The following is a 72,089-nucleotide window of genomic DNA, read 5'->3' as shown; positions in this document are numbered from 1 at the left end:
TGGATGGCAATGATGAACTATAGATAAGCATGTGAAGCAAGATATAAGGTACTAGAGTTAATGTCCACACAAATAATGCAAGCTTATACATGCACACATCTATGCATTTACATGCATATGCATTTACATGATGAACTATAGATAAGCATGTGAAGCAAGATATAAGGTACTAGAGTTAATGTCCACACAAATAATGCAAGCTTATACATGCACACATCTATGCATTTACATGCATATGCATCATAAACTACCACAATATCTTCCGCAAATGAAGGTAGTAGTCCATAGCATTTCTCTCCAGATAAAATAATCCAATCATTCGTTGCCATTATAGCACTTTTATCCAATTACTATGTTTCCACATCTTTAACATGGTATGATATAGTTATTACAAAGGTGCAACTTTCCATCTTAACATGGTATGATATACCTATTATAAATGTGCACTTTTATCCAATTACTATGTTGCCACATCTTTTACATGATATGATATAGTTATTCAAAGGTGCAACTTTCCATCTTGCACCTTTAGTTCATAGAATGATGATTCATAACCTCATTTTTGTCAACGTGTACCATGAGAAGTAACACACCCACCTTCTTATGACATGCCCAATTCCTTCATTTGTAACCTATTTTTGTCAACGTACACTATGAGAAGTAACTCACCCACCTTTTTATTTTGATTATGAAAAATAAATCTTATGTATGCATCTAGCCTCTAGACAAGGTCTTATTTTGATGCTTGAGGCTAATCTAACTTGCGTAAGGACCATGCCTTGGAAATAGAATAACCTCATAAATGATGTAGTCCACAATTTGATATGTCAATTATGAAAGAATGTGCACAAGCGGAAGTAAATAAACATGAGAGAGAGAAAGATTGCAAGCAAGAACAAGAGCTTTATTAGCTTGAGGTTACAGAGTACAAGAGCCAACAAATAGGGCAATGTAAGATGATTGAATGAATAAAAGAGAGCAACTCTTAAAGCAAGTCGGCTGTAGAAAACATGCCGACAGGACCTCCACGACAACATTAAGGAAGATGCAATATTTTAACACCCCCTCTGCATCTTGAAGTGTGTAAAAAAGTCAGAAGAAAACTGCTGACGAAGGTGCGACCATGGACACCTCAGCATGGCCAGTACTGAGTACACCTCAAAAAATGCACATGTCAGCTTGTTGTCTTCAGAAAACATAATGCCACTATAAAGAGCAAAAGAAAATCTGCTTGGCTCCAAACTCAAAGTAGAACTGTGAACACATCACATCTAATAACCTCGAACAAATGAAGATGGAACACATCCTGTCCATAGTCTCTGTTGATGGAACACATCCTGTCCATAGTCTCTGTTGATGACCAATAGTTCTGGAACTCATCCGAACCATGAAGGAAACTTGGTTGATCCTGGAACTCATCCGAACCGTCAAGTGAACTTGCCTGTCTTTATACTTGGAACTCTGACACACGGGTCCCATGCTCCAGATTTGATATAAGAGAGCTTTTGAAAGCCCCCTCTCCCATCCACAGGCCGTTTCTAGAAGACAACACGCAGGGGGATGCCCTTAGGATCAAAGCAGGACACCATTCATGTTCTCTCCAGTCTCTGTAAGGCCTTGGGAGAGCTGGGGTTATCACTAGATGAGTCTGTGTCATTGTCATGTGACTTGTCTTTGCCCTTCTTTGAAGACTTGCCCTTGTCCTTGGCTTTGCCTTTGTCCTTTGACTGACAATCCTTTGACAGGTGGCCTTTCTTCCCACACTTGTAATACCGACTCCGAACTTTCTTTTGCACCGACTCCGAACTTTCTTTTGCACCGTCGAGAGTGCCTGATCAGGTCCAATAGACGATGAAACTTTCAATTTTTCCTATGAAACTAGGATGGATTCCTCTTCCAAGAGGAGAGTACACAAATCATCAAACTGAAGGGAATGTGTTGTGATCTAAACCCGTAAAACTCGGGAAACCATGTCATAATCTGCAAGAAGCGTGATGAGGAGGAGAGTAGCTAACTGAGAAGAGGTCAGGGCAGTACCCATTGCCACTAATTGGTCATGAATTACCTTAACCTTCATCAGAGGTCACAAACGACTGCATGGAAGTCCCTACTATAAACTCCAGGGAAAAGAGCTGACCCAATAGGTTGACAGACCGCATTGTAGAGTCCTGTGCATACAGATCTGTCAGTCAAACAGAAGCAGCACCATCCAATGTTTGCACGGCGGGGGAGACCTCTGGTGAGATGGCTCGTACAAGTGAAGAGTGAGCTTTTGAGTCTTGATTCTCCCAAGTTGAAAGTTCTGCGAGAAATACATCCTCCTGGTCTTGAGTCCACTTCCTAGAGCTGGTAGGGCATTCGGGCTTTCGTTCGTGGCCCTGAACAATCTCCCAGAGTCCCTTATGTGTAAACCGGACCTTTATCTATAGCTTCCAGTGATCATAGTTTGAACCATTGAGCTTCTCCTCCTTGTTCGTGCAGGGGGGACCCATATCTGCCTCAAATAAGCTATATCTCAAACAACCTCTGTAGCTAAGCAATCCACGTGCTCTCTCAAGCACCTTTCCACAGGATCCAACCAGGGACTAGTAGCCCCCTCTTAAGATGCAGGCCGGATAGCAGCAAAAGAAACCCAAAAACACACCATCGGGAACCTCCTACCGGAAAGGGGAGGGGATCTTGGAGGGAGAAGAGCTGATGTGCCATTTGTCACGCAAAAAATATCCTTCAAGAACCTGCCACAAAATTGATGCCCTTACTGAATTTGCAACAAGAATCCTCCACTTGCCTCTGTAGAAGAAAATGTAGCCTGGGGGCTGGCCGACAGCAGTAGGAGGGTGTGTAGATCAAAAAACGCAGCTAATGAAGAAAATGCAGCCACTATTGAAATATCTACAGCCAGGAGAACCTAGGGAAGCAAAAAACCAGGCATAGTTGAAGAAGGAGAGCTTTATTAGCTTGAGGTTACAAAGTACAAGAGCCAGCAAATAGGGCAATATAAGATGATTGAATGAATAAAAGAGAGCAACTCTTATATACTTGTGCATGAAGCAAGTCGGCTATAGAAAATAGGCCGACAGGACCTTCACAAAGTACAAGAGCCAGCAAATAGGGCAATATAAGATGAATGAATGAATAAAAGAGAGCAACTCTTATATACTTGTGCATGAAGCAAAAAACTAGGCATAGTTGAAGAAGGAGAGCTTTATTAGCTTGAGGTTACAAAGTACAAGAGCCAGCAAATAGGGCAATATAAGATGATTGAATGAATAAAAGAGAGCAACTCTTATATACTTGTGCATGAAGCAAGTCGGCAATATAAGATGATTGAATGAATAAAAGAGAGCAACTCTTATATACTTGTGCATGAAGCAAGTCGGCTATAGAAAATAGGCCGACAGGACCTTCACGACAGCATTAAGGAAGATGCAATATTTTAACAAATTACAAGCAATCAAATCACAATTTCCCAATCATCAAGATAAAACAACCCATTGCTATCATAATGTAATATGATTTAAAGGGCACCCACCATCTCGTCATTGAGACTTAGTCAATACTTTGGAAATTAGAAATATACTAATATAACACAGTAACCTTATGTGAATGTATTATAAGTTTAAGCCTTTTGTGTTTTATCTCTCTCTCTCTCTCTCTCTCTCTCTCTCTCTCTCTCTCTCTCTCTCTCTCTCTCTCTCTCTCACACACACACACACACACACACACACACACACACACGAACCCCCCTCACGTAACACACACATATGTGTGCACATACACATATACTGCTTTGAAAAGTTTTTAGCTTACGATTATAGTACTATATTACACAAGGATTAAATGCAACTTCCTATTAGAATGTGGCCTATGCTAAGTAAAATCACTAGTTTGCAAAAGCTAGGAGTGTTTGTGAAGAATATTCAATGTTTGATTTTTGTAATGCTTACATTGGACATTTTGAGGGGTGCATGGTTTAAATCCCTCTTTTCTTTACTTGTGTTGTTGCATGATTTTCAAGTCAAAAGAAATTATTTCTTTTACTAGGAGTCTCTAGCCCAATGTAAAAACACATTTCTTAAGTTATTGTTGTTGTTAGGAAATTGATAAGTAATGCCTTATATGTGATGGCCTTTGTGAAGTGGATGATTGATTGAAGGCATATATCTTAATGCCTTTGTGAAGTGAATAATTGATTTAAGGCATATATCGTAAGCTTATATCTTAAGACTTTTGTCAAGTGAATGATTGATTTAAGGCATATATCTTAAGGTCATATCTAAAGTAATAAGAAAGGTATCACTCAGTAGAAGTTCTTATTTGTGGCAGCTTGATCTGGATAAGCTTATGAAGAATGAATGTCTTATTAGCTCTTATCTATTTTCCTATAAGTTGTTAGAGTATTGTGGTGTGAGTGAGAGAGTGTGGCTACCTTAAAGGGTTATGCAACATAAGAAGATAGTCTAGCACACTAGACAGTGTTAAACAAAAGGCTTGCAAGTCTAGGTGTTGAGCAAAACTAGTCCTTGTACTTCATAGAGAGAACCCTAACTCCCTCTTCAATTTTCCTCTTCCTATGTTCATTCTCTTGGTAGAGTTGTGAGTGAGCTAAGATTGGTTGAGTCATCTACAAGGCTTAACAACACCCAGGCCCATTTGGCTATGTCAGAAATCCACCCATTTCTCATAGTTTACCAACGTTCATACCATATTGGGTGTCCTAAATTCGTCCACACTCTCATAGAAAACCCAACCACATTTACACCTATCTTATCGGCTAGCCTCACTACACATCAACACTCAATTCCCTAACTCAAACCATGTGTCAGAATCAAAGAAAGTAGAAAAATAAGTGTCAAAGAAAGAAGTATGTTGGAGTTTTCACTAGAAGAAGCTCACCTTTTGCCCAATGCCCATGCACGACACCTATAGTATACACATGGGCTATGCATCTTGTAGACATAGACACATCAATAGGCAATGATATCTCAAGCACTTGCATTAAGCCTTATCATCAATAGCCATCCAATTGCATTTCAAGATGGGGGGACCCTGGCAAAGCATAAGCCTCAGCCCATGGTATGACCCATCACCTAGACCTTTAAACCAGTAGGAACCTTCCATAGCCTCTTCGTCGGACCCATCACCTAGTGCTTGCTTACACTAAATCTCTTGAGCCACAGAGGTCGTTTATCTCCATCACCCCTATGGGAAAAGTATGTTGCCAAGCATTAACAATATAGTAATGACTCCCAAAGAAAATGGATGTTGAGAAAATGTCAAAGAAAGCAGCAAAATGAGAGTCGAAGAAAGCAATTGTGTTGGAGAAATCTTCAAGTTAGAGGAGTATACGCATAGGGTCACACCTTATGCCCATTGCCCATGCACCTCACCTATATATTTTACTACATGCATCACATTTTTTTAAAATATCGTGTCTCATGGCATACACAAACACATGCACCTACGACTAACCTCATCCATGCCAACCTGCAAACATGCACTTATCTTTTGTAAGTTATAACTTATAAGACGGGACTTGAATATATAAACCGGACTTACCTTCTGCTTAATGTCAAATAGGGAAAATCTAAGGGCTTCATATACATGCTTGCTTAAGAATAGTAATAGAGGCCATAACATTTTTAAGTTTGGCCAGTCTAGTGTGAAAACTAGTAACTTGTATATTAGTCATTTTTGACAATAAGTTATACACAATCATTCATGTGCAATATAATAATTATGATCTCCCCTTCTTCTCTACTCTTGCTTTCTTGTGTTGCATTGAATTGATGGATGCTTGCTAGATAGGATTAGTTGTAGGTTTTCTTCTTGCAATAGCTTCCTCTTCTTTCCCTACTTTTGTGAGAGAGAACCATCTCCATTTACCTCCATCTTGGCAAAGAGATCTCTCCCTTCACCCCATCAGCAATAAGGAGAATTCTAGAGTGACAACATAATAAGGATACGATGGTGGATGAGCTGGTGCACCCGTATAAGGAAGTTCCAGTTGGTAACTCTAAGGCAAGACCTAATGACACATGCTGACACATGCTTTGGCAAGGCTAAGGTAAGCTCTTAACTTGAACAAAACATCACAAAGTTGTCTATCATACGATCATATAGTTCAAGACACCAGCTTTATGGTCACCACTGGTTGGCCATTGTATGAAGTTGCCCACATCACCAGCCCATCAAATTCAAGCTACTAATTTAGGGCTTTCTGAAATATGGAGAAAATCATCAAATTGAAGGCTCCTACATTAAAAAAAAGGAGCTTTTGCAATGCCATGGAGGGTCTACGCATTTCATTATGGCATCATTGCCTTCCATAATAAAGTCTACATCAGCATATTGGCATAGAAACATCGTCGCAAAAGACTGCTCTTTAGTGACGTACAATCAAGGATTTTTTTTTTCTTATTATGTTTGAGTCATGGGTTATCTGCCGCCTTGGAAGTCCCCCAAAATCTCAATATTTTGTAGCCATGGGTTCTCTGCCGGGGAAGTCTCCCAAAATCTCAATATTTTGTAGTCATGGGCTCTCTACCCGAGAAAGTCCCCTAAAATCTGAATATTTTGTGTTTCTTTTTGCAATGCTCCATTTGTTTTGGTTTCTTTTGCTAGTATTGGTGTATAGATATTATTGAAGGATTTTCGAGCATCACCTTCATCACTCCAAAGGGGGTATGGGTTTTTTGGAGTTAGTTAAACACCCTCTATGGGTGTGAAGTCTAAATTAAAGCCTAGGTCAAAAGATAAGGTTTGATGGCTATAAAAACATGTACTTGGGTGGTTCTATTTTAACATGGAGTATCATTTGAGCTGTGCAATCTCTCTCTCTCTCTCTCTCTCTCTCTCTCTCTCTCTCTCTCTCTCTCTCTCTCCCACACACGCACACACACACACTTAGCAAGGCTTCCTCCATCACATGGTCATGGCTTGATCCTTCATCCCTCTATTTTCATATGTTACAACTTTTAATCCTCATTCTTGATCTCTCTCTCTCACACACACACAAATTTTTCTTTATTATAATCCCCCGGGCCAGATATGTGCCTACTTATCTCAATTAACATTTTATTAAGACCTACCTACCCTACTAAGTATATACTTACTGATGTTATGTTGCTCCCTTCTACCATCTCAACAAGCACTTGGAGCCTTTTTATCTCCACCTACGACCTCTCTATCTACTTAGTGAGGATGCCCAAGCATTTACTTAATGATGTTATGTTTCTCCCTTCTACCATCTAAACGAGCACTTGGAGCCTTTGTATCTCCACCTAGGACCATTCTATCTACTTAGTGAGAATGCCCAACCTACACTCTTATATGCACCAACATCAACATCCAATTTTACTTGTTGTGCTATTTTAAGAATTTTCTACTCATTTCTCACAAGATACATAAATTTTCACTTATGAGCTGTGGCCTACATTGGCAAGACAAGACTAACTATTATTTCGTTGCAAGTATTTCCTTGTCGCTTGTTCTTCTTTCTTCAGTTTTGCAACCTCCTACTCTTCCTTACTTACAACTCTATATCTCGTAAATGGCTTGGAAGCTTCGCTCTATTATATATAAGTTTTTTATACTCCCTCCAAAACTTGATTAAGCTTGTGCTTGTTGAGCTTTCAAATTTTGGGCCTTAGCTAATATACTTGGATTGCTTTTGTAGGTCTCTAAGACTATGGCATAGCCCCCTTAGAACCTTATGGGTGCTTAAGCTATGTCTAGAAGTTTTTTTTAATTATAAAAGACCTTGATGAATTTCTACTCTCGTACAAGAGCTCTAATATTATTGTTTGAAGTCAGGAGTTGAGATTGAAAAAATCTATTTAAATAAACTTAACCATGTATAAACTTTAATTCAAAAGTAATAAGAGAAAAAATTACCACACATATTGGTTGCAACTGCCACTAGTTGGTGGCTTTGGTAATCACATCTTTAATGCCAAAGGGGCCATTGAACTGATAGTCCAACTAACATAGAGCCTAGCTTTTATCCAAATAATGTAGTGTTTTAGTATAATTTCTAATGCTTCTTTCACACATGAAATAATAATGCCCTTGATATATCTTGCAGTGTGACACCTCACTGTCAGGACTATGGTCCTACGGAAGTCGAACCCTAGCATAAGTTAATAGCTTTCGGAGTCTCGAGAGTATTATTAGTGCTAGCGGGGTTCAGGGGTTAATGGGCGTTAGGGTTTGGTCCATGTGTGTACACATCTAAGTTAGCACGGCTCTTAAGTAAGATGGGCGGCCGGGCTAGGAGGTGTGGACACAGGCCAGGGTTTTGGTATAAAACCCAACGAGAAACCCTAACTCGTCATTATATGGTTGGGAGGTGAACCGACTTCCACCCTCTCTTCTTCTCCACGCCGAGGCTATGGCGGCTTGAGGAAGACGCAGCCGTAGCGGAGGCGTTACACTGGTATCAGAGCTAGCGGCGACCGGCGTGACCTGCACGAGAAAAAGAGCTCAACGCTGCAGCAAAAGAAACGAGCGCCGCCGCCCGTACGGCCTTAGCAGACGCCTAAGGCGGCGACCAAGGCAGACTGGCAGTCCTCGAAGGCGATCGGTGAGCGATCGTTGGCGCGCCGTTGGCGAGCGCGCGAGAATTCTCCCTTACTTGAGTGGCACAAGGGGGAGGCTTCACCATCCAAGGAGTGGGGTTTTGAACCCACAACCTCAAGCTCCAAGGCAAGTGTGCTAGCCACTTCACCTTTTCACTTGTGTTGTTCTTCTCTTCAAAAGAGCTCTACTTATTCTTTCAAGGGAGGACACAAACTACAAGGAAAGTGACACAAACTACAAGGAAAGTGACCTTTTCACCTTCAACTTTCCTTCTTTCAATTTGTGAGAGGAGTTTTCTATGCTCCAAGTTTGGAAGTTTTTGGTGGACGGATCTTCAACGACATGCTACATGCAACACACTTTTTTGCATGCATGTGTTGATTGACGACTCAAGTGGTGATTTCTTCTCGATTTCCGTGCATGCAAGAGGAATTCTTCTACGACGCTTCAATTGGAGTTCGCTTTTGAAGGTAATCCGTTCTCTATTTGTAAGCACGTGCATACCATGGCCTCAGCGGAACCGTCTCATGTTCACTTCGATTTTGAGAATGATATGCATGATGTTAGTGAGGCACACCCTTTGGGTGGTGGTGTGGGTGATTCGCGACAGGCCGTTGCGCCTGATCGGGATGACAACATGACCGATGCCGAAGGGGGTGCGAGTCCAATAGATGATTATGGTTTGGTAGACACGGTAGAGTTTGGGCGTCTCACTTCAAGGGTAGTTGCACTTGAGCGCACTATAACAAATGTCAATACCAATCTCACAAACATGAGCACGCTTTTTACTGAATTTATGGCACGTTTTGCAAGTGGATCGGCGGCAAGTGGAGGGCCTATTCCGATAGTTATGCCTCCTCTTGTTCCAAATCCTATAGTAGAATCTATTGCACCATCTGCAACGCAGGAAGGGGCTATGTTGAAAAACGTGAAGCCGCCTGTGTTTAAGGGAGAGGAGCGCGATCGTAACAAGGATGCGGTCCATACATTTTTACACAAGTGGACGGACTTGCATCGCTTACGCCGCACTCCCGCTGCTGTTATGGTCACTGAGACGAGTCTCACACTTGAAGGTAAAGCCTACAAGTGGTGGATGAGTCTACCTATTGAAACTCGCCCTAAGACTTGGGAGGAGTTTGCGACAGCATTTAAAAAGGAGTTCTTACCACAAAACGAGAAAGATCGGAGTTGGACAGCCTGGGACAAGTGCAAGATGGAAGGTCTTACACTTAATCAGTATGTGTCCAAATACCGTGAAGTCATTCTCAAGCTAGATGGTTTGGACGACTTTCAAAAGGTTCGTGGGTTTGTTAGAGGCCTTGATAAAGAATATCAGGCAAAGGTTAAAACCCAATATCCTAAAACTTTGGAAGCGGCTATCCAAAGTGCCCTTATCTTTGATGACACCATGGATAAGAAGGGCATGGATAGACCGGCCAAATTCAATGGCTCGCAATTTAATGCTAATAAGCGTAAACTTGCCAGCAATTCTACTGAAAACACAAAGAAGTCTAAAGGGTCAAGTGGTCCGTTGTCTCCACAAGACTTTGAACGGGCCAAGAAGGAGAAACTATGTTATCATTGCTTAGGTAGTGATCATGAGAAGAAAAATTGTCCACAGTTGCCTCGCAAGAATAAGGATAAGGAGAAGGTCAAGGAGAAGGCTGTACACATGGTGCAAACACTTCCCTTGGATGCTGATCCTAAGTATTCTGCGGTAGAGGTTTCGCACACTGCCGAGATGCATGAGTGTAATCTCACTGCATCTATGTGGCAAGAGACAGTTGGACCACATGATTTGGTCCGTATGCATGGCTCCATTTATGGTCATCGAGTACGTATTCTCATTGATGATGGTGCCACGCACAATTTTTTGAACTATGCATTAGTTAAGAAATTAAAGTTGCCGGAGACAAAGAGTTCTCATCGTTATGTGGTGTCCACCATTCAGGGGGATGATCACGATGTGTGGGATACTCTAGTACGGCAAGTGCCTGTGTTTGTGCAAGAACACACTATGGTTCTTGACTTCCAAGTGATGAATATGTCTCGTGCGGATGTCATCTTAGGACGGGAGTGGTTATATGGGTTAGGGTCATCACTCAAAAGGAGTTATGAACATAATACGTTTACGTTTGAGGCCAATGGTAAGCATGTTTTACTTATTGGGGAACGTGATGTACCCCCAACACCACTCATATGTAATGCCGAACTCTCTTTTTTGGAGCATAGTAATCAAATAGAAGAAGTCTATTTTTGTTATTCTGTGTCTCAAACTAGTGGGTTTGATGTGCATGATGTTTCTTCTTCAAATGAATCTTCCTCAGCGATGCCTTCTTTCTCTTTACCTTCTTCTAAAATCTCTTTAAATAATCTTAAGCAACCAGTTAATGCTTTGTCTTTGCAACAACTGTTACAAGAATTTAAAGATATTTTTCCTAATGAATTACCAGAGGGTTTGCCACCCGAACGAGCTTTGCCTCATCGCATTGATGTCGTTCCGGGCACCAAACCAATTAGTAAGCCGTCGTACAGGCTTAGTGCGACTGAAGCAGCTGAGGTGGAACGTCAGCTTGCTGACTACCTTAGTAAGGGCTTCATTCGCCATAGTGCTTCACCATGGGCATCGCCCATTCTTTTGGTGAAGAAAAAGGATGGATCCATGCGCATGTGTGTGGATTATCGCTCCTTGAATGCAGTAACCATTAAGAACAAATACCCGCTACCTAAGATAGATGAGTTGTTTGATCAACTCAACGGTGCGAAGTATTTTTCTAAAATTGATTTACGTTCAGGATATCATCAAGTGCGTATTAACGCTGATGATATAACCAAGACTGCGTTCCGAACTCGCTTTGGACACTATGAGTTTTTGGTTATGCCGTTTGGGCTTACTAATGCCCCGGCAACGTTTATGACGCTTATGGATAGCGTACTAAGGCCGTACTTAGGCAAATTTGTCATTGTCTTTCTTGATGACATTTTGGTCTATAGTTCGACTTTAGAAGAGCATTTGGAACACTTACGAAAAGTTTTTCAGTTACTACGCGAGAATGCACTTTACGCGAAAGAAAGTAAGTGTGAATTTCTCAAGGATAGCATACAATACCTAGGTCATGTAATTTCTGCAGACGGAATTGCTATGGATGCTAGTAAGGTTGATGCTATTATGAGATGGCCAACACCTCGAAGTAAGGAAGAACTTCAAATCTTCTTGGGAATGGCAGGATTTTATCGCAAATATGTGAACGGTTATGCAAAGATTGCCACTCCCATGACTGATCAATTGAAAGGTGCGGCAATTACCTTTCAATGGCGTGAGGAGCAACAACGTAGCTTTGATAAGCTTAAAGTTGCTTTGGCTACAGCTCCCATCTTGGCAATTGTGGATCCTCAAAAACCATTTGTGATTGAAACGGATGCCAGTGCTAAGGCAGTGGGTGCGGTTCTCATTCAAGATGGTCATCCTGTTGCCTATGAGAGCAAGAAGCTCAATCGTGCTCAACAAAACTACTCAGCTTACGAGCGTGAGCTCTTTGCCATCATATATGCCTTACGAAAATGGCGACATTACTTATATGGTGCGCAATTCGAGCTTGTTTTTGATCATGAAAGCATAAAGTGGTTTATGAACCAAACAGATTTGCAGGGTCGAAAGGCCAGATGGGCTGAGATCCTTCAGGAGTATGATTGCAAACTACGCTATCGCAAAGGACGTTACAATATTGTAGCTGATGCATTGAGTCGTATGCCGGAGATTAATTCGCTGCTATTCACAGAGTTGAAAAGCGAATTGTTAGAATCTTTACGAGGCAAATGCAAGCAGGATTCAACATACTCAAAGGTGTGGAATCATGTTCAAATGAGGGGTCCCTCTCACTCAAACGGTAGTGTTTCCAGTTCTTCCACACATGGTTCTTCTTTATCACAAGATGAACTACAGCGATGGAAAAACTTTTCCATCGATGATGGATACTTACTCCACAAGGGGAGAGTTTGTGTTCCATTGGACTTAGACACTAGGCGCCAAATTCTTTTTGAGTGTCATGATAGTCCAAGTGCAGGTCCTGCGGGCATTCGCAAAATGTATGCTCTCGTAAGAAAGCATTTCTATTGGCCTGGACTTCACAAGGATGTTACTGACTATGTTCTGCAGTGTCAGAAGTGTCAAGTGAACAAAGCAGAACGTCTTAAAGCTGGCGGGTTACTGCATCCATTAGAGATTCCTGACGGAAAGTGGGAAAGTATATCTATGGATTTTATAACGGGCTTGCCCACAACGAATCGTGGACATGATGCCATTTGGGTAATCGTGGATCGATTAACCAAGCTTTGTCGGTTTGTGCCTACTAAGAAAACAGTTACAACTCCAGAATTGGGACGCCTTTTCGTGGAGAATGTTTACCGACTTTATGGCTTACCATCCAATATTGTCAGTGATCGCGATCGCAAGTTTAACAGCCATTTTTGGCGAGCAGTATTCAGTAAGTTGGGTACTATGTTGAACCTTAGTACAGCTGATCATCCGCAGACAGATGGTCAGACTGAACGGGTTAATCAAGTGCTGGAAGATATGCTTCGGGCATATGTCAGCAAAAAACAATCTGATTGGGAGTCTTATTTGCCTATTCTTGAGTTTGCTTACAATAGTGCAAAGCATGTCTCGACAGGCTTTAGCCCTTTCATGTTGATGTATGGTTTTCAGCCACGTTCACCAGTGTCGGTGGGACTGGCGAATGAGAAAATCAGTCAAGTTAAGGATTTTATCCAAGACCATATGGATATGTTGCGCCTTGCACGATTAAATGTTCGTCAAGCGCAAGATCGTTACAAGAAGTTTGCGGACCAGAAACGTAGGCCACTTCACTTTCAAGAAGGTGATTGGGTGTTTCTGAAGGTACCAGAAAACTCCATCAGTTTAAAAACGGGTCCCGTACCAAAATTGTCGCCCCGATTTTGTGGACCGTTTAAGATACTCAAGAAGGTGGGCCCAGTAGCCTATAAACTTGAGTTACCAGCACATTCCAAGGTTCATCCCATCTTTCACGTAAGCCGTTTGAGGAAACGCCTTATGGGTCATGAAAGGCCGGTGGATGATTCTTTCTTGGTAGAATATGTGGAACCCCCAATACTGCCTCATGAACCAGAAAGAGTATTGGATTATCACATGTTACGTACTCGCCACCAAGTTCGGAAACAAGCTCTTATCAAGTGGAAGGACCGTCCAGAGGAAGGCTCCACTTGGGAAAACATTAGTGTGATGAGGAAACGTTTCCCCACTTTTGTTTTCGAGGACGAAAACTCTTTTCGAAGGGGGGAGTAATGTCAGGACTATGGTCCTACGGAAGTCGAACCCTAGCATAAGTTAATAGCTTTCGGAGTCTCGAGAGTATTATTAGTGCTAGCGGGGTTCAGGGGTTAATGGGCGTTAGGGTTTGGTCCATGTGTGTACACATCTAAGTTAGCACGGCTCTTAAGTAAGATGGGCGGCCGGGCTAGGAGGTGTGGACACAGGCCAGGGTTTTGGTATAAAACCCAACGAGAAACCCTAACTCGTCATTATATGGTTGGGAGGTGAACCGACTTCCACCCTCTCTTCTTCTCCACGCCGAGGCTATGGCGGCTTGAGGAAGACGCAGCCGTAGCGGAGGCGTTACACTCACTTAGAGTCCTTTTGTGAAGTCTTCATTCCTTACCCATGTAACACTTCACTTAGTACCCTCATACTATTTCCTCACTTAAACCCAAGATGTCAATCATGTTAATTATTAAAAACAATCAATTGATAATGATTAATGATTACATTAATCAATCTCAATATGATTACACTTGGTACAAAGTAAAAAAATACAATAGCAATACCATTAGCGCTATCAACATCCACATGGGAAGCACCCGCAATACCGATCATCATTAATCAATCTCAATATGATTACACTTCGTACAAAGTAAAAAAATACAATAGCAATACCATTAGCGCTATCAACATCCACATGGGAAGCACCCGCAATACCGATCATCATTAATCAATCTCAATATGATTACATTAATCAATCTCAATATAATTACACTTGGTACAAAGTAAAAATATACAATAGCAATACCATTAGCGCTATCAACATCCACATGGGAAGCACCCGCAATACCGATCATCATTGCATAAAATATAAAATTCAAGTACCAATAACACTATCATCATCAATTGATATTAATATGGAATCACTCACACTGCAACATGGCACATAGGTCCAATTAGGCATTCTTTACTAAGCCAAATAAAAAGAGTAACCCCTTATAACAATATTATTTTGAACACTATAGTAGAAGTCATGTTTAGTAGATATTTACATTAGGGAACAAACCCTAGTTTTCCACGTTCAAAAATGAGATATAATATAGTGGCTATTTTTATAACTATTTTGTCATTGAAAATTTAATCATTGTGCTTAATCCATAGACCATAACATTTCACACTACAAATAATTAACAAAAATTCAGCATTCTTTATTAGACCCTTTCTAAATATGTAATTTTTCGACCGACATTGAACTAAGAGACCTCCACCATGAAATGGTGCATGTTCACTTTCACTACCTTTTTGTAGTTTAATGACTCTTGGATCAATAGGCATGCATAATATTTTCCAATAGACTTCACCAATTATGAAGTTCATTCAACCCACATTGAACTAAAAGAACTCCTTGAAGTGTCGTGCAGAATTCACGTTTACCACCTTTTTGTAGTACAATGATTCCAAAAGGCATGCATAATAGTTTCCACATATAGTTTACAATGTGGTTAAACTATCCCATAAGAGACCCAAAATCAAGCTCTATTTTAGGAGCCATTTGAAAAGCCTTAATCCTTAGATGAATCCCCCAAATAGATTGGAATCTATATCACCATTCTTTTCTCCAATCCATGCATTCTACCTCTACACAAACGCACATTTCTATATGCATTCTTTAATCTAAAGGTGTTTTTAGTTACTTCAACTTAACCAAGAGTAAAACAATTGAGGATTCAACTTACACATATTCTCAATTAAAGTTCTTTATATTTATTAAAGAAAAACTTCAAATGGAGTATTCTTTCCAGATTAATTTTCATAGTTTGGAGCCTTTCTTAACTTTACACATAAATAGAGCTGGGGGGAGCCCTGTGCACACTCTACAAGCTTTCAAACTTATTTCTTGAAATTTCTTAAGCAAAACTACCTAGGTCTCATTTGTTTCATGACTTTCCTTGACATTAACATGTTGGGGTACTCCATTCCCATGTAATTAAATATAGATATTGAATTGTCTTCATTATAAACATTGAAGTGAATCTTTTTCCAAAGGCTAATTTAAATAATTATGTAAACTTAAGTAGCTGCACAAATTTATGTGTTCTCAGGCAACTGTTCTAAGGTTCATTAGAATTAAAAGTGTCATTTATTTTTTTGAATGTTGTATGTACCATCACATATAAAATTTTGGATGCAATATATGAAAGTGCTATCACAGTTCTTAGTTTCCCACCACATTTAACTAGAATGTTCAAAATGGTTTGAAATGGTTGTGATGTGAGAAAGACACCAACTTGAAGATAGTTGAAAGAAATTATCTGAAAGCTCTATAATTTGATAGTTAGCATTAGAAGCATTACTTGGTCGAAGTGTATTTTAAATTGATCTATCACTTGCATACATCATAAAATCAACATTATTACTTCAATGAGAGAAAGTGCACCCAAGAAACCCACCAACAATTACAAAAACAAAGCATTATATGGGACGTGAGCATAACATAATGACCAAACCCATAATTAGCACCATCACTTCATTATTATTAATTATTTGTTATGATCGTATGGTTGATGTGCCCTTCTACTTTACACGTGCAACTACAATCGATAGAAACCTATGATGATGTTGGAAAGTATATGAGATATGGTAGGATATAGAGAGAAACTTATCATGATGATGCTAACTATGTAAGGTATGTTAGAAAATATAGCACATCTCATAATGCTAGGTGGTTAAATGCAAGCTTCATAATGGTTTTACCTATGGTAGGCAAAGTGATTTTTCATTTGAAGGCCATTACCAACCAATTTTGGGGGTTCTGGTATGGAGGCTTTGTAGCTCTAATGGCCATTTTATATCGGGTCATCACACTGTTTGACCGATAGAAAACTGGCCACTACATATGCATGTCAAATGCATTCTATACATTGTCTCGTTCCCATGCCCATTATTATCAACCTTGGAATGCTCATTATTACAATTGCCACATGAGCCTCGCAATGCGCCCACCCCGACCATGATGTATGTGAATGTCCTCGGGTCAGCCGAGATACCCTAAAAGGGCTCCCGACTGTTGACAATCGCCCTTTATCGAAAAAGGGACCTCACCAAGGCCATTTCCGCTCTCTTCACACTCTTAACTAGGTGAGTAGGTTTAAATCCCCGCATCTTAAAACAAGGCCCAAGGTATGAGCAATACGTAGTTGTTGTGAAATGCTCTTGTCCTAGATATGAACAAGGAGTAGTTACTAGTGTAATGGTGTTGTAGATAAAAGCAAGGAGCACTAGCTAGTGTGAAATGCATGAAAAGGGATTTCTCAATGAGGACAAGGTGGAAAGGTCTAATATGCTACAAAAATAAAATAATTTGGATTAAGGAAAATGCGCGAGAAAACCAAGGGGAGGGGGGGCATCGAGGCAATCAGCGTTGCATGGCTGCATGCGTTCGAGAGAAAACAAACCCATTGTCCGCTCCTCATTAAGCAAGCCGGCCTCGTAACACCACACCCTAATTAAACACTTACTTGCGCCCCCCTCCCCCCCCTTTGTTCATACCCTCTACAATGATAATCTCTCTCTCTCTCTCTCTCTCTCTCTCTCACACACACACACACACACACAGAGACAGAAAAAACGTCCATACGCCTACGCCTCTATCCCTTCCTAGCTTAAAGCCTAATCTCATTTCAACCCTTTGCCCTAGCTCTTTAGCTCAGCCTCATGTCATTGCAACCCGTCTTTGATTATTCCGTAACATTGTTAACCCAACATTAACCTATGATCATAATTGCATTAATCTTTGCTCACTTAATGCCCCATCCGTCTTATGCTCTCATCTAGCTTGGTGGGTTGCTCAGTTTCGCAAACAAGAGTTTTCAACCATGGTGGTGCTTGCTGTATTAACGGCAAGATTAAGCCACAACAGATCTCATTATAGAGGGCTTCATTTGCTGCAGCACCCAAACTTAGCTGCTCTGATATGCTGGGTTCTTGTTTGTGGCGTTGGGATTAACACAACCATGGCAGACATTAATCAAGACAGAGAAGCCTTGTTGGGGTTTATGAGAAGTGCCGATCCAAAGGGTCTTTTGCTCAAGAATTGGACCGGCAATGACCCATGTGTAGCCAGTTGGGATGGGGTGATATGCAACAAGGGTAGGGTGTGGCATGTTATACTGGAATCAAGGCAGCTTGGAGGTCAGATTGATGCTAATACAGTAGGTAGTCTAGATCAACTAAGAAAGATCAGCTTAAAAAACAATATGCTCTATGGAGCCATGCCCACTTTCCAAAGCCCCTTCTTGAGATGCATTTGGCTGAACAACAACAGCTTTACCGGCTCCATCCCGGACATATTCAGTCAGACTGAGCGCTTCAACAAGCTCGATCTTTCATATAACAAGCTCAGTGGCGAGATCCCCGCCTCCCTGGCATCCGTTGTCAAGTTGGACACTCTTTTGTTGGATGATAACCAGCTCACAGGCAGCATCCCCCCCTTCAACCAAGACAGCTTGGTGACGTTCAATGTGTCCAACAATAAGTTGAGTGGCCCTATCCCCAGCACATATAAGATGCAAATCTACTTCAAACAAGACTCATTCATGAACAATGACAACCTATGTGGACCTCCCATAGCCCTTGCATGCCAAGAGAAAAACAAAAAAAAACAGATGTCCAATGTGCTCAAAATCTTCCTCATTGTGGTTGGAGACATCCTCTTGCTATGCTTTGTGTCCTTGATTGTGGTGTATTGCTATAGGAGAATGCATAAGAAGAGGAAAGCTCCGTCTTGGAATAGGAAGAAAGAGGTGAGCAATGACCCCACCATGATGAGCATAGAGGAGACAGGAAAGACATATGATAAGGCAAGTAGGAACGAGGAGATGACACAGGCCGAGAAGAGCAAGCTAGTGGTATTTTCCCGGCCAGGCCGGATGTCGTTCGACCTCGAGGAGCTGCTCCGAGCCTCGGCCGAAATGCTTGGCAAGGGTAGCTTTGGAACCACCTACAAGGCGGTGTTCGGTGGGCCGGATGGCCACTGTGCGGTGGTTGTGAAGAGGTTGAGGGACATGCAAAGTGCTGGGAGGAAGGAGTTTGACAGGCAAATGCTCATATTGGGGCAACTCCAACACCCCAACCTTGCTCCATTGCTGGCTTACTACTATGCCAAAGATGAGAAATTTCTAGTGCTTGAATACGTCGCCCATGGCAGCCTCTTCTCTCTTCTTCATGGTAAGTTCTTTGGCTTTTAAAAACTGGTTGCAAAACAAAATAGGTCCCAATTTGTGAATGTTTTGTGTTTCTCGCAGGAACTCAAGGTCCTAGCAGAGTGCCACTGAACTGGGAGTCCCGTCTTAAGATCGCAAGAGGGGTGGCACGTGGGATGACCTATCTCCACGCCCACCTGAAGTCCCAGAAAATACCTCATGGCAACCTCAAATCTACCAACATTCTTGTGGATGAGGCGATGGTGCCCAAGATTGTGGACTTTGGCATGGCCCCGCTCTTAATGCCATCAGGGGCGCAATGTATGGTAGCCTTCAAAGCTCCTGAGTACAGCAAAAAGAACACCATCACTGTACAGGGGGACGTCTACAGCTTCGGTATCGTCCTCCTTGAGCTTCTTACTGGCAAGGTGCCCTCACATTCCCTGGTGCAGGTCAGTGACAGGATATTACTTGAAAGAAATCTCTGGTTTTCAATGCCCATCATACATACAAACGTACATACCCTTATCACCTTCCCTTGCCTTACATACAATACACACACATGCATGCATGCATGCATACATACCTATCTGATTCCCATGCCCTTGCCTTGCATACATACATGAACACCTGATCCTATGATATTTTTTCATGCTCATACATACATTAGGTTTCCATTTTGCATTAGCGTCCAGTTATTTGCAGTCTAGAAGATCACCAAGTCATCCATTGACATGCATTGCTATACCTTCGTTACTGGCCCAACTCCATCAATTTATTAAATTTTGATTGCATTCTCATCTGCCCGAATATTGTTTGATGCACTATTATGTCTTCATCATAAGGAAACTACCTTTTACTTTCAATACCATGCTTTATAGACCATGCAGCAACGCGAACTTCAAGCTCCATAAAATAAACATAGAAGTAAAATAAAAAATTCTAAATATAAACATAAGTATAAATAGATATCTAGCTAAATAAATGACCGAATGCACGCACACGCATATGCATACCGGACAAACCCTGGTAAGATCCTCACATGATATGATGCCAATGCAGCACATGTACATGATGCACCAGGTTCAACCCACCACCACATGGAGGAGTGATCATTTCAATTGTGCCCAAAGGCATGCCATTAATATAAAGGGATAAATAAATGCTGCTTAGGTCTGCCCGAATGCATGCGATTAACATGAATTCTACGCTGTGATTAAGAATGCTCTACTGCATGTGATTAATGATATCTCGTGTGTGTGTGTGTGTGCGTGCGTGTGAGAGAGAGCAGGGGGGAGGAGGGGTGGACTTACCCAGGTGGGCGATCTCGGTGGTGGTCGGAGGGGCAACATCAGAGGTGTTTGATGTGGAGGTGGCAACAGCACCAGAAGGTGAGAAGGAGCGGCTGCTGGAGGTGGCCATGAGGTGCGTGGGTGAGGACCCAGAGGGGAGGCCTAGCATGCAGGAGGTGGCCAAGCTGGTGGATGAGGTGAGGGTGGTGGAGTCGCCCACCACAGCCCTTGTCTTCTCCTCCCCGGACTCCTATGACACCGACTACGAAACCCCCACCCCTTCCTTTGAGTCACGTAGATCCAGCTTCCAAGACTTCGTCTCCCCCACCCATGACCCACCCCCTTTCCATCGATAAGTCTTCCCCTACATCATTTTCAAAGTAATAAAAAATGCTGCTTTTTACCCCAAATATATATGTAGCTTGAAAAGGCAAATCCATCATCCTACGTAAAGCCATTCTTTATAGCATAGGGAAAACCCAAATAGACATCTTATGAAGTTTATCCCTTACATAGTTTACATTAATTGGACCAATAATGTTGGTTTTGAGGAATTAGACATTTGTCATCATGTTGGGCATAAGAAGATGACATCCTCCCTTGGACCTTTGTTATTTTTCCATTGTCTCTATATATATCTTCCATCAATTGCTAATATTGTTAAGTTTTGCTTGTGTAAGATATTAGCTTACATCAATAGTTAATATTGTTAAGTTTTGCTTGTTTAAGATATTAGCTTACATCAATAGTTAATATTATTAAGTTTTCTTGTTTAAGATATTAGGAAGGCTATTGCACATACATACACTAGTTAAAATTCCATCCCCCCTATAGCATAATAATGTTGGGGGTATTATGAAGCCTTATCAATTCGTACATGTAAATTGGCCAACTTTTGCACCAAAAATGAGGACTTTCGTATGCACATATTCTACCTAATGGTGCAAGTTGCTTCATTTGATAGCTTTGAATGCTTGCCATCTTTCTAGTATAAAAAGAACTTCACCACCTCTAATTACCGCTTGATTTTATACTTAATATTGTGCAAAAGAAATGTATTAATGGATTCCACACAATGGTTATTCATCGAATATCTTTTTAATAATCAATTACTAAATTAGAGCATAAGACATCTCTCTCTCTCTCTCTCTCTCTCTCTCTCTCTCTCTCTCTCTCTCAAGCGAGATTCTGTCCACCATGTTCTTATGAGAAGATAGAGAAACAACATTGCATATGAACACAACCAATCTTCTTTTGAGCAAACCAACTAGATCATAAACACCTTAAATGTCATTAAGTTTGGAACAACAAGGATCTAAGTTGTGAACTTGGACTCTTTAGTTGTCTAGATGTTAAAGACAGTATAACATTAATATTTATGTCTTTATTTATCTATATACATTAATAAAAAATAATATATTTGATGACGTGTGGCAAGATGAAAAGAAACATTTGAGCTAAATTTTAGGGAAAGGTGTGTCATATCTTAAAGTTGCCCCCAAGAAAGAAAATTAAATGGTTATTGCAATAAAATAAATGAATGAAAGGCCCATCAAATTTGTTGTGGGGCAACCCATTAGTCTCCACATGATTGGTGTGTTCTTTGGCAAGCCCTGTATAGCAAAGCTCATTGTGTAGCACGATAGAGTTCATGAACACTTTCATATCTTCACCATATAGACAAGCATGATATGTATTTGTCCACACTAATATCATTGCATCTTTTCTCACATTCGCCCATAGTACAATAAAAAATGATGTAGGGTAAAATGAGCACAATCCTCAGCAACATAGGAGACCTCCATAAATAGGTCAATGTAACAACATCAAGGAGGTTTTCTCAACTCATGTGCAACAAAAGTAACATGAGAGAGGATAGAGCATCAAAGTGTTAGTATACACTCAATGCCCACCTCTCAGCATGTATCTCACTTTGATGTATATGCACATTTGTTAGGCCCCCATTATGAGGAGTAACCATGGTGCATATGTCTTTAGTGGGAGCCCCGGCTTAGATGCCGATGGGGTCATTATTGCGACCATTGATGATGGTTAGGAGATGGTCAAGGGTATGAGCATTAGCTGGGGCTTGGGGCATCGCCCAGACTGGGGGGTCCTAGGGGTTCGAGGGTGGGAGCCCCCGAGGCGATGGTATGAGAAATATTTTCTAGAATATTTTCTCGGATACCACGTCCATAATTAGCAGGTGGTGGTTAGTGGGCCGCGTTCTTGATACGTGAGAAGATGCAGGGGAGAAGAGAGCTTGAGCTCCTGCAAGTACACACACACTTACACAAACCCTGGAAGAGAACACACAAGGTGAGAGGCTGAAAATTCTTCTTCTTCTTTCACACAACAAAAGAGGTCTACAAACAAGATAAAGTGACTAACACACATAATATAGTATATACAAGCGGTCCATACTGTGAACACGCTAAGAGGAGTGGGTAGATGTGGACTACTCGGTATAGCTGGACTACTCGGTGTAGTCCAGCTATAGAATCTATGGGGCAAAGATATGTCGGTGCCAGCTACCAAACCCGCCAGTGATATAAATGTCGAACAGTCATGCAGGCGCCTCGTGAGTGTCAGCTCATGTTGAGCTTGACATCTCAACACTCCCCCTCAAGCTCAACTCCAGCTTATAAACTCCAAGCATATCTCGAAATCTGCAGAGCTTCTTAGCTCCCAAGGCCTTCGTGAAGATGCCAGCGACCTAATCTTGTGTGCTGACGAAGGCCAAGTCGATGTCGCCTGCCAAGACTCTCTCCCTGATGAAGTGGTAATGTACCTCAATGTGTTTTGTCCGTGCATAGAAGACTGGGTTCCTGGCCAACTATATACTGCTAAGATTGTGACAATATATGACAATCTTTCTCTCCACATGCAACCCCAAATCAGCAAGTAGCTTACGTAACCAAGCTACCTCGCATGCTACACTGCAGGTCCTCTGTACTCTGCCTCTATACTTGACAAGGCAACTGTGGGCTGCTTCTTGCTGCTCTATGTCACAGCACCACTCCCCAATGAAATCATAAATCCACTGGTAGATCTCATGTTTGAGATGCTACCTGCCCAATCTACATCTGTGTACCCATATAGCTCCAATGGGACACTTGCTACACAAAACAATGCATAATCAATACTGGCCCTCAAGTACCGAAGTGTGCGTCGCACACTGTCAAGATGTGGTTTGCGCGCGGAACCTACATAAATTGGCTCTCTAAGCCAATAGTGTAACTCAAATGTGGTCTGCTGATCGTGACATAGATCAAACTCCCCACAATCTTCCTGTACATAGTGGGATCCTCCAACACATAACCTGCATCCGCACTAAGCTTGCCATTTTGATCTAATGGCACCGAGATTGGCTTACAATCATCCATCCCATACTTGGACAACATGTCCAATGCAGATTGTCTCTGTGTCCAATGCATACTGTCTTTGTGACAGCCAAATACCCTCAGGTGTACGAATGACCTCAATTCTCAAAAAGTAGCGTAGATCTCCCAAATCCTTCATCTTAAACTTCTTTTTTAGAAGACTTTTCACATGTTCAATCTCTTCCAATTTGTCACCCCCAACAATAAGATCATCTACATAAACAGTGATGATCACAATATCCTTATCACTCTTGCGCACATACAAGGAGTGACCAATAGTGATAAGATACTTAGCACTTTTGTCATGCCATGCTCATGGAGCTTGCTTCAGCCCCCATACAAGGCCTTACGAAGCTTACATACATACTCTGGGTGACCTGAGCTTGCTTCAGCCCATACAAGGCCTTACGAAGCTTATATACATATACTCTGGGTAACCTGTATCCTCAAAACTTGGTGGCTGATCCATATACACCTCTTCTTGCAAGTCACCATGCAAGAACACATTTTTTACATCCATCTAAATGCCATTCTAGATTCTTATGAGCTCCTAGGAATTGTTCTAGGAATAGATGCAGATCCAGTGTGGGAAGTCCCGACCCCAACAACCGTGCAAACATGCTTCTGCCAGATGCTACACTTCTTCGGGCATGGAGAAGGCGCAATGCTGACGCACTTTATGCCATTGTCACCAGCATAAGTGATTCCGTTCTCACTTTGATTCAACATACTACCAAGGCTGCAAAGGCTTGGATCATATTGAGAAATTAGTATGAGACTCGGAATCAGACCAGGATTTAAAACCTGGAGAATCAGCTTGCTGCTGAAAAGTTTTTTGAAGGAGAAGTTGTTGAAGCATTTATCTCACGGATCAAAAATCTGCGAGATCAAATGGCTACTGTAGGGATTACACACACTAGTGAGGAGTTGGCCCGGAGGTGCATCCAAATTCTTCCATAGAAGTATGATGTCTTTGGCACTAAACACTCAGGTTAGAGTACCACCTTTATCATTTGATGAATTTAGTCATATGTTACTTGAGGAGGAGATGTGGTTGAAGACCCACAATGGTAGTGATGCTGCATTTTCGGCCAATAAGAAAGGTCACACTATCAAAGATTGTAGAAAGAAGCAGGCTGTCGAGAACGACGCCTTGAAGTCTTCATGGAAGGGAAAGGAGTCAGTCACAACAATGTCGAGATCGAGCTTGAACTTTGGGTCACCATTGAAGAGGTATGTTCATCTGCTCAAGCTCTAGTTGTTAACGATACAGGATTTTGGATAGTGGAGCATCCTGACACATGACCAGTTTGAAGGGCTGGTATAGTTCCTGGAAGCCTCTACAAGAACCCATCAGTGTAGTTGTTGGGAATAATGCTAAATGTCTAGCTGAAGGGCCTTGAACCATATCTTTTGTGGCAGGTAAAGAGAAGAAGCTGTCAGATGTGCTCTATGTACCCCAAATAAAGAGAAATCTACTATCAGTGTTGCTGCAACGAGAGATCATGGGCTTGAAGTATGCTTCAAGGAAATTGAAGCAAAAATTTTAGATATTGCTAGCAATGTAGTCAGAAAAGGAGTAAGGCGCAACAATCTCTATGTGCTAAGTGCCCTTATAGTGTTTGTAGATAAGAGCACAAGCAAGCTTTGGCACAAGCGATTTGGTCACATTTGCAGTGTTAAAGGAGATGCAGAAAAAGGGTGTGGTAGCTAATTTACCTGCATTTTCAGAATTGCAAGAACCATGTGAAGCTTACATGATGGGCAAGCAACGCAAGGCACAGGAGAGCAGTAATCGGGCAAAGACTCCTCTAGAGCTGGTATATGCTGATCTTTGTGGTAAAATGTCTACTACTTCATTAGGGGGATCTTCTTACTTTATGCTGTTAGTTGACGATTATAGTAGGAAGATGTGGGTTTATTTCCTTTGGGATAAGGCTGAAGCTTTTGGCAAATTTAAATAGTGGCATAAGCTTGTGGAAAATGAGACAGGAAAGAAGATGAAGAAGTTTCGTACAAATCAAGGAGGAGAATCCCTTTCAACGGAATTTGACAACTACTGCAAGGAGAATGGCATCAAGTGCCAAGTCACCACTGCTCACACACCTCAGCAAAATGGTGTTGTAGAACGCCGCAATCAAACTGTCATGGAGATGGCTCGATGCATGTTGAAGAAAAAGGGTTTGCCTAATATATTTTGGACTGAAGCAGTCAACAAAGAAGTTTATGTCCTCAATCAGAGCTACACAAAGGCACTCAAGGATGTTACACCTGAAGAGGCCTACTCTGGTAAGAAACCTTCAGTTTCTCATTTCAAAACATTTGGCTGTAAATGTTATGTGCATATTCCATATGCATCCAAGACCAAGCTAGATACCAAAAGCAGGAAGTGTATCTTTCTTGGATATAGCCAAGAGTCAAAGGCATATCAGCTTTATGATACATGGGCAAAGAAGATTGTGGCTAGCCGAGATGTGGCATTTGCAAAATAGCCACACTCAGTGGAGGAAGGAGATCCGTCCACTCTATCATCAGCCGAAGAAATAATCCACCATGAACCCAACCCACCAGTTAGATTTCCTCTCAGGGAGGAGGAGTTTTCAGAGGATGAAGACTCACACACATCACAACAGCTTGCTCTACTGCACCACAAGGAAAGCCACTTCTAAAGTGGGCACAACAGCTCTTTGATGAGCGTAATCCAGTACATGAGAAGCCAGAATCTTTGGTAGATGGACCACGCAGATCAAGGAGAATAGAGGAGTAGAGAAGAGCATCTAATCTCATTTTTGTCAATATGGCCTTGATGGTGGCTGAGATAATGGGAACAGTAAAGGAGCCAGCACCTTGGATGAAGCCTTAGCAAATCCAAAGTGGAAAGCCGCAATGCAGTCTAAGTATGACATCATCATAAAGAACAACACCTGGGAGCTAGTTGACTGACCACCAACAAGCAGAAAGGTAATTAGTACCAAATGGGTTTGGAAAGTTAAGTATAAGGCTGATGGCTCACTTGAAAAATACAAAGCTAGGTTGGTTGCACAGGGATTTGTAGAAGTAGAGGGTTTCGACTTTGCTAAAACATTTACTCCCACATCTCATATAACAACTATCAAGGTGGTACATGACTTGGCTGCTCATAAAAAGTGACCAATCTTTCTGTTAGAACCCTAATGATCTCTCTAGCTAATAACCATGCATAAACATGCATGAATTATGCATATACTCATCCACCCAACCACCCCCAACCCAAGGGTGCACACATAAATACAATGAAGTATCACATATCTTACCTTAGTGTCCCATACCACCAAGAGATATGACTTCACTCTAGTAGCACTTACCTCTAGCTTGAAATGGCAAGAGAGTAGACACAATGCTCTACACAAGAGAGAGTGCCCCATGTCCCTATTATATAGGAGGGTCCTCAAATGACTCTTGACTCTCCATTTCCATGTATGACCCTTGGTTGCTTGACCCTAACCTCAACCCAAGGTTAGACCTAATCCTTGCCCCACTAGAGCATGTTCCTATGCTCCCATGTTCACATGCCTAGGGTGGGTTAGTCTCCTAGTATATGCACATATAATATGCACATAACATACTTCCCCTCTCTCAAAACATTGCACTCTTACAATGAAAAGAAGGAAAACTACACTGAACGTTCTCAACTGACTCCTAGGTTTGAATCCTCAATTTCCCTTTCTTTCCACTTAATTTTATCCTCGAATTAGGTGACTACAAAGTTTCCTTTCCCTGAATTCAAGTACCTTTTTAGGTTCATGTGGAACATAAGACAAATCTTCGACTTCAACAAGTTCTTGAGGAGTAACTGTGTTATCCTCACCTCCCAACTTCTCTTTCAGTCTACTGACATGAAAGACTGGATGAACTCTGACATGTGGAGGTAGTTTTAATTTATACGCAACCGTTCCAATCCGACATATAACTCAGAATGTGGACCACAATATCTAGGAGATAATTTTAAACACTTTCCTGTTGACAAAGTCTGAGAATCTTTAGGAACTTTCAAATAAACCAACTCTCCTGGCTCAAAAGACCGAGGTGATTGTCTCCTATCAGCATAAAACCGTGCTCTATCTTGAGCACTCCTGATAGAATCCTGAGCTTGGGTCAGCATTTCTTGCATATCTCGTAAGAAATCCCTCAATGCATCAAGATCAATGTCCTTAAGACCCCAACATCAATAGGTGCTGAACGGACTATAACTAATAGCCGAATGCTTAGAACTATTATAGGCAAATTCCATCATTAGAAGATATTTTTCCCAACTTGATGGTTTTCTAGAGACATATGCACGAAGCATATCCTCTACAATCTAATTCACACGCTCTGTTTGCCCATCAGACTGCAGGTGATTATAGAGGAACTCATACTCAAAGTAGTTTCCAATTTCTTAAAAACTTCTTGCCAAAAATGAGTTGTTAACCTAATTAGATTCCTAATCGCTCATAATATCAGAAGGTGGACCATACAGTCTAAACAATTGCTCGACAAATTGGTAAGATGATTCTGAAGCTTTAACTGTTGTCTTTGTGGGTAAAAATATAGCCATCTTTGTCAATCTATCCATGACTACCTAAATGGCAGAAGATTGAATTCAACACAAACAATATTTTCAATGCAAAACAAAGACACCAAATACAAAGCTCACCCTCTATAAGGAATATTTGTTGAAGGCATGTAATACATATTCCTCATGATAGCACTAACCTCCAACAAAGGGAGATACTGAATTTTTTTCTCCACCTTAAGGGGAGCAAGTATAATGCACTTAATTTTCTCTAGAGTGATGACCTTGTCTGCAGTCTCAAAATTTAAGGAAAATAATTTCAATTTCCAGACATCTCCAAGCTATGGGTCAAAGGCAATTTAAGACCTACACAACATTAACTCAATAGTAAGAAGACTCAAACTTCTCACACTCAACACCACTTTACGAATGTCAAACATAGAGTGTAGATAATATACCCTACCCATCCGATCAGATATTTTTTGATGCACCGCATCAATCTCCTTCTTCTCTATAGCTGCTCTCTCCTCCACGGGAAATGTAGCCTTTATCCTCTCTATTGCTTTCTTGATGTCCGCATTAAACTCAACTTGCAACATATTGACAAAGCAAATAGAATGTACCTCCAAAAAATATGAGTCAACACCCTAAACAAACAAGAGGCAAGAAAAGGGACGTTGCTCTCACATGAAATACTTGCTAAGTACCCTCTACTTAAAGGGTACCAGCCTACAATTCCTTTCACCTCCTTGGTTCTTGCATTGTTTATGACCTGACGCTCTTGGGGAGCCATGGAGCTCATGAAAACTTGAGCGTCGCACTCACAAATGTTATTAGCATTCGTGAGTACATCCCTCAAGCTTGGTTTGATAACCGCATGCTCATTCAATCTACAAACATAAATTTTTAAAATTAAATGAATCAAAATTAAAGTAGACACAAACAAGAAAGGAAAATATAAATTTTCAAAATTAAATGAATCAAAATTAAAGTAGACAAACAAGAAAGGAAAAAGAGAAAAAGGCTTATGAGTTCATCCTTTGTAGCCCTGCAAAAGCAGCGCAGTTTCAATTGTCTTCTGTGGGTCTATCAAAGTGCATATGACCCGAATATGTCGTGTTCAAGTCTCTCTGTATGACTTTGCAATCATTGACATCCAAGCCATGTTTCTATGGTTGCCCTCCCACACAGAACATCTTCCTAGAAAGGTACTAGAACTCCTTAACTTCTAACTCCTTCTCAAATAGTTCATCCACCTCCCTCCACATGGGTGACCAAGACTCCCTTAGTGCTGTGGTGTAACCCGGGTCTCCTCCCGACTGCTTGTGCAGATAGAGGTTATAAATGCACCCTTTTCTAGGAGGTATCCCTCATACTAGAACGCACTCTTAAGTGCAGTGACATCACTTCTCAATCCCCTTACTCTAGCATAGGTAATGCATCTACACAAGGGGATTCTAGGGCACTCATCTGAACTGAGTAGCCTACATCTAGAAATGATGTCACCCCCTTCCACAAGATCCAAGCTAAAGAGTCTTCTCATCTCCCCCTCCATCTAAATCATGAACATTTTTAGATGTGTCCTTTGTGCCTGTAGGAGCCTCGATCTCATATCTATCCCCACCATCATCACCCTCCTCAGTGTCTGCACGAATTGGAGGCTTTCTCTTTCTCCCAATCTTCTTTGGAGGTGTTGAGGCTTTGTCTTTGCCCTTCCCTCTAGTTTTTAAAGGAAGAGTTGTTCTTTCGCCCCCATATCCATCTAAACAAAAGAATTACATATGAAAAAAATCATGGGAGCAAAGGGGCCTCCCGGGAGGCCACAATATCGCGGCCTCCTAGGAGCCCGCTTTGCTCATTTTATAGGGCCCTTCAAAGAGCCTAAGCATTGCATACTTGAAGGTAAAGTGGGTTGCCAAGGGGCTAAGAGAAGCCAGGGTTGCCAAGGCTTTAAAGAAAAATTCTTTGAGAGAGTGGGTCTATAGCATGCAACATGAGGCTGACATGGCACCATGCGGCAATATTTCCAATGCAAAACATGTGGCCACTATAGCATGCGGCATGAGGCTGACATGACACCATGCGGCCACTGTGGGCGACTTGAGCTTCTTTTTGAAGGGCCATACAAAATGAGCAAAGGGGGCTCCCAGGAGGCCGCGATGGCTTGAGCTTCTTTGAAGGGCCATACAAAATGAGCAAAGGGGGCTCCCAGGATATCGTGGCCTCTTGGAAGCCCTCTTTGCTCCTCATTTTGCATGGCCCTTCAAAGAAGCTCAAGCCCCCATAGTCCCAGCTCAAGCCCCCATAGTCCCAGCTCATTTTTTATTGGAAGACTTGGATGTTGAGGCATGTGCGCACCCGCTGTGCAAGAACTGCTCTACTGGTGATCTGGGCATAGCCAAAGGTTTCAAACTCAATGCAAAACATGCTTCATCGAGTTGGGACTGTGGGGGCTTGAGCTACTTTGAACAGCCATAAAAATGAGCAAAGGGGGCTCCCGGGAGGCCGCAATATCGCGGCCTCCTGGGAGCCCCCTTTGCTCATTTTTTATGGCCCTTCAAAGAAGCTCATAGGCAAAGAAAATGGGTCATGGTGCCCTTTCATGGGCCAAAAAAATGAAGCTCAAGAATAGCCATCATGGTGCCCTTTCATGGGCCAAAAAAAAGGAAGCTCGAGAACAGCCATCATGGTGCCCTTTCATGGGATTGTGGGGAGCTTGAGCGACTTTGAAGAGCCATAAAAAATGAGCAAAGGGGGCTCCAGGGAGGCTGCGATATCGCGGCCTCCCGAGAGCCCCCTTTGCTCATTTTTTATGGCCCTTCAAAGAAGCTTAAGAAGAGCCATCATAGTGCCCTTTCATGGGGAAAAGAATGGAAAGAGAGGGCTCCCAAAAGGCCGCGATATTGCGGCCTCCGGGGAGCCCTCTCTGCCCTTTTTTTGGCACAGTGCCATTGAAGAAAAAGAGTTTGAGGAGACCAGCTTTTGGAGGATGACCCATGTTGCTGGCAACCCGCGTGTGACCCTCGACCCTTGGTGCAACCCTCAACCCCCGACGCTTGACACTTGCTTTGACCCGCTTGCTCTACGACCCTCAGCCTTTGATGTGACTCACTCTGCGACCCTCGACCCTTGATGTGGTGTCCCGTGACCCACTCTGTTGGAGAAGTAAGGGGAATGGAGGACTAACGGAGGAGTAAGGGAGGAAATGGGGAGGAATAAAGGAGGGTATGGAGGAGTAAGGGGAGTGGATGAGAAAAAAAGATGTTGGGAGGCTAAAGACTAAGGGGAGGGAGTAAGGGGAGGGAGGAGTAAAGACTAACTAAACTAAAGACTAACTTAAGACTAAAGACTAACTAAACTAGAACTAAAACTAAACTACTAAAGACTACTACTAAACTAGACTAAAGACTGACTAATCTAGACTAAAGACTAACTAAACTAGACTAAAGACTAACTAAAACTAGACTAACTAATGTAGACTAAAGACTATACTAAACTAGACTAAAGACTAACTACTACTACTAAACTAGACTAAAGACTACTACTAAACTAGACTAAAGACTAACTACTACTACTAACCTAGACCACTACTAAAGAATAACTTACAAGTACTAACTAGATTGAGCTAGAATCTAACAAGTAGTAAACATTATTCACAAAGATCCGATGTGATCTATATTGGGTTAGTGGCAATTAACGGGCCATAAATGGCAAAGCCGTTCTATGGTCCACATACATGGCAATTAACGGGCCATAAATGGCAAAGCCATTCTATTCCTTATTGAGGGGTTGAGAAAACCCTTTCTCATCCACTAAAATATTCCATGACTTGTAGAATCAAAAAATGTTATAGAGCACAATCTCCTCACAATCCTTAGTGCATTAGATGGTGCATACTAAAACATAACTGTTTATGCTTGCAAATTATATGTGAACTAGATAACCCCCACTTCTTGATTGAGCATTCAATTCAAAATATGGCATTTGTTGTCATTATTTGGCCACCATATCCATTTGCGACGTTCAAGTTGGACATCGTCTCTCTTTCTTGGTTACCCTTCATTGTGTTTCTTTCTCCTAGCCATCCTTGCCTTAGCATTGCTCTTCTCTGTCTCCCTGCCATTCTTCATCTTTTTGGATTTCTCATTGCTCAGCTCACAATGCCGTCCTTCCTTGTTATCAACCATGGTGCTCAGACTTTGGAAATTAGATATATGACACTGCTATTTGTGAGGTTTCACTGCTACAACTCACTGATTTCTTTGGTTTACAAAGTAGCAACATTGTCTTTCAAGAGGAGACAAGACTTCAAGATGTAGGGATCATTCATTGTCCACTTGAGTTGGAAGCCAAAGAATTTAGATTCAAGGTGGAGCTAAAGTATGGTGGTGTGTTCTCTATAATAAACGACACAGGAGGCTACACCTTCTGCGAAATCGAGGGACACTATGAGTGTGATCAACTTGCTTGAAAATCTCCCACTTAATAGCTCATTACATGTTGCTTTCTTGAGTTCCACCATTATAGAGCAGGTTTCATAGTTACCCCGACACTATAATGGCTACATTGTGTTTGAGCTTCCGCTATCTCCTCTGGGTTCTGCAATGTTTGGGATGGATCAAAAGTCTGACGGTCATGTCTCGACGCTATACTCTACAAGCTCGCAAGACTCTTTCAATGGAATGGTTCGAATAAGTAGGTGTGCGGGCTACTTGTTGAGGTGTTGCAATTTAGATTGTCCTTATATCGATCGGACAAAACTATGCAATGAAATGCAATGGAAAGGAAAATTGAGAAAAACATGTCCAGCGGGTCCAATTGATAGAGAGTGTGGTTCCCTGGTATGCATTCATTGTGGTGAGATACCAATCTGTGTTGCTGCACAATGTAAAGCTTTCATTTACTACTGCATTCCGCATGATCGTGAACATACTTCAAGATGTGCGCAATGTATGTGGGCGTTCATGAGCATCCTGTTGATGAGGGAAGCAGTCGAGGTTTTAAAAAAAGAAAGTAGATGAAATGGTATCAGACCGTGCAAGAAAGAAACCTTTCATGTCTTGCAAAAATATTGAAGTTGGTGTTGCCAAAGATATTGTCATGGACATGTTGATTGTTGGTAAAGAGGAAGCAACTGAGGAGTTGGATGAGCTTGGTGTTCAACAAGTTCTTGAGACAATCACACCATTATCACAAAGAATGAGGATTCAAAGATCCGTGCAATCAGCTAGATATAGATTAGAAGGAGTGGACTGTGGGCTTGATTCATTGCTGAATTTGAAACGACACTGTAGATATCCATTTCTACAGAGTATCCTTTTTCCTAGACACCTCTCAGATGATCAGCAACCTCATGTCTTTAAGATGTCTATTGTTGCTCCTGGTTCAGAGCTTGACTTGGTGAATAGAATGAGGCCAAGTGGTAGCTTAGGGCAACAATGGTTGCACTTTGACCATGTCCATCGGGTTAAGGGATAGTCTACCATGGGTGCCCATGTGTATGACCCTTTCATCAAAGAGCTTCTCACAATTGTTACATGTTAATTTAAGCTCAAAGACACTCGCACACAGATAAAGTTTTGGCAGTTCATTAATGATCAAATATTAAAAAATGGATTCCCTTTGCCAGAATTTAGAGGCTTTATTGGCAGATGGAGCAGGTACAAATTGGCTTGCAGTTAGAACAGTGCATAATGGTGGACCTGATAATGTGATGGATGGTAAAGAGAGAACATGTGGTTTTCATTGGGAAATGAGCATGATAGAGCATACAAGGAAATGCATTAGGCCTCCTTTTCAAGAAGAGCATAAACAGCTGTGTAGAAACTGGAAGAGAGCGACATCGGATGCTAGTGCAGAGATTTGTAAAGATTCTTTAAAGAAGTGGTGGACACCTATGCATGTAAAAGATGGTGAGTTGTGTGCCCTTGAGACATGGTTGGCATGGTGGGATATACAGGTTTCCCAATGGGGGGGGAATCATTCATGCAACAACATAAGGACACAGGATTTGTTCCTTCTGTGAATTTATCAGAGATAAAGCATTCAAGTATGAGGGCTGCTCATGGATATGCTAAACACATGAGCTTATATGAGGCCATTGCTTCACAACTGGCAATGTCTGTGCTTCAAAGTGCACACTACAATGCCTACATGTCTGGCAACATTTGGGAACATGACCTACTTTGGACAAACTAAGGGAGAGGATTATGATAGGAGATTCAAGCAATGTGTCAACAAAGAGACTAGCTGATGTTGCCCAGACAGTGTTATAGAAGAGGCTAGGCTTCAAACACTTGAAATGCAAAGGCCAACAATGAAGCAAACCCAAATTATAAGGAGAAGTGGCTCTGCGCTGCAGTGATGGAGCATGACAGTCATAGGCCGCCAGAGTACATTTATGTTAGGCGACTAGTTGGTGGGAGGAGACCTACCTCTTCAAATGTACATGAAGAGGAGATTCTATGCAAGGAGAGTGTTGTTCATGACACTAATTGGGCCATCATAATAATAGATCCACAGAGTGTGGTGACATGATTTGGGTTCATTACTACCATAAAGGCTAGATGTGGAGCACTCATAAATACATTAGGTCAAAGTGCAACTAAGGGTGTCCCTGCACCTTGCTTCAAGGGGAGAAGACAACATCCTAATGGTATTAAAGAGCAGTTTGTGTGGTTTTGCAACACCTCTGTAGCCCATACATGGAGTGTGGACCAGTCTATCCTTGGTGTGTCTGGCCATTCCCCTGGGGTGTGGAAGGTTTCTATTGGGACGTCCCTCCATAAAAAAACATGAAAAGGAGCAATTGCAGCATGAAGGTTTTGTGCTTGAGGAGGATGAGAGTTTGCATGTGCAAGGACTAAACATGCAGAGGAGTGCAACAGCATTGAGTCATGTTCGGGCTAGTCGAAGGGATAATAGGTTCGTGAAGTGGAGATCCAAGCTAAGTAAAGATTTTCAAGAGAGGAGGATTCAAAAGGCTCAATGTTTGAATGCTGAAGTAGTGCAAGAGAAGATAATGTCAAAATGAACTACATCTTTTCTATGTGCATACAGAAAGTTCTATTACAAAGGGTCTGACATACACAGTGACAATATCAGAGTTTCCACGCTGCTCCTGTGTGTGCACCAAGGACTTCATGCAACAAGATGCAAATAAATGGATGTATATTCCATGAAAACACATATCTTCATCGGTGTTTTGGGATTGAGTAATAAAGTACACGAGTTTATTCACCAATCAGCTCTTACAAAGGTGGAATTGTTCCAAGCACTAACTTCTTGTAGAAACCAGCCAAGTATTGGCCGGCCACTTGGTTGAATTTTGAGACTGCATGGGATCATTTTGGAACATCCTTATGTATTTGGAAAAGGTATGAGGATGCATTAGCTTTTTTTGGGAGAAGAATTTGAGAAACGCTTATATATGTTTTGATAAATCTTCAATGTAATTTTGGGAATGTATAGAAGCGTCAAAGCTACCCTTGATGTAATTTTTCTATTTTGATGTTGGGTAACGGTCTAAGAACCCTTGCATCTAGATGTGTATGGCTTTCTTTGTATTCAATAAAATCATGTGGACTTTTGGATTTTACATTAATGAATGTGAAATAACTATATTTGGAACATAAATGACTTGAGGATAATGAATTGATTTGTACATATTGACAATGATATAGATGCTCAAGTGGTTTTGGTTTTTCAATCTTTAAGAGACTATTGTTGTTTGAATGAAGGAAAAGTAATTGCTAAACTTTTATCCTTGAAGTTCTTGACATTAAAGATAACGCGGTTGAGAAAGCAAAAGGTGAAGCCTTATGCTATGCTTGTATGGGCAAGCATCAAAGGCATGATTGTCCATTGAAGAAGTAGCACATAGCTATAAATATGACCACTGAGCCTATAGATTCAGATCATAAGGATGATGTAGAGGAATATTTATTGGATGATACTCCAAAGAAGACACCCTATCATTCTACTAAGATACTCTTAGTGTCAATTGAGAAATGTACCCATGGCTATAGATGCAGTCTTACCTTCAAAGGCTAGTCGTGGGTTATCCATTTTCAATCACAGAAGTTATTGTAATGAAGGGTTCAATTGAACAGAAACTAGTGAAGGTACTCTTCGATACGGGATCTAGCCATAATGTGGTTAGTTCTTAACTTGTCAAGAAATTAAAGTTGAAGACTCAACCATTGCTAAATCAGTTTACAATTGAGCTCGCGGTCAATGGCAAAGGAATAGAGGTTTGGGAAGAACAACAGGTTATAGGCCTTGGTCTCACCATTCAATCGTACTTTGAGGAGCTCAACTTTGCTATTACTCGATTAGCACATTTTGATGTTGTGCTAGGGAAAGGATAGCATGCATGGAAGAAGCCTCTCATTGACTTCACAATGCATGTCTATTAATTCATGCATGAGGGGAGAACCCATCACATTAAAGGTGAGCCATATTTACCCAAGAAGGCATTAATTATTGCTACACAAATGCTTAAAATATCTTGTAAGTCTCTCTTTTTAGGTTGGGTTCAAAACTTCCAAGTGTTGTAGACACGCATGAAAGTCCCCAAATTGTAATGTCACAAAATCTTTGCAAGATAAAATTCTGATGGAATTTTTAGATGTTTTCAATCTAACCTACCCTCTTCTTTGCCTTCGTGCAAAATGGTGGATGATCAAATAGAGCTTGTGCTTTGTGCAACTGCGGTCACCAAATGAGTCTGGTCGAGGGGAACGAGGTGTTGAAGGTGATTGAGGAGTACCTAGAGAAATGACTGATTCGCCCAAGTTTCTCACCATTCTCTTCTTTGTTTTGCTAGTTAAGAAGAAAGATGGTTCTTATCGAATGTGTATTGATTATACAGCCTTAAATAAACTTACTGTAAAACATCGATATCCAATGCCAAGGATCGATGATTTGATAGACGCTCTAGGTGGAGCTGAAGTCTTTAGTAAGATAGATTTAAAAAGTGGATATCATCAAATTCGTATTAAAGATAAAGATGTATCTAAGACTTTTTTTCGGACTCGTTTTGGTCATTATTATGAGTACCTTGTAATGCCATTCGGGCTTACTAATGTACCGGCCACATTTATGATGTTAATGAATGATGTCTTTAGGCCATTCATGGTGGGTAAATTTATGGTGGATTTTATTGACGATATTTTGGTTTATAGGAAATCTCCATTGAAGCACGAACCACACTTGTTTACAGTATTTTGGCGTGCTCATGGAAAATGTGTTGTATGCCAATAAACAAAAGACTTTCCTATGTCAAGAGGAGGTTGAATATTTAGGACACATTATATTAGCAGGCGTTAGATGTAAAGATGGATTTGAAGAAAGTAGCAGTAATCTTGTCTTGGCTTGTTCCACATGACATTACTATGCTCAGATCTTTCTTAGGATATCTGGATTTTATAGAAAGATTATTATTTTCTATTTTGAAATAGTAGCGCCATTGACTGACTTATTGCAAGTTACCATTGTTTATGTCTAGACTGACATTCCACAACACAGTTTTGATAAATTAAAGCAGGCAATTGTAATTGCACCTGTGTTGAAGATCATGGATCCGTCATTACCTAGTCATTGAGAGAGATACTAGTAGCACTGCCATAGGAGCTCTGTTGAGCCAAGAAGGCTGACTAGTGGCATTTGAGAGTGCGAAACTCAATAGTCCGCAATGCAAGTGGCCCACACATGAGCTTTAATTGTATGCAGTGAAGGTGTGGAGGGATTACTTGTATGGAGCTAAGGCATTACTCAAGGTGTGGAGGCATTACTTGTATTGGAGATAAGTTTAAGGTATACATGGATCATGATACATTAAAGTATTTTTTTAACCAGTCGGATTTAAGAGGCCATCAAAGAAGATGGGCCAAATTGATGCGACTTTCACATGGAAATCTTGTATTGATGAGGAAAAGAGAATGTTGTTACCGATGGATTTCTCGTATAATGTATCAGATGAGTTTCAGTATAGTCAAAAATGAGATCATTCATAGAATACGTGACGCTCAAAAGATAGATCTGTATGTTCAATCGTTATGAAATAAGGCTATCCAAGTAGATAAGGAATCAGCCCCATCTGATTTATTGTCTGGTAAAAGTAAATTTACCAATGAGAATGGAATTCTTAAGCAGAACGACAAGATATGTGTTCTGGACTAATTTAAGGGTATTAGTGACACAAGAATGTCACGATAGTCCATATGCTAGACACCCAGGAATTAAGGAAACAATTGAGCTCATTAAACGTTTCTACCTTGTGGCCATAGTTAAAGAAACATATTAATCATTATGTGACACATTGTTTAAGTGTCAGGTTAGTAAATTCAAGCATATGAGATTGTCGGGATTGTTACATATGTTGCCTATATCAAAGAGGAAATGGAAAAGTATTTCCATGGATTTCATTATGGGTTTGCTTAGAACCAGGAAAGGTTATAATGCTAGCTTTGTTATTGTGGATAAATTCTCTAACAAAGTCAAAGCTCCACAAAGTAGCGAAATTATTTATGGCCAATGTGTTTAGATTGCATGGCTTGCTAGAATCCATTGTGTCAGATAAAGACCGTGAAAATCCGCAGTTTATAGGTAATTTTTAGCAACATGATTTTAGTAAAATTGGCATGCATGAGTAGCGGTGATCATCCACAAAGACTGATGGGTTAGACTGAGAGAATCAACCAAGTCTTGGAGGATATGTTGAGAGCTTATGTTAGAGAACAACAGAGCGATTGGGAAGAGTATTTACCTTAATTGGAGTTTGCATATGATTCGCACAAGCATTCCTCTACAAACTTTTCTCCATTTGAATTGAATTATGGGTATAGTCTATTGATGCCAGGTACAATTGGGTTTCCTCATAGAAGACACCTAGTGCAGATGAATTTCTGTTTGAGATACAGGTAAATTTAGATAGAGCTCGAGATTATATCCGTCAAGCTACGGATCGAGTGGTTAAGTATGCTAATCCCAAGCGGATAGCTCATTCTTTTAAAGAGGGGTAGAAAGTGTTTCTACTTGTTCCTCAAAGGACTGAGACACTTTGTGCGAGTAAATCTACTAAGTTGTCGCCTAGATACCGTGGGCCATGGATGATTTTGAAACAAGTTGGAGATGTGGCTTATAAGTTAGACTTACCACAAGAGTGTCGTGTCCATCTACTATTTCATGTGAGTCGATTGAAGCGTTAGCTTCACAACAAGGATAATTTAGTTGATGGTATGATTGCTTCACAGGAACCTGATCAAGAAGATCATGGACCAAAAAAGATCCTAGAACGAAGAGAAAGATGATAACGAAATCGTATTCTTCATCTCGCGAGTTCCTTGTAAAATGGAAAGGGTATCCCTTGACATATACAATTTGGGAAATGAGTTTCATGTTCGCATTAGGGAAAATTCGGACTCAAATTGGGTTCTGTAAGGACTCCTACACATTCTCTCTATGAAAATCAGCTCATAGTGAAATTTTTACAAATAAACTCAAAAGTGAGTGGAGTTTAGACATTTGGAATCTACTCTTTGCGACCTTTCCAATTATATATAGCATGATAAGAAATTTCTTATATTCAAGAAGTTTTGAAATTTGGTGATGATGTGGCATGTAACGTGCCATATGAACATGCAAAATTTTCCATCATGCTTTATATCACTAGAAAGGTCTCAAAGAGTAGATCCAAATGTCCAAACACCGCTCACTTTTGAGTTGATTTGCAAAAAATTCACCGTGAACACATTTTCGCAAAGAGAATCTGTAGCAATCCTCAAAAGGCCCAATTTGAGTCCAAATTTTCCCTAATGTAAGCATTATCCTCAATTTGTTATCTTGAGGATGATGATTCTTAAAAGGGGAAAAGAATGTTACGGCCCTTACACGTGACAAGTGGGACACGTACACGCTGATACATGGGATTTATATGCCAGCAATACGTGGGATATACGAGCATTGTATGGGGAAACCAATGGCACATCACCACTTACATCAATAAGTGCGAACAGGTAATGTTAATGGGAGACAATTGTAGGCCAAAGACCCAGTGATGTGTAGCATGGGGTACCAGCAAGGACGAAGGAGGCACGTGAGTATGGTATGTGACCAATAAGGTATACACCGGATGCTCAGAGTCATTGGTATATATAATGGTGGGTGGTTAAACATGGTATGCCAAGCAAGGTTTATTTTAGCTATTCTTGAGTTCATCTTCTTCTCTCTCAAGTTTTTTCCATGAGGCTAGAATCAGATAGCTAGAGTTCTTTGCATGGAAGCCTAACATTTGGTTGTAGGTTTGAGCAAGCTTGGGCGTGGAGATTAACAGTTCGCTACTATGACCGTCCATTTTTTTAAAATATGTCTGCCATCATCGACGTCAAATTTTCTTCAACATTGGATTTTCGTCACCGTTCCATAATGGAATTATGGCCATCCTCAAGAGCGAAGGCCCTATTGGACAGACCCTAATGTCTCCAACCCTCATCTGGCATATCTCTTGAGATACGGATGGTAACTTTTATTATTCACTCACAGATGCTACAAAAGATAGAGACGAGAACACCGCCTAGAAAGACAGAGGGGGTACAAAATCATCGAGCAAGACAGAATGGCCCAAACAGAAGGATAGTATGGGTAACAACTTGAATGGAGGATCAAGTGGTTAACCAAACCACATTACTCAAATTTATATACCTCTGCACCTCTGAATTGAACCAACTTATGTGCCACATGAAAGAAGATGGTGTATTTTGGAGTTCTATAATCTATAAAAGTAAGATCCCAACCACCTTTACAATTTCCCTCGCTTCCAGCTAGCGCACCAGTCATCTTTCAAAGATTTATATACCTACATCTTGTCACTACTTCTATGTAAAAATATCCCAGATCCATGTTTCATTGTAGCAAGGAACTTTCTTAACCTCACCATTATTCTCATCAACAAAAGGTACATGTGGAAACTCCCACTTCATTTTTAACCTCAATGAATGCATCGCCATGAATCACATCACCTTTTACTGCTATCATTGACAACATCTTCCCGAGCACTATCATGTCACTTTTGAAGATATGATCCAAATACATTTTTGGAGAACCCTAGCACCTGCCTATCATTTACATACTCCTATCCTTAATCATCAGCTACGAAGCTTTATCAACAATCCAAAATCTTTCCTACCACAACCAAATTCACCTAGTTCACAAGACTACACTATGATTCCCATTATCTCATTTCATGTCAGTCTATGTCACGTGTGCTGGAGAGACACATAAGAGTCTAAGTGACCAATCGGTCTGCCAGCAACCATGCACACTTAAGAATGCTGGGCATTTGCAAGCCAGGGTAGTAATACAAGCCTTTAAACAAGTAATCATATACCCGAAGTGGCTAAGATTAAGGGAACGTTTGCATTAATGATTATTAAAAAGTCAAGGTTCAAGACATGCAGGCACAGCAACTGATTCAGAGAAACACAGAAGAGAACATCCCTTTCAGAAGCAAAGATATCAACAGTGACAAGTGAAGACTGATTAAAATTAAGGCTAAGGATGCAATCCATGATTTTTTTTAAGAGTACTTCAGACCCCACCAGAACTACCTAGCCAAAGCACTTGCTCTTAAAATGAAGAGACTGCTTTCTGCTGGAAGCCTATGAACTCTGAACATTAAATTGAATGGAGGCCATCAACGAGCTGATATAACGTGCAGCTATTCAAAACAGTACCGGCATGACCAAAAAGCACAGAAGGCATGATCAAGACAAGTATAAGAAAGCTATGCAGGCAACACTATAGTGAAGAGACTAGCTCTCTCAAGCCTGATAATGGTCATATGCAAAACTTCAAGTTACCATTGAACTGGCAGCTACATACAAAAACGTAATAATCTTCAGCAAAAGTGTTAGAATCAAAAGGCAGCTCATAAATCAAACAGTGGCTCATCATCCTGCACCTTAATACAATAGCAATAACTTTGACATAAGCAAATGTGTTTAAGAAGCAAAGAGCTACACAATTGCATTTGCAGCACTAGCGATTCTTGGCCACAAGTCTGCACATTCCTTTCCAATAGGACCAGTGATTGCAGAACCTGAAAAAGACGAGGACGACTGACTCTCTCTCTCTCACACACACACACCACATAAAAAACACACAAAAAACACATGCACAGCTATAGCCATGGGTAAACGTTACAGCTGGATAAAATAATACCCCATACCTTTCATCTCTCCCTTAGGATTGACAATTACTCCTGCATTGTCTGTTGAAACAATAAACAAAAAACAGAAAACAGAAGACGAGTATTAGAGGGCAAAAGCCAGATAGACTTGAATCCAGACCCCATATCCAACTAATAAATAATTTCGAGGAGCAACCTACTAAAAAGGCACAGAAATTTAATATTTCTTCATTATTCGGCCAACTTCTGTCTGCCTACAAACCACCCCATCAATTCTGAGATCAACATAATATCATAGCAGGTTTTCCGCCATAAATTGAGGTGCAATTTTGAACAAATTCAGAGAGAAATGATGTGGCAGAACTACGTCACTTTAGGTGAGAAATGATGTGGCAGAACTACATCACTTTAGGTGTCACATCAAGTCTGCACTGTTCTGAACTTGCTAAGAGTCAGCAAGCTATGCTGCAGCAAACTAGACAGGATTTTAGTTCAAAGCCCACGACAGCCATGAAAGGCCAGGTGCCAGCCTTACCCAGAGGAAAAGGCCCCCACTCACCCTATCCCTCACAGAAAAGGCCTCCCCCAATGACCTACCCGAGTCATCAAACATGCCTGCTAATGCTTTTCTAGATTATTGTAACCAAACCAGACCTAACAATCTACGGCTCATTCAATACAGTTGGCAACATTACACACAACCATGGCTCGCAACTCAAACAAAAAAAGGAAGCATTACAGCTAGCATGATGCAGTTCCAAGAGTTCAAAGCTCTAAAATGCTTTTGAAGATCATTCTCCGATTTAGGACTAGACTGGACCAACAGAAGTGTACATGTAACTGATCAATCTGTTCAAACACAAAATGGCCACCTTTACCTGTTCAAGCTTATGTTATTTACACAATGCACGAAGCACTCCCAAATATCTTGATGTTAGGACCCACAAAAGCATGCACGTAACTGATCAGTCTGATCAAATACAAAATGGCCACATTTTACCTGCTCAAACCTTAATTCACTTGCATGAAACATTCCCAATACCTAGCTGTTATGAACTCAGATACCATCCAGCAGTTTGTAAAGGTCACCCATAAAAAGAAAATCATAGCTGTCAAACCTCTGAACCAAATAAAACCGGCTTGCAAAAATATATGCCAGAAAAATGCCCAGGTTACTTCATAAGCTTTACAAAAACCAAAATGCAAGCTTGACTCCATGAGTGCACACTCACAAAGCTTCAAAATCATGAACTCCCATCATTCTTCAAGGCATAGACTTCGTGATGACATCTCTACTCACAAGATCACCCCCCAAGAGTAGGTGCAGGTTCATGCATAAAAACATCACCTTAGTAGACAAATCTTCATAGATAAATGTTGAACCAAGTTTCTATCACTTTTCTGCAGACGAAGGGCAGACTCAGCCATTATGAAGGCTAGCACTAGAGAATGCATGTGCACTACCGTTTTGTAACAGGAAAATATGAAATCAAAACCCACTCCCGGCATCATAGCATTACAAAACGCCAAAGAGCTAAACATGCTGAATACCAAAGGCAGCAAGCATGAGAAAAACCAAGATTCTAAATGTGCATGTTAAATGCAAAGATGAGTTGGTTACAGACTCAAGATATGGCATTATCCCACAGTCCACTGGCAACTACAGCACTTGTTGACAGAGCTCAAGACCTCTGCATGTGAAAACAAGGTGAGATGTTCCTTAACCAGGTATAGGCTCACTTGATGCAACATTCTAACCAATCAACATACGGACATGCACATTAGAGCACCAAACTTCCACAAAAATAACACTGCAGAACTGCAAAGGTTGAAACAAACATCTCCTCTTCCCTTCTACTGTTGATTGAGAAAAAAAAAACTTTTCCAAACAGCAAGGCAAAAAGAGGCCTGAAGATGGTAGAGGCCTACCCAGAACAAGATCAATAGGGAAGGGGGGTTTGTGGGGAACTGAAAGCTAATGAGAATTGATGGAAAAGACATGGCGAATGATTAAATTTGTTTTATAACTGGCACAATTTGCAGCAAAAAGCGAGTAGTAACTCTAATAAAAAAAAATTGGGAGGAGGAGAGTGACGGGGGGGGGGACATTGGCCTTATTTCAACAAGCATCTGCTGCTCAACTTCTACCCTGTGGACTTTCCCAACTTGCCAACCGTCACTGAAATGCAGACATCACAGCTCGTTTGAGACTACCGCTCTGTAACAGTACCTCCTAAACAACAAACCGTATATAGTATAACTTTCTTTTTTTCGTTCTATTAAGTAAGATACAAACGTCACTTCCTGATCAAGAGCACAAAGATGAGATTAAAATGCACTTCCTTACCTTCAAAATACATGAAGACACCATCCTTTCTTCTCCAGGGCTTGCGCTGGCGGACAATCACGGCAGGCATAACCTTCTTCCGCAGATCAGGCTTTCCTTTCTTCACAGTGGCCATTACCATGTCACCGACGCATGCAGCAGGCAGTCTATTGAGACGGCCTTTCACACCTTTGACGGAGATCACATACAGGTTCTTGGCACCTGTGTTATCCGCGCAGTTCACAACGGCGCCCACAGGCAGACCAAGAGACATCCGGAACTTGTTGCCAGAAGAGCCTCCACGCCCTGCCCAAACAGAAAATGGCGATAAGAATGCCAGAATCATGACATTGTTGCAGAGGAAGAGGCCGAAACGCCATAGCTATGGAGCTTCAAAACACAGAACAAGACACTTTTAAAATCGGCGAAAAGCCAGTGTCCAGCCATTGAAGCTTTAACACAATTTACAACGAAGAGATAGAGCGCACCTCGTTTCGACATGGCCGCTTCACACGAGCACGCAGAGGTTCAACTACACAAACCCTAAGTCTTGGGTATATAAATTCTTGTAATTTAGGGTTGGGAGCGTGTGCGCCCACTTTTGGGCTCTTCACACCACTTAGCAGAGTTTACACGCTCCCACTTTTGGGCTCTTCACACCACTTAGCAGCGGTGCACCTCCTCTGCTGAGGTGAGATGCGGGTCGCTCCTTGCTTCCTACGTGTTGCATGGTTAGTGGTTAGTGCTACTCTTTCGTATGCAGCTCGCTCCTGCATGTTGCATGGGGTGGCTCGGTCATGGGCGTCTCCTGTGCACTTCCTCCACTGGCTGCTGAGATGAGATGTGGGTCGCTCCTTTCTTCCTGCGTGTTGCTCAGAGTGTCTGTGGTGGTCTGTGATGTGTCTGTGGTGGTATGTGCTGTGATGGTATGTGGTTGGTTGCTGGAGTCGTCTATGATGGTCTCTGATTAGTTGTTGCTAGTTCGATTTTATTGTTTAGTTGCTAAATAATGCTTGTTTGGTTCGATTTGATGAGAACCCTACTAATCTTGATTTCTTTCTGTAGATTAATCTTAATTGTTTATTCTTGTTCTTTCTGTAATTTCTGTACGTCGGCCTCGAGAGGGCGCTTATGGCTTTGGTACGGTTTAAGGCTAAATGGGTGTTAGGTAGGAGTTAGCATGTGTGAATTTTGGGGCAGTGTGCATGCATGGTCTCTGATTAGTTGTTGTTTAGTTGCTAATTAATGCTTTGTTTGGTTCGATTTGATGAGAACCCTGCTAACCTTTATTAATGCTTGTTCTTTCTGTAGATTAATCTTAATTGTTCTTTCTGTAATTTCTGTACGTCGGCCTCGTGAGGGTGTGTACGGCTTTGGTACGGTCGTGGGTGGGATGCGATGTTGGCTGGGCCAATAAAAGGGCACCTGTTTGGGGGCTATGGGCTTGGGAACTCACTGTTGGTTCGTTGGGTCGTAGGCTCTATGTTGTGGGCTAGGGTTGGGTTGGGCATGTCCGACTGTCGTCGTAAGCTCTGTGTTGTGGGGTTGATTGGGTTGGGTCTATGTGTTGGGGTGGGTCTTTGCCATGGCACCTCGCCGTCCTCAAGGGTTTACAGACATCACAAATGTAGGTAAAGATACAGGAGGCCCTTCTGCGCATCCACTAGATAAAGGAAAAGTCTTGGAGGCTACTACATCCACAGATGCCCGTGACAAAGGCAAGGGTGTGGCAGATTCATCAAATCCTCATATTCTCACACCCCCTGAAGGAAAGAAAATGGTTAGAAATCTACATATGGTGAAGAGTAGGGCAAGGTCTATAGGTTCTGACCCTAGCGTTAACAATACCACCAAATGCAAAAAAGGGGCCACTCGTTAGGTTGACCAGGCTGCTTGAGGTTTCTGTGATTGTAGGTGTTGGGAGTGGTGACATAGATATTGCATTCTGGGAACCATGAGAAGACTTTGTCCGGTCTGAATATATTAGTTGTTTGTGGAACATTGAATCATAGCCACTTCCAAATGATCATTAAAATAATGGCAGTTTCCTTAATAGGCAACCTTATAAAAATATATCTTGCATGGGATGTATCAAAACCAGCTGGGGGCATTGTTATGTGCAAGGGTTTGAAACAAGTTCGCTTGCACACATTCGAAGGTATGTTGGGTTATTGCATGAAAGATATGTTTAAACCTCGTTTTAAGTTTTTTGTCACAATGTAATGGCGAAAGAAATTACTAGGGGGCGGGAGTAATATGCATTGTATGGGGCTGGAGACTTAAAGAACAAAGTCTCTCTGTCGCCAGTGAATGTATTTGACCGAGCATATGTGTACATGGATGGATAACTACATTCCTAATAGGCTTGGGTCAACATTGGAGTCAACACTTTTGCGCATGATGCGCATGAGGAAGTACTACCCATCTACCCAGTGGGGCTGATCCCTAAAACTGAAAATGGGATGGACAAAAAAAGAGCAGTTGTAGGATGGAAAGTGATGAAGATACCACATCTCACTCAACCGATTGATGTTGATCAAATTTTCTTTTTGGGCTCTCCTCGTTACAGGTATTATCCAAATGTGGATGCTAGCAATGAAGCAAATGAAGAAGATGATGGGAAGCCCGGTTCAAGAAGCAACCCCATCAATCTTAAAAGTGACGAAGATGTGTTCTTTGTGCAGAGGGTGGTTCCTTGTCTACAAAAGGGAATCATGGATCTTTTCTAGATGGCTCGACTATGTGCCTTTATTCCATGCTTGCAAGACAACCAAACATGCTGTTTTCATGTGACTTTCAAGAAAGAGATTGTTTGATGTGAATATCAGTTTTCAGAATGCAATGTAACTAGTACTTCAGCCTTGTACATACACGAAGCAATAAAGCCCCCCTAAAACACATTTTTTATGAATATATGCAATAACTTTCCGAAAAAATATCCATCTTTTTCAAATTTTGTGCAAGAGAGATTTTTTTTTACAAACCATTGAATTTAAAATATTTATTGCATACCGAGGTCTAAACCTACCAAAAAGAATACTAAGGTAAGAACCTTAGTAAAACAAAGCAAAAAAATAAAAAATAAAAATAAAAATAAAAAATCTAGCCCTTAATTAATGCGGAATTTTTTTTAAGTGAATAGGCAAGTAAAATTTTATTTTAAAGTGGAATCAACCAGCCGCATTTATTTTTATATTTGGAAAGGTTTTGTATTTCAAAAGCATTAACTCCAGAAAGGTTTTTGAATTTCATGTGTGAACTAAAATTTGCTAAACTTATGCAAACCAAATGTCATGGATCTAAATTTCTAGGAAGATAGAAATCAAATAAATTGCAAGATTTGATTTAAATTCAAACAATTCATCAAACATCACATGATCATGACCAAAATATTCCAAAACAAATAAAATACTTAGCTCACAAAGATTTGGCTCCAATATTGGGTGCAATCATCTCCTCTTGTGTGTATGGCCTAATTTTCCCCACACATGAGTATTTACGAGATACTTTATTCCAATTTAGGCCATAGCCTCCAAAAATACAAAAAGGGTGCTTTTCTTGGATGACACTCTCTTATCTTCAAAAATAGAGTGCTCATAAATTGAGGCTTGGGTTTAAAGCATATCACGCTTTACCAAATATTAAAGATCAAGTCCATGCTTGATAAACTAAGGCTTTTACAAAATAAATCAAAATGTGCACAAGCTAGCACATGTATATACAAAGCTTGTTTACAAAATGGTGTGCCAAGTAATAAATTTGTGCGACTTCTCTTCAATCCTCATAATCTTCTTCACCTATAAAATAACCAACAATAAATTCGTGAAATAAATATTCCATAATCATACAAACCATCATCACATACATGTTTGTAGGCGTAAGTAACCCAGGAATCACCCCTACATACGAACCAGCTTAAACAAACATTGGAGACTCCAAGTATACGTCAATGTCCACCAAACGTATTAATATTTATAATGATAACCCAAGTGTCCCTAAATTATCTAAGAGGGTAGAATAATATTTTTAAGAGGGCTTAAAATATATTCCCATAACCTTCCCTCTTACTTGAGTTTGAATTTGCCTTTAATTGCTGGTTTGTGTTGAAAAGAATGGAGGATCTCAGGGAAAGCACGAAAATATTTCTTAGACACCCATCTTGCATCTTCACTCACGAGGATGATTTTTGAAAGTTATTAAATATTTACTATATTGGTTTCCAGTACGAGTTGGTGTAATTTGATGGTCAATGATGGTATATGGGAGTAAGATTTCTTGGTCTCCTTCAATAAGAGGTGGTTCTTCATATACTAGATGAGTGGGAAGTTGTCCTTTGAAAGGTTTAAATAAGCTAACATAAAATGAATTGTGAATGTGCCAATGAGAAGGTAATTCAAGTTTATATGCAACATCATTAATTTTGTGGATCACTTTAAGAGGTCCATAAAATCTTGGTACAAGCTTAACAGCTGGGAATTTTTCAACACTTTTAAGTTGATGTTTTTCAATTTTCAAAAGTACATAGTCTCTAAGTTCAAAGGATACAGCTTTACATTTACCATTGCTTGATTAACATACTTTTCTTAAGCATGAGCATTGGAATGTTTTACGTCATTCAGAATGGTCGTAAAATCAATAGTAAATTGATCAGCAGCTTCTATTTTGTGAGAAAGTCTAGTTGTCAGAATAGGCAAAAGTTTTCCATATATAGTTTCGAAAGGTGCTCGACCAATAGGTGAATGAGGAGTATTATTGTAAGCAAATTGGAGAAGATGAATGTACTTATCCCATGAGTTAGATTGTTAGGCAACATAGGCTCTGAGTAGATCTAAGATAGTGTTATTAGTAATGTTACAGGACCATGGTACATGGAGATTAAATTATTCCATAAATTCAATAATAAAAGAAATTAAACCATAACATCATAGCATAAATCAAGAGCATGAAAGATCAATAACACAAGACTGGGTGCAATCTCCCCCCCGACGTGTGTGGCTCCCCTCCCACACGTGGTATTTTAATCATATTAATAAATTTAGCCCTTGGAGCCATTAATAGCATAGCTTTTCCAAAATTGGGCTTTTTTACAAAATTGACCCTTAGTCCAATGCTTTTAAAGCATCTCATAAAAAATAATCCTTGCCCAATATATGTACAATGGACCAAACCATACAAAATTAAATATTTAACACACATGTGCTTGGCTAGATAGTCTCGTCCAATGTCCACCTTGGTCGTCTCGAACTCATGATCTATACTCAACATAATCCACAATGTTAGATCACAACTACTTTGGAATCACTCACAAAAGTAATTATAACAAATGAAAATCATTCATTACCATGCTTCACACATGAATGATTTTCATCACACATAATTAATTGGATTCACTCCCATGATAAAATGTTCTGAAAAATCTCACTCCCGTGACAGTCCTCCCATTTGGGAAAGCAATTTTTCTCAATTGCGTCAAATGATCAACAACCTAACAAGGTTAACTCAAATAATTAAACATAGTTCAATCACCACTCCCTGGGAGGAATACTACATACATTAATAACACTAGATGATTAGTATTTATTGTGGAGTCACCCACAATACGCAATCACTAGTATGGTATGAATCGTGAGGACCTATACGACACCTCATTCAGTACCCTTGTATGGTGCGACACCTCCGTCAATGACCCTCGCAGAGTGTGATACCTCGTTCGGTGACCTTCACACAAATCTTCACATGTGCGACACCTCATTCGGTATCCTCGCACATATCTCTCTCGTGTGACACCTCGTTTGGTACCCTCACACAATCTTTACTGGTGCGACACCTTATTTGGTACCTTCGCATGCATCTCTCTCGTGTGACACCTCGGTACCCTCACACAATCTTTCACTGGTGCGACACCTCATTCGGTACCCTTGCACGCATCCCTCTCGTGTGACACCTTGTTTGGTGCCCTCACACAATCTTTCATTAGTGCGACACCTCATTCGGTACCCTCACACCTGCTATCTTATTCCAATGATGATTTCAATAAGCATGTGTTTAAGGTAGGAATCTCGGTTTCCTGTTCGGTCTTGAAGATGGTGTCGTGAAAGCTACATGTATCAACAGGTTATTTCTAACTTGTCTGTAAGAAAAAGATGAAAGTTTAATAATTATTACTGATCTTGGTATGATACTGTATTAAACTTAGATTTTCTACACATAACATACTAAACGCCTCGGTCTAATATGGTTTTCATGGATTTTAAATCTTGAAAGAGGTCTTGTTTACAATTGATGTTTGTAGACTTGAACAAATCTCTATTTTTGAATAAGAAATCTGTAATCTTTAGGAATCTTGTACTTAATTAAAGTTTTGGTTTGAACGTCTCTTGTACTAAAATAAAACTTCCTCTTGGGCTTGAATAGATCTTGTACTTGTATCTTGTGAAAAATTAAGACTATACTTGACTTGATGGTTAGTTTTAGTCTTGCCTTACCATTCATGATACGATTGAGTGATACAAAACTTGATTTTCAGAGTACGTTTTCAACAACTCAATGAAGAACTTGTCTTTATCTACTAGCAATTACTCGTCACACTTGAACCAATACTTGTTGCTGGAGACCAACTAGCTATGTCATTAAATTTAGCATATCTTCTCTTAGTCGTAATAATCAATCCAAGTGATCTACTAGTACAAGTTTTCCTTATTCTTGATATTATGAATTGAGTGTTTTCTTGTCATCTGGAATTAGTTTCTAGAAACTAGGGTGCTTTAAAGTTTTCTTTGTAGGTCTCAATGAATGGCTAATAATACAGAAGGAAATGAATACTTAATTTTTAAATTTTCAGAATCATTTCAAAATCAAGAGAATTATTTGAAAGAAATGAAATAATTAATTAATTCGACTTTAAAAGTGATTAATGATTAATTCTTAAAACTTGAACATATAAAAGACAGTAAAATAAATGCTTTTAAATTTTTCTAACCTCAAAAATAAAGTTTCAACCATTTGGAAAATATAGGAAATTATTTTATAAACTATTCAAGGTATGAGAAAAGACTTATCTCATAATTTGTCGGGCTAAAAAAGAGGATATTAACTGATCAAATAGAAAAAAAAAGTTAGTAAGTATAGGTATCATTCTCTGGTTGAAAGCCTTTACACGAAATTTTCGATGGGGTAGAAAGAGACTGAGTAGATTACATTTAAATCATACAAAGTGAAATCATAATTCAGAGTATGGTGAGTTGGTCCAAGAAGATAGTAATCTACTACCCCTAATTTTTCCAAAAACATGATTAGTTTAATATTATTCTGAAAGAAATTAACTAAAGTCTCAATAATGACGAAGCAATGTTTTTCGTCGTCGCTCCAGCATACCATATGTACAATGGGCCAAACCATACAAAATTAAATATTTAGCACACATGTGCTTGGCTAGATAATCTCGTCTAATGTCCACCTTGGTCGTCTCGAACTCATGATCTATACTCAACATAATCCACAATGTTAGATCACAATTACTTTGGAATCACTCACAAAAATAATTATAACAAATGAAAATCATTCATTACCATGCTTCACACATGAACCATGCATCACACATAATTAATTGTTTCACTCCCATGATAAAATATTCTTAAAAATCTCACTCCCATGACAAGTAACCTCAATTTGTCCATTTGTTTCTGGATGGAAAGCTGTTGAGAAATCTACTTTAGTGCCTAGGTTGGAGAATAATGTGATTAGTCGACTCTACCAAGCCTCCTGGCAAGACTGCCATCTCCTTGGATCACATGGTGCGCTCCTATAACACTTTTGCCTCTCCTTGGCTCACGCAAGTCACCATACTTGTGCTTGTCCTTAACTGTTGACATCGCCTAGCACTTGCCTCTCCCAAGCTCACGATTCGCCTTGCCCTTTGCATGCTACAATAGCCCACCTCCATTTCCCAACTGACCTAAATTTGGATCTTGGGGAGACACATCACTTATTATCATACGGACTAAAATATATAAACTTCAATTATAACCATGAGTAAGATAGCGTAAACCATGATGAAAATAAAACACATGAGAGAGTATTGGGTGTAATCTATCACCCCTCCAAAAGTGTCAGCATCCTTCCACTTCTTGAGTGTTTATGTTTTATTAATAAAAATAGCCCACATGCCAAAAATATTTGCACACTTTTGCATGGGCTTGCCCTTTACAAAAATAGGAGTTGCTTTTAACACAAGCTTAGATAAATCCTTCCTATCTAAACCACTAAAATAAAGAATCCCAAGGGTTAATTCACGTGCAATAAAATCAATGTCCATGCCCAAGTATAACAAAAGTGGACGGCCAACAATAATACAAAATATCTCGTATAGTAAATACTCAGCCAAAATACAAAAAATGAGAACCTTCCCGATAATAGCTCACACCATATCACCGCCATCATGTCCCAGCCATATTGGCTTATGAGCACAAAGCACAAACACATTATACATTAGTAACACATGCTAAAATTACACAATAGCACATAAGCATTAAATCTAACATGTAATTCTAGCCATCCCTAATTTCGTATATCCTACACATGGAATATTGGGAATCACCCAAGTGCCATGCTACGAACATAGCGGTAATTAGGTGTTCCCAATTAACCACAGAGGGACAAACAAATAAACCGTAACATCCCTCCTACCCGGGATAGCAACTATCCTTAGTAGCATTATATGAACTGGCCCGTGTTTGACAGTAAGATTGGATGAGGTCGAGATAGGCACGAAAAAACCTCTTAGGCATCCATTTAGCATTCTCGTGGGGCGGGGATTATTTTTAAAGGTCAAAAGATATCTATTATACACTATACCTATGCGAGTGGTAGTGGACTCATGGTCGATAATAGCTTTGAGTTGAAGTTCTTCTACCTGGTCAACAAGACTAGGTGCTCTCATGTATAGGATGTGTAGGAAAAAGGTCCCTTATAAGGTCTCAATAGATTGATATGGAAAGAATTATGAATTCTCCAATGATGAGAGGGAAGTGAAAGCCTATATTCTAGGTCATTATTCTTATGTGAGTAATTTGAAAAGGACCATAAAAACGAGGAGCTAACTTAACAACAGGGTTAGTTTCAACACTTTTAACAAGTCTCTTTTTAATACGAAGCAAAACATATTGATCCACTTGAAAAACCATGTGCTTTCTTTTCTTATTAGCATGTTTAGTGTATTGCTCTTATGCTTTGGAAATAGCATTACGAACATGATTATGAATAGAGGTAAAATCAATGGTGAATTGATGTGCAGCTTCAATAGTGTGTGACAAAGGAGTTATAGGAGTAGGTAAAACTTTTCCATACACAATTGCAAAAGATGCTTTTCCAGTGGATGAATGTAGTGTATTATTGTATGCAAATCATAAAATATGAATATACTTATCACAGTCTTTAGGTTGTGATGAAACATATGCACGAAGTAAATCTAATATTGTGCTATTTGTCCGTTCAGTTTGACCATTATATTCAAGATGAAATGCAGTGGAAAAATCCAATTTGGTCCCTAGATTATCAAACAATGTAGTCCAAAAATCACTGTAGAACTTAGAATATAAAAAACAATCACTTGTGGTAAACCATGATGTGTGAAAATCTATTTAACAAACAAGTGTGCAGCTTGATGTGCAGTAAGAGTCTTTTTACAACAAGGAAGAAAATATGTCTGTTTACTAAATCTATCAACAATACTCCAAATCATAGCATTATGGCTTGCAGTTTATGAAAAAACTAGTGAGAAAATCCATGGAAATTTGTTCCCGAGGAGCATTAGGAATTGGAAGACCATGAGTAAACCAAGTTTCTTACCCTTGTAACTTTTTACTTTTTTACAAACATCACATTCAGAAACAAATCTAGCTATATCATATTTCATTTTAGGCTAATAAACATCACTAGAGATGGTTTGGAATGTAGATGGAACACCACGATATCCCACATAAGGTGGCTGATGTAATTCCTCTAGAATAGAATGTCTAAAGGGTCGAGTAATGCATAACCTTTTATGAAAGAAAAGATATCCATCATCGTAGGAATACTCAACAAAAGGGCTCCAATTATTTTCTCTTAATCTAAACCAAATATCACTAAATTTAGGGTCTTGGTCATAAGTCTCACGCATAGAGTCAAAATATATATTCTCAATCGCGTAGATATATTTTGAATGGAAGTTCTTCTACTCAAAGCATAAGCAACTACATTTTCTTTACTAGGTTGGTATTGAATAATGGGCTGAAAACTTTGAATAAAATCTACCCATTTAATATGTCTTTGCGAAATAAGTGGTTGAGAAAGCAAATGTTTAATACTCTGCTGATCAGTTTTTATAAGAAACTCTGCGCCGCTCATCAAATAATGTTTTCAAATTTTTAATGCATAAACTACAGCAGACAACTCTTTGTCTCATAGGTGTTATACTCACTTTCAGGCAAGACAAAATTTCCTTCTCTCGAAAGCAATAGGATGACCATCTTGCATTAACACAACACCAATGCCCTTACCACTAGCATTGGTTACAACCACAAAGAAAGGTCGTGAAAAATCAGGTAATTGTAACACAGGTGCATGAGTAAGTGTATATTTTAATGCAAGAAAATATTTCTCTTGAAATTTGGACCATTCATAAGGTCTGGTTTTTTTAAGAAGTTTAGTGAGATAATGTGCCTTACATGTAAAATTATGGACGAACTTGTGATAATAGCTACACAACCCTAGAAAAGATCGTAGCTCATGAAGATTCTTAGGGCACGACCATGATGCAATAGTTTCTATTTTCTTAGGATCAACATGGATTTCCTTAGCAGAAACTATATGTCCCAAATACTCAATCTCACTCTGGAAGAAACTACTTTTTTCAGGATTGAGGTAAATTCCATTTTCCTTGAGCAAATTAAATACAATTTCCAAGTGTTTTTCGTGCTCTTCTTCACACTTACTAAAAACTAAGATATCATTAAAAGAAAACCACAAAGTTTTGATGGCCAAGAAACATCCTATTCATCATACGACTAAAAGTCACATTACTAAAAACTCAAAGTGACCAGTCTGAGTTCTAAAAGTGACCAGTCTGAGTTCTAAAAACTCAAAGTGACTAGTTTGAGTTATAAAAGAAGTTTTATAAATATCTTAATCGGCCATCCTTATTTGATGATATCCGAATTTTAGATCAATTTTACTAAGTCGGCCATTCTTATTTAATGATATCCGAATTTTATATCAATTTTACTAAATCGGCCATTCTTATTTGATGATATCCAAATTTTATATCAATTTTACTAAAGATGCTGGCTCCCCTTAATTTGTCGAGTAGACCATCAACTCTAGGAATTGGAAATCTATTCTTGATAGTGTTCGTGTTGAGAGCCCTGTAGTCTACACACATATGATAAGTATCATTTTTCCTCTTTTACAAGAAGGATTGGTGCTTGAAAAAGTAAATCCTCGATTTAAGTTTTAATTTCTCTTTACTCAAGAGGGTTAGCTTTATAAGGTTTTCTACAAGGCGGTGTACTTCCAAGTCCTGAGGACGTGTACTAGGTAGTCTAGGAGGTAACTCATTGAGGAAAAAATCAAAAAATATAGAAAGAAAAGAGTCATGTGATGTATCCTTGGGATATGGTTCTTCATCACTAAGCTGGTTAACCAAAATTAAGAAAGTTTTCTCCCTCTTCCTCAAAGCGCTCTTGGTCTGAGTATGGCTCAAAAGTGGTTGATCCTTGCCTTCAAAAATTCCTTATAAATAAACATTCTTATGATGACAATGCATAAAAGATATTACGTGCTTTGCTAATCAATATGTGGTGTGTAATGATGTCGAAAAGGCATTCCCAAAATCATGTTAACACCATGCAAAGGTGCTACTAAGAAAGTACGTTCATCAGAAAATTGTGCAATATACAAAGCAAGATTCTTCACTTTCTTAGTGCAATTATACTTTTTATTTTGAAAAGAATCCTTTGGTACTTTAAAAAGAGAAGGAATCATGTCAAGATTAAGAGCATGTGCAAGATGTTCAGAAATAAAATCATGTGTACTACCATCATCATGCAAGATTGTGATTTCTGTATGTTGAATTTGTCCTTTCATTTGAAGTAAAGTGTGTGGTGAAAAAGAAAGAAGATCAAGGCTAGAAGTACCTTCTTAGTTAGATTTACCATTGAACTCGTTACCATAAAACTCTGGCTTATAGGCATCACCGTAAGCATCATCATCATCATCTCCAGTGTTAGTGTCTTTATCACCATCCACCATGTAAAGGACAATTGGCTTCTTGTTGCCTTGATGAGACGTGGTATTTGTGTGGATTCCGGTGTTTCAAAAGATCTTGATGAAGGCCTAGATAGGCACTGCACTGTGGCATGGGAACCACCTTTTAAATATATATATATATATATATATATATATATATATATATATATATATAAAACACCACCAAGTGGCAAGTAACAAAGGAGCCACCTGGCGCTTCCTTTGGTTGCCAGCTTGTTCGCTAGCGAAATCTTCATGAAGGTTGGCGAAAGGAGTTTGGAGGGCGGTTGCCGCTTAGACAGAGGATACTTCTAGAGCAAGCAGAGCTAACGGTTGAAGGATGTTTTGTGTGTGAGTGAAGGCTGATTACAAAAAAGATTACGAAGTTGCTGCCTGGAGACTGAGGATTTCGGGAGAGTGCAGAGGATGGAGAGAGAAGCTGCAACAACGCTTGTTTGTTTTTTCCTTGTGTGAGCGACTAGAGCGAAGGAGAGGAGATTCCCTTTGTGTGCGTGAAAGGCTGACAAGGACGGGCTTTTAGTGGGTGGTGTGCATGGCTGGAGCGCAGTGAAGAGAGAGCAGCCAGTTCGTGATGGAAGGCGCCGCTAGGTGGTATCCGCCGTTGTGAAGCCGGCAGTGGCCAATGTTGCGAAGGTGGTGAAGTTTAGTTCGCTGTGGTGGCTGCTGGTAGCACAGAGAGACAGAGAGCTAAGGGGAGCGAAGCTATTGGCATCGACTAGGCAAGGAATCGCCTGGGGGATCAGCAGGAAGAGCAAAGGGAGCTGGCGAAGCGCTGCAGCCGAGGGACTTGTGAAAAGGTTGCCGCCTGAGGAGGGCTGGCGGGTAGCACAGCTGCTGCAGACAAAAAGGTGTGGTAGGCGCCTTGTTTCGAGGCCTCTGGTGTGTGATCAAGAGAAAGCTTTGGGCAGCAGTGTGTGTGAGTTGTTTGCTGTGAGTGTGTGATAAAAGGAGAGTGCGAGGAAGAGTGGTTGAAGCTTGTCAATTGATAAAATCTGTGTGTGATGGATGACCCCTTGTCAATGGACAAATAGGGTTCGTGTTGATGATATGTGAGTGGCTTAGCCTTGCTGACAGATAAAAGGCCTTGATAATGAGATATGTGAGCCGTTGAAGCTGTCTTTTCTTTGGTCTCTGTGTGGTGTTTTGAGAAATTTCTATTTCCAGCATCGTGTGCTGGTGGTGCCCCTTGTGTTTGTTGTGTCTTCCAAGGCTGCTGGGTAGGTAGCTATAGAGGCATTTCTTCTTTTCCTAGCCTCCCGACAATATTCTCCTCCCTTCTCTAGAAAAATAATGATTTGACTCTTATGCTTGCCCATCCAACATAAGAGACTTGACTTAGACTCTTATGCGTGTCTCTCCAACACACACGGCTTGGACAATCACGACTTGGACAATCACGTGCATAATTGGAAAAGTTCAGTACAATGAGTAAAAGATAAATGATAGCTTGCCACCAGATTTTTGGATTTGAGCAACATGACAAGATAACTTGTTAACCCTTTCGCCACCATAGTTTTGTCTTCAAGGAAAATCATAAGATTTAGTTATGGCACCATTGCCTTTCTTTGTGAGAGTTGGTGTGTTGCTCTTCATTTTCCTGGAATGACTTTGTCAAAGTCAATTGGTTAGATATCTGACATCTACAATGAAAAAGTCAAGGTTTTTTGTTTGATTTTGCTTTGTTGATTTTTATTTGTGTTTGACTTTACAAGATGATGATAGGCTTGGCATCTTAGCATCGTGAGAGCTATTGCTCTTGAGGCTGGATCTAATTGTATTCCTCGATCACTAACTTTAGGTATGTACTTCTTCATTGTAACTCCTTTATAGGCTGCATTCTTGCTTTGTTGTTGTTTGAGGTGCATTAACTGGGACCTTGCTTACATGGTTGAAGTTGAGAGGTTTAGAAGGTTGTATGCTATGATTAGAGATGAATCACTTGCCACCAGTGCTCGACAAAACTGGCATTTATATGTAATTTAACCAGCCAAAATTTTAAAAAACCAACCAAGAATTTATCATGCCTTTACGATTAAGGGCTGAAATTTATTAGTTTTGAGTTATTCTACCGAAAAAATAGCTAAATTCAACACAAAAAACCGGCCAATTTTCTAAAATGCCCTTATTTTCAAAGGCTAGAAAAAAGATTTTTGTCAAGCACTACTTGCCACATGCTTTTCTTTTTATTATCTTCCCTTCATTTTTTTTGGTTTTTTAGTGCAAGGATTTGATGCATGGGTCACAACAATTTAGAGTGTCTAATGCATGCACCATGTATCATAGTGCCCTACTCATGTAGAATGCAAATGTATCATGCGGTGTAAGAAACTTAGTGAGGGCCAGGGGTTATCATTGTGATGAGGTCTCTATCTTAGGTGTTGGTGCATGCGTGAGGTACACTTGCACAAGTTGGGATAGGCATGATAACTATTAGAAATCAAGCAAAAAATGTTTATCATAGTTAAGAATGACTTGTTACCTTTTGGTGTGAAAATCATCAGGCCAAGAGTAGTTTGAGAAGTTGTAAATTCAGTCTCACCATGTGATATTATTTCAAGCAATCTTTGATTTGCATGTGGGAGGAATGGTAAGCAGGAATAGCCTACATGTAGTTGGTAGCAGTGGGACTTGGATAAACCACCTTGTCAACACTTAGCATATGGCATGGTTTAGTAAGTTTGTCATACATTGTCAAGGTGTCAACCATTTTCTTTTTTGGAATCCACAAGGATGTCACCCCCTTGTAATAACCCTGGGCTAAAAGTAGCGCCTTAGGGACCCACACTTATCGAGTGTGTACTTGCTCTAGTTGGTGAGTTTTCAATGGGGGCTTTTGATATGAAGCATGGTTTTTTAAATCTTTGGTTTGTTGTGCTATTGGGTGTATTATTTTGGGAGAGTTGGTGGCTCTAGGTACTTAAACCAAGTCATTGGGGGGACAATTTTGAGCTATGAGAAGGGGTTTGGGTAGCCACTTTTGTGATTGTTGAGCTTGGGGTTGTCGTATAGCTAGATGTCTATATCTAGGTTTGTGTGTAAAGCTGCTTAGGTGTGAACTCATGCGGCTACACCAGGGTAAATCTAGGACTTATTTCAAAGTGTGTCCACATGCTGGGGGTCCATGTAATGCATTCCAAGGCACAACCAATAGAGTTTCTTCACTGAGAAGGTTCATAGATTCATCTTTTGAAAGAAGGATATTGACCTATGGAGACCTACAAGTTTTATGGAGGAGTTCTAGAATCCTAGTCAATAGTACATCTATAATGGCCCATCCAATTCCTTCTAAGCAAAGCTCTTCAGATAATGCTCCAAGAGGCATTACAAAGAATCTACCTTCAGTTGGGTGGTCCGCAATGTTAAACACCATTTTGCACACTCCCAAACAATTGATCATTTGATTGCCCATTGGTTTGATGTTAGCTTCAGTTAATGATAGAGAAGGCTTCCTAAGGGAGGTCCATGCCTTGTAAGACATCAAGTTGTGGTTGGCACCGCAATCTAGAAGACCTAAATTTCAAACAAAGTTTTTACCTTTTGGCAAAACAAATGCAACTATAAATGAGCGGATCTTATGTCATCCCAATCTTCTTCTTCCCCAATTCCAACAAGTCCAGCCATGTTGGTTAGGTAAACTCCCCCCTCCCTGTTGGTTTTCCCATCTAAACCAAAGTCTTTAATGGATCCTTCTATCATGGGATTTTTTACATCAAGCTCCTAGTTCCATATAGGCTTGACCTCATTTCCATCATCATCACAAAACCGTGTACCATAAACTTTGGGCAATGTATCCATGGATAGCGAGGATGTGAAGCCAATTCTCATCCCCCTAGGTTTTGGAAGATCTTTGTCATTCATGGATCAATTCAATAGAAGAGTCTCTATCATCACTCTAGATCCCCTCAAAAAGACAAACATTCCTCTCTTCTTCTTCATGACCGTAACATACCCATCTTCACTAATAAAGAAATGTCCATGTAATTATGAGTTTTTATGGTATAAAAATCAATGATTTTATTATTTGAGTCATTTATACTTAGAATATTCAAATTCTGAGCCCAAATTTGGAATTTGCGTACGATTTTACCCTAATATAGGATTTTACAGCATCCAAAACAGACACCGGATCAAGCCTATACGCAAATTTCAATCATTTTAGTTAAAAAACGGTGACCTTTAAACCTTAATAAATGCACGACCGGGCGTCCAATTAACGAATGGTCTGAACCCTAATGACCAGGAGAACCTCTGAACCCAAAAAAAAATTCTCCCCCGGGGCGGTCCGACACGCAAATCGAGGCGAGCGTCCCAAATTTGGATATCCCGTCCCAAAATTTGGGCCGTACACACTTACTAGGATGCCCATACAATGGCCGCCCAAGAACCAAAGGACGGCCGTCCACTGTGTGATCCACACGTACCGCTACGTGGACACCCATGCTAGCCCAGACGAGGTAAGGTACATGCGCACCACTCCTTTCCCGGACAACCGACACCGTACCTTTCCTCTAGACCCATGCAGGCCACTGATCCATAGCCTTTGACGGTACACCATACCTTTCCTCTAGACCCATGCAAGCCACTGATCCATAGCCTTTGACGGTACACCGTCCTTTCGTCCTGGCTTTGCGCAGTGCCCGTACCCTCACCCCTCAGCTATATAAACCCTCGGGGTGCTCCACAGGCAGCACGCAGTTCTGTGTAGCGTATGCCTTGTCGTACCGCCATCTGTCCCTGCGCAGCGTACTTGCTGTCATACAGCCGCCCCTTGCAGCCGCCTCTCTCACACCCCCTCATTTGCCTCTTTTCAGATAGGCCAATTTTCCTCCATTCCCCTCTTGCTAGGAGGTAGTGTCCTTAACTCTTCTCCCCTCCCCCCCGTGTGAATAGACTTACAGCAGCCCTCTTAGCCCTCCTCCACGTTTTTGCCCTTAAGGACATCTCACAATCCCCCCCCCCCCCCATTTTGCGTAGACTTTAATAAGGGTTTTTTGCCTTAAGAAAGGGTTCGTGCGTCATACTCTTTTGCTCATATGGTGAGCAAACAAACTCAAAATTCAGATCCGACTGAAGCGTTTCGATCGCAGCAGCGAGCTCTACAAGGCGACGCCTAAGATGGCCTCTTCTCGGAGACGTCAAAATATTACCTCAAGAGGAGCGCGCAATAACGAGATTAGGAAAGATGCTCCCAACGCGGCTCTAGCCCTCCCTTTTCAAGCTCCTGGTGGCCAGGTTAGCTTGGTTAATTTTTAAAAGAAGAGATTTTCCTTAAATTAGTGTTAATGAATGGTATCTTTTCCTTTTAAAATGACGACATAAAAATTGTATGCTGTTACGAATTATGTGATGTTGTATTCGATAAATTGCGTTGAAATTGTTATCTTCACAAATTGTGAATGCTATATTTAATAAATTGCATTGAAGTTGTTATCTTTAGAATTCAAGATTTTTTTTTTGCTTCAACGCTAACTCCGTTCCGTGCTTGTGTAGCCGGGCGGCGTCGTTAGCAAAGCCCGGGAATGGCCCAAGGTATCCCTCATACCATTGGGAGAATAAGGATCGCCGATTGAGGCGAGAGATTATGAGGCTGCCTAATTCTGAGGGCCCAGGCTAGTGCGGTAAATAAGCCCAGGCTAGTGCAGTAAATAAGCCCACCCTAGTGTGCAGACACTCTGAGGGGCGGGAGGGCCCAGGCTAGTGCGGTAAATAAGCCCACCCTAGTGTGCAGACATCCCTCTGAGGGGCGGGAGGATCAAGCGATGGAGCGTGAGAGGGCGACAGGCCGGCTTGAGTCCTCGCCAGTGGTCGACGATGAGGTGTATGGTCCCGTAGGGTTTTGCCTAGCATGTAGAGGCTGGAAGGCCGGTCTAGATCATCGGCAGTATAAGAATAAGAGAGTCGGTTTGGCTTGTATGGAATTGATTCATGTATAAACTTTTTATATAAATATATCTTATCTTTGGCATGATTATATTGTGTAAAAAGACTGTTTTAACAAACCTTGTGAAAAAGGGCCTTAATTAAGGAATATGTTTATTTATGTCAAACAGTGTGGTAGGATTAATTAGAAAACAAATTGATGCGTGAGTAGGGTGGAAAGTGGGAGGATGGAATGCCCCGACGGCACCATCCTACGGACGGGTGGACCCGATTAGTCAGGTAGCTTTCCAACAGATTAAGTGAAAGCCCTACGCTAGATAATTAGGTTCTTGGGCAACTCTATTCTGGAAGACTAGGCCAGCGGCTGTGCCTTGCATAAGATGAGGAAAAAAGCGTTGTCTCTAGAAATCAAGTCTAATAGTTGCCCAATTTATGATCAATTGCCCTATGGGTGATTTGATGTTTAGAAAATCACGCTCCCCCTGTGGGATAGAGCTAGGTCATACCTATGAATCGTATCCTTGAATCTCTACAGGGTCAAGGTGTCGATGAATAGGAAATTTTTTCTCGAGATAAGACTAAGTGGACTATCTTAAGTGTTTCCCCCATTTTAGAAGGGAGGAACCTTACAATGACTTCGTTGAGTGGTAGTTGAATCATTGTGGGTGTTTGGCCATTGGATGATAGCTCCGATTCCTTGACCTTCATGATGCTATCTTTCTTTTGCAAGAAGATGTGATCAGTTTCCCAGTCATGGATCATCTTCAATTATCTCATAAAAGGCCTACCTAAGATCACATTGTAAATGGTGGATTTCTTGAAGTCCATGATTGCAAATGTATGATTAAAAGTCAATCCACATGAGGTAAATTGGTTCACTCTTGCCACTCCCATGGGTAAAGTGAGATTACCATAAAAAAATTTGATCTTTAAAAAGGTTGTTGTCGTGAGTGTTGGCAATCCCCATTTTTTTCACTACTTTTTGGTGGCAATACTCACTCTAGACTTGTTATCTAGGATGGATGTGGATGTTTTGGTTTATACCTCAAAGGTAAGGTGGCATTAAGTTCTTCACCTTCAAAGTACTTGCCAAGCTTGTTGACATGTACATCCTTGTACAATTCCCTAGGATTGTCGTCACTCTCACTCTCTTCAATCTCTGAGTTGGTGTCTTTATTGTCTTTATTGGGTCTAAGTCCAAAAGCATGCCTCCATCCATTCCCTTGCATCCTGCCAAATACTAGGGTCTCTTTGTAAGATTCCTCCCCAGCCTCTCAGGATGTCCAGTATCTTCCCCTATAGTCAAATCCCTCTTCAGAAATATAAAAGATCTTGTTTCTACCAGTTTTGGCCTAGAGAGAGAAAATCTTCTAGAGAGTGGTAATTCAGTTTTTAAATATTTTTGGATGAAAAAATATCTCTTCTTATTAAAATAAGTTCCCCCGAAACAGAAGTTCAAAAAGATTTTCAGAAGGTGCATTAGAAATCAAGTATAATCTGTTCAAGAGGCCTTATCCTGAGGGTCAAGATTTTTTTTGAAATTTTAAATTAAGGTTCCTATGGGCCAATAAGATTCATCCAAATGTGTGGAGGAGAAAAATAGAAGAAATAAAGAAAATCCCTCCAAAAATGAGTAAATGCTCACATAAGATGAAGAGTTGACTGTGTACAAGGCTTATTAGTAAAAAACTATAAGTATTACTAAAAAATGAGATATTTTGGGTATAATGATTCCATTTTGACACATGTGTAAGGAAGGGGAGTCCCTTCAAGGAGGCGCCTACTTCACATGCTTGAATGAGTTTTAAACTCAAAAATAATGTGATATTTTTATCTCTTCTCTCTCTTGGATCAAACCGAATCAAAAAGGAACCAAACTAGGTCCAAATCTGGTCCAAATTCAACCAAATTGAATCTAGAAAATTCTAGAAATCAGTTGGTCTTGGTTAGAGCCTCCCTCTCCTATAAATAGAACCTGAGCCCTTTGTAAAAAAATAGGAGAATTATACTATGCCAGAATTATGCTGAAATAATGATAATTTTTACTATTCTCTAAAATTCTCTCCAAATTGAAGAAATTGGAGCTTCCCTCCTTCTTCAATCTCCATTGGTGGCTCCATCAACACACCAAACCAATTGATTGTTGGGGGCCTCTACCATGATCAAAGAATCAAGCAATTTGTAAGGTAAAGTGTGAATTTTGATCTTTTTCCATAATTTTTCAATGTTTCTCTCTTCTCAACCCCTCTCAAGCTTGAGAAGCTTAATTGGAATGGCTTTTTAATGCTATTGAAGTTAATTGATGAATGGAAGTAAGGAAATACATAAATTCCCATGTATGCTTAATTTTTATGATTATTTTTATGATTTTTGTCTTCTCTAAATTGAATATGACGTTATGCCTCATTGAAAAAAGGCATTACCCTCTCTTCTTTAGTAAATTCAACCATTCTTTATCCTAGATGAATGATTAATGGATAAAATCAAGTTTTTCATAATGTTTCGCTTTGATAAGTAGAAAATGTTTACATTAGAATGATTTAAATACTCTTGGTGAACTTCCAATTAATTTTAGAGAATTAAAAATTAAAAAATGGTCAGCCATACAAAGGAGGTTATGGCAAAATTTTCTAAAATTGTATAAAAATAAGTTTTACTTTTTTATTCAAAAAGAGTAATTCCCATAAAATTAACTTCTATGCATAGAAGGAAGCATATTGAAATTGTTATTTTGATTATAAAAGTGTGATTTTCCTCATAAATGATTTTTATGCATAAATGGATGCATAAAAGAAATTCTTTTATATTAAAAGAGTGATTTTCATCATAAATGAATTGTATGCATAAACATATGCATAAAAGATATATATTTTTATATTAAAAGTGTGATTTTCATCATAAATGATTTTATGCATAAATTAGATGCATAAAGAAAATTCTTTTATATTAAAAGAGTGATTTTCATCATAAATGATTTGTATGCATAAAATATTTTTTTTATATTAAAAGCGTGATTTTCATCATAAATGGATTTTATGCATAAATTAGATGCATAAGAGAAATTCTTTTATTCTAAAAGTGTAATTCCTACTAAATTGGATTTATGCATGGGAAGATACACAAAGAATTTATTTTAATCCAAAAGAGTTATTTTCATCAATTTTGATTTTATGCATAAATAGATGCATAAAGAATTTTATTTTTAATTCAAAAGAGTTATTTTCATCAATTTTGATTTTATAGATCCAAAATTATGTAAGTGGTATCAGAGCTTTGGGGGGAGAGAAGCTTAAAAAATTTTAGTACAAGAAAAGAAGGAAATTTTTTTAAAAAATTCAAGGCTTCAAAGGGGCTTCAAATTCTTCACATTGTGACCAAAAGGAAGTTGGAAATATAAGTGCAGGGAAGGGGAAAAAAAAGGGCAAAAAAAGGAATTCAAACCAAGCTTTTACTAAGCCTAAACACAAGGCTAACTCTATGCTATTCAATAGTCTCTATACAAGTATACACAAGGTTTAAAAAAAACTAGCAAGTAAAAAACATAAAAGCGCAGCGCTAGACTACTCATGAGCTATGGAATTCTGTAGACTTCAACGAAAGACAGATCCATTTCGCTGGATGCATTCGGAATGGTCTCTTGCATAAAAGTTGTACCTTGTTTGCACACTTTTGTTAAGGATCCAGCAATTTGATTTTTTAATGGTGGTTGTAAGCCTATAGAAATCCATGGTATCCATAATTCCCATCTTCTTTTACTCATAAAAAGCTTCAAAGATAAAGAGGAGATTCATGTGTGGAGATCTTTTAAGTTAAAAACCCTTTAAAAATTGCCTGAATTCGTCTGAATTTGGCCCAGCTTCAAACTGAAGAAATTTTCAGCATCCCACGCTTGTTTTAAAAGAAGAGTTACAACAATTTAAAGTTTTTAGAATTTTCAAAATTAGTCACCGTTCGCTCTTTCGAAGCTCAAATTCTCTTTTAGTACTCAATATTTTTCCACCAAATGACCTTCCGACACGCTTCACTACTACTTTCAAATATTTTGGAAATTACATTGGATGGGTGCATCACTCTTCTATTTTTTGCATGAACTTCATAATTATTATCAAGAGCGAGAAATACTATAAGAATTTTTGAGCTTTTGCTATTTTTCTTATTTCTCATCATTTATGGTGGCTAGTTTTCCTCATCCCCATCTATTCAGGAGCAACTCACTGCTTTGAAAGCATAATTGGTCAATGAACGCACTCATAGAATTGCATTAGAAGACCAATTAAAACATCAAAAACGGCACAAGCATGGTATTGAAAGAAATAGTGATGAGGATTCTATTAGTCGAGCTATCAAGGCAAATTTAGATGCTCAAACGGCTCGAAAAGAATCTTGCATTAGTCGCAAGGACTTATCTTTTTAAATTTTTTATGGAAAGAAGGACAGACACACTATTTTAGCTTGGCTTAGCTAGTTTGATGACTATTTTTTAGGGGATAAATTTTTCGAGAAAGACAAGGTCAAGTGTGCTGCAAATCATTTGATTCAAAATGCTGCTTTATGGTGGAATGCTACCAAGAATGGAAGACATAAACCTCGTACTTGGGAGGATTTTTAGCATGAAATTAAGAGACACTTTCTACCTCCTTAGTATAAAGCCAAAGCCTGATAGCATTGGGATACTCTTAGACATTTGAAAGGGGAGGATGTCCAAACTTATATTGAAAATTTTTGGAATGCTCTCATTACAATGTAGTCCATTGAAAAGTGCATCAAAAGAAGCTTAAAAGGAAGTTTATTTTAGGGTTGGATCCAAAGATTAGAGCGAAGGTTAACATGTTTCGTCCTCATACTCTTGCCTATGCTAAATCTCTTACTTTAAATTGTGAAAAGAAAAATGGTGTGCCAAGGTTCCAATAGGAGAATCATACTTCTAAATTCTTCAAAGATTTGACATCTTCTAATGGTTTTGATAGGCGTTCTTCATTCAAACGACCTTTTCACAAGGGTCGAGATCAAAGAAGCCCGCAATTCAACAACAATAAAGAAAAGCTTGGCAACAATAATGGAGCAAGTGGAGAACCAAAGAAGACAGATGTTCTAGATTCAATATTTACAGTCTAAATTGGGCTCTCTCTCCACGTAAACCAGCATATGTACATCCATTTCTATCATGGGCTCATCAAAGCCCCAATCATTGACATTCTCATGCTTTTCCACCTCTTATTTGCACACATCCAAGACCCCCTCTTGACAAATAGGAAGCTCATACAATAAAAACTTCAAGTCTCAAGCAGCTGCTTCAAAGAAAAATGCATGTACTAACTCACTGCAAGCCATTCAGTCTGTACATTTGCTAGGGCATTCAGAGCAAGGTTTTATTGCAAACCATGCATCCCATATGTACACGGACTCAAAACACCTTTACAGAAAAACTCCTAACATACTTTGCCCAACCCCCAGCGTGCTGAATCATTCATGATCAGCAGTAAAAAGCATTTCAAGACCTAAATCCATATCCAAAAACTGCCCCTCATTTGAAATCACATCTTCAAATACTGCATCCTGTACAATCACCATCAAACGTGCATAATATTTCTTCAACCTATATCCATTTACCCTGGAAGCATGTAAAGTCCCATCTAAATCTGCCAATTGGTAGGTACCATTTGCAAATCCTTGCATCACCAAGAAAGGTCCTTCCCACTTAATTTGGAACTTCTTATGAAAGGAATTATCCAGCCTGCTATTATAACGTAATACCAAGTCATCCATCATAATTCCTTTGCTTTTAATCTTCTTGTTGATCTTCTCCAACGTCCTTGCCTGCATATCTTCATAATGCTTCAAAGCATTATCCCTGTTCAGCTGTGCTTCTTGTAAATATAACAACCGCTCTTTAAGGGCATCTTTAGGTTCTTCCAAAAGATTTTCCAACATTTTAACAGCTGGTATCTCCACCTCAATAGGCAATAAAGCTTCTTTCCCATAAACAAGATGAAATGGAGTGAAACCAGTACCAGTCTTAATTGCTGTCTTGTATGCCCACAAGGCAGCAGGCAACCCCAGATCCCAATTCTTGCCTTGTCGCTCTGTCACCTTAGATAAAATCTTGATCAATTCACCATTGAAACGCTCATTCAAGCCATTACACTGTGGATAATAAGGTATGGTAAAACTGCGACTGACCTTCATCTTTGAACACAAATAGTCCATAAGCTCTGCTCTGAAACCTGGACCCTGATTAGAAAGCAATTCCAATGGCACACCAAACTTACAACAAATATCCTGATATACAAACTTTGCCACCTCCTTAGTAGTAATTTGTTTCACTGCCTTTGCTTCCGCCCATCTAGAAAGGTAGTCAACTGCAGTCAAGATGTAGCACTTCCCTCGGCTAGTAATAGGCAATGGTCCCACAGCATCAATTTCCCATTTTTCAAAAACATCATAAGCAAGAATTGTCTTCCTCAATTCAGGCCTTAATATCCATCTACTATGAGCTTGGCATTGTTTGCATGACCTGCACCAGTGATTAACATCCTTATGTACACTTGGCCATACATAACCTTCCTGCAATACTTTATGCAAAGTAATCTTTGAGGCAAAATGTCCACCGCATGCTCCTTCATGGTTTTCCTTAAGAATTTTGTAGATTTCTTCCTTCCAAGGTACCCGTCGCATTATCAAGTCAATTCCCTTCAAATACAAAGCATCACCAACCATCACATACCTTGCAGCTTTCCTGATGAAACCATATTTTTTTGATTTTTCAATACCACTAGGAATCATTCCTGTTAACAAAAACTCCTCAACATCCTATAATGTCTCCCTGCCACAATAAAATGATGCATGAGCTTTAAGAACAAAAACTTCACCAATCATTCCCTCGGCTGCTTCATGAGCCTCCTCATTATGGCCTTGATCCACATGCTTAAGACTCCAAGCTTCAAACTCCTTCAACAAACCTTTAATCTTGAAACACATCTCTTTGAGTGACATATTCTTTGACTTCCAAACTCCCAACACCTGTTTTACCACAAGCAATGCATCTCCTCGAATCCTGTGTACACCATGCTTCAAACATATTTGCAATCCCACTTCCAAAGTCAGACACTCCGCTTCATTGTTGCTATGTGCATCCACCTTAACACCCTTCTTAAAAACAAGGCAACCCTGTGGATCATAAAGCACCAAACCTCCTGAGGCTGCATCATGGCTTTTCCTGTAGGAACCATCAAAATATAATAAGTGTGCATTCACCAACTCAACCGCATCCTCAATTGGCTTTTTGATGGTCTCCTCCTTTATAAGAAGAGGACTCTCCTTATATGTCAATAAATCAGCTAAGGTAGCCCTGGTACTCTCTTCCACCAAGAATGAGAAAGTAAACTCCTGCAACTCAATCACCCACTTCATCATAGCCTTAGATAAATTTGTGCCATTTATCAACTGAGGCAAAAAAGTGTAACTCGTCAAAAACACAAAGGGGCGAGGCAACAAGTAGTGGCGAAAATGCCTACATGCATACATCACACTAACCATAACAAGTTCCACCTCTGATAACAACCTTTCTCTAGCAAGTTTTACTCTGCTAGCATAGTAGACTGGTTACATATAATGTGATTCTTTCCCCTTCTGTAACAACATAGCTCTAATTGCATCTTCACCTACTGAAGGGTTGACATAGAATACCTGTTCCCAGTTAGGCGCCTGCATTGTAGGAATAGCACCCAACACCTCTTTCACTTTTTGGAAAACTACCTCACACTCCTCCGACCAATGTAAAGGATCATGCTTTGCTACTTGCTGCAAAGGATACAACAACTGTGAAGATAGAGAGATGAATCGAGCCATATACAAGTCACCTTTTGCACAAAAGTAGTCAATTGCTTTGTATTCATTGGTGTAGGAAGAAGAAGAAGAGACTTGATTCTATGAGGATCTGGATCAATACCATTCTCTGAAACAACATGGCCCAAGAGCTTCACCCTCGGTTGAGCCAAAAAACACTTTTTTGGATTTAATTGACCACCACACTCATCATAACGCTGAAAAACTAGCTAGCCTATCACAATGCTCTTGCCTGGAGCTGTATATACAAAAATCATCAATAAAATCTTTGACAAACTTGCCTAAAAAAGGAGATAATACCCAATTTGCCCTTTTCTGATAGTAGGCTAGCCCATTCGTCAATCCAAAAGGAAGGACTTTGTAGCAGAAACACCCCCAAGGTGTAATGAAAGTCGTCTTGCGCTGATCTTCTTCTGCAATCTTTAACTGAAAATAACCTAAAAACCCATCACAAACACTATATCTTTCATATCCAGCTACAGTATCCAAAATCTCATCCAAAAAAGGTAGGGGGTAAGGATCCTTTTTTGTAGCAGCATTCAAGGGCTTGAAATCCACACATATATGCCACTTGCCATCTTTCTTTCGACTCACCACTATAGGACTTACCCACTCAGCTATGTCCACTTGTAAAATGAAACCTGCACTCAACAACTTATCAACTTCCTCTCTTAGGGCCTGCATTTGTTCTCGTCCCATCCTGCGAAGCTTCTGTCTAACTGTTTTTACACCTTCTTTCAATTCAATCCTCAAATCTGGCCCTTTAAATCCTCGAATCTCCTTATAAGAGGTGATGAACAATTCTGGAAAATGAGACAGCATATTAACATATCTAACCTTTTCTCCACTCGAGAGATCCGGACTCAGCATCCCTTCAATCAGCTCCTGCTTCTTCTTCACTTCTATCTTTGGCTGCAGTAGCTCCTCGATCACTTCATACGACCCCAAGGTATCTTCTCCCTCAGCACCCACTTCATGCACTTCTTTATCTTCATTACCTTGTTGCTCTGATATTAGGAAAGCCACATCTGCCTCTTCTTCACTAGAAGCAGTAGTCGATGAATCCATCTCCGATCCAGAAGTACTGGTGGTAGTTTCCTCTTCACTCGAATCCTGTGGCCTCTCCACCACATCATTCAAAGATCTCCTACTATGCATCTCAAAAGATTTTTTATTACCCCGCTTATTATGCAAAGAAATGGTCCCATACCTCCAGTCTTGTACTGCACCCACCACTCGCAACCAGGGTCGTCCAAGA

The 72,089-nt window shown here is 40.1% G+C and overlaps 2 protein-coding genes across 2 annotated transcripts; one reads left to right on the top strand and one right to left on the bottom strand.

The window, feature by feature from the left end:
* Nucleotides 1–17,432: 17,432 nt before the first annotated feature.
* Nucleotides 17,433–21,024, top strand: LOC147628157 (putative leucine-rich repeat receptor-like protein kinase At1g68400). Its single transcript, XM_086813189.1, has 3 exons — nt 17,433–19,102; nt 19,180–19,529; nt 20,369–21,024. Exons 1-3 carry the CDS (start codon nt 17,752–17,754, stop codon nt 20,723–20,725), a joined length of 2,058 nt encoding a protein of 685 aa, XP_086669315.1. The 5' UTR covers nt 17,433–17,751; the 3' UTR covers nt 20,726–21,024.
* A 21,101-nt stretch (nt 21,025–42,125) lies between these two features.
* LOC147628156 (large ribosomal subunit protein uL14x/uL14z/uL14y) lies at nt 42,126–45,462 on the bottom strand. The gene is made up of 4 exons (XM_086813188.1): nt 45,289–45,462; nt 44,822–45,106; nt 42,514–42,555; nt 42,126–42,384 (listed from the first exon to the last, which is right to left on the bottom strand). The coding sequence occupies exons 1-4, from the start codon at nt 45,299–45,301 to the stop codon at nt 42,302–42,304; spliced, it is 423 nt and encodes a 140-aa protein (XP_086669314.1). The 5' UTR covers nt 45,302–45,462; the 3' UTR covers nt 42,126–42,301.
* Between the last annotated feature and the right edge of the window lie 26,627 nt (nt 45,463–72,089).

This window comes from Cibotium barometz, chromosome 19, assembly GCF_041138505.1.
Source record: "Cibotium barometz isolate CiBa-2024 chromosome 19, ASM4113850v1, whole genome shotgun sequence".
Lineage (NCBI taxonomy): Eukaryota > Viridiplantae > Streptophyta > Polypodiopsida > Cyatheales > Cibotiaceae > Cibotium > Cibotium barometz.
This window is presented reverse-complemented; position numbering and strand designations above follow the sequence as displayed.

Excerpts from the sequence above, each read along its gene's own strand:
- LOC147628157 (XM_086813189.1), top strand. The coding sequence starts at position 17,752 with ATGGTGGTGCTTGCTGTATTAACGGCAAGATTAAGCCACAACAGATCT. Across the intron at positions 19,103-19,179 it reads CCTCTTCTCTCTTCTTCATG|GAACTCAAGGTCCTAGCAGA; the intron begins GTAAGTTCTTTG and ends TGTTTCTCGCAG. Across the intron at positions 19,530-20,368 it reads CCTCACATTCCCTGGTGCAG|GGGGGAGGAGGGGTGGACTT; the intron begins GTCAGTGACAGG and ends GAGAGAGAGCAG.
- LOC147628156 (XM_086813188.1), bottom strand. Across the intron at positions 42,556-44,821 it reads TGTCTTCATGTATTTTGAAG|ACAATGCAGGAGTAATTGTC; the intron begins GTAAGGAAGTGC and ends TTGTTTCAACAG. Across the intron at positions 42,385-42,513 it reads TCCTAAGGGAGAGATGAAAG|GTTCTGCAATCACTGGTCCT; the intron begins GTATGGGGTATT and ends CGTCTTTTTCAG.